Source organism: Vicia villosa, unplaced genomic scaffold (genome assembly GCF_029867415.1).
Source record: "Vicia villosa cultivar HV-30 ecotype Madison, WI unplaced genomic scaffold, Vvil1.0 ctg.000011F_1_1, whole genome shotgun sequence".
NCBI classification, from domain to species: Eukaryota; Viridiplantae; Streptophyta; class Magnoliopsida; order Fabales; family Fabaceae; genus Vicia; species Vicia villosa.
The window spans coordinates 2,683,457-2,751,097 of NW_026704941.1; the positions used below are offsets into that span (position 1 = coordinate 2,683,457).

The window sequence follows — 67,641 nt, forward strand, 5'->3', positions numbered from 1 at the left end:
TACATATGTCTAGAACAAATAGACTTTTAGGTAGGCTAACAGAATAACCAGACATTCGAAAAGGCCAAACTCAAACCTAAAAACAAGTTTACGACATATTACAAGTCAGGCTTAGGCTGTGATTTTTTTGACAGACCAGGATTAAGCTTGACAAAGTCTAACTCGTCCTGGCCTATTTTCACCCCTAAATGTAACATGTTGCTTAAGATAATTTCTTGTTATTAATATTTTCATAATAGAAAATGCTTATTGTTAAGAAAATGTGAAAACAAGAAAGACAAGAATAATCTCAACCATTCATTATCACCACCACCCCATGATCTCAATTAAATAAAAAATTAAATTTAAAATAAATTTAAAATTATACTCTAAAATAATGACATGTGTACATTTTTACATTTCTTCGTACTAAATAGTAGTACTCAATTACCATTAACATCATGTTACGTAAGTTATATTTAATCTAGCGTGTATTAAACATTTTTAAAACCCTACTCTTATGCAAAAGATGCGAAACTTTATTCATCCTTGTAAATTTTGAAAAGTCCTCTATGTAACAAATAATTTCAAGCAAAATCTTAGACCTTCTGATTGTACATTCAAGTGAAGATGCATTATTGCACTCACAATTCAACATAATGACCAAATCATCTATTTTCACTCACCAATCTCAATGCATCTTGTTTGATTTTTTGTCATTAAGAGTTATACGACAAATGACTAGCCGTACAAAATCAGTTTTGAACCCTGTGATTATTAAAACTAAAACATAATTAAATCAAAGTTAAAATTAAATATTTTTTCATTCTAATAAATAATATAAAAAATATGGCAGTTTTTCAAATTATTGAAAAGATCTCTCCAATAATATAATTTTTTTTGTCAAAACATACTATTAGAGAAATTCTTCCAGTAAACCCCTGCAATTAAACATGTTTCCATTATTAAAGAAATGCACAATTTCTTCTTGTAAGAAATTTTTATTATACCATTAGCAAAATAATGAAACTTTTACTCCACAAAGAAATAAATTTCATAAAAAATAACTAAATAACCAATATTTTTAGACCAAAATCTATAAAAATTTATATTCCATTGTTTCTAATCTCTATAAATTGCCAAATATTTGGCGTATATTCAAATCCTTCCCCATGCAAAATACAGCCAACCACTCATCCTTGCTCAACTTGTACACAGAATCTCCTCTCCAGAATCTCCTTCAACTAGATTCCAAAAAAAAGGAAAAAGAAAATCAAAAGTTGATAGTTTAATGAACAATCAAAAAATTTGAAATCTATATCAATATTGGAAAGAATAATAGTAGATGAAAATAGTATGAATACTAATAATGATATAGAAATCCATAGAATTATCAGTGGTTCTCATTCAAAGCTTACTTTAAACAAGAACTTTGAAATTTAACTTGAATAAAAACAATAAAAATAGAGTGACGGTTTGTAAAACGGCGAAAAATTACGGCGGTTCATTGTGATTCTGACAAACTCGCCATGATACCAAATATGCACTTGATTTTCATTTTTCATTTTGTTTCAATCAATCAGTAAAAATCATCAATCCTAACATCAGTATTGCGGATAGCGGAAAATAGAGGATTGTTAAAATTCCGCTATGCAATAGCGGTATGGCACCGCTATAGCGGTTATTTAACAACATTTAGTATTCTTACTATTTCATATACCAATTTCGGTTTCATAATGATGTGTGATTAGCTACTAAGTAAAGATAAACATAATATAAAAGGATGTTAAGATATATGAATACCTTCTAAATCGGCAAAATCTCAAAGTCGTCACGCTTAGAGCAACTTCGAAAATATGCAGTTATATGGTCAAAGTTGTTGATGAAGATTTTGTATGTTGATCCGACTCGTAAATTCACGGATTTCCATTCATTAAAAGGTGAACATTCTTCCTTTGGAATGATGACGGTAGTCCCACATGAAACCTGGAAACAAATGGGTTAGAAAGGAAACAATATCGCGTTAAGGCGAACAAATTATGTTTTGCGAGAAACAATTCAAAACAGAAACAAACACGAAATTTATTTTATACCATAGCGGTAGAGAAGGAGAGTTCGGCATCGTGATGTTCCCGAACCATATTGATCACACCATGTGGAGACTTTTCTCCCGGCCTCTGATGAGGTTCTTTCAATTGATAATTTGGTTCGCGGATATCAATGATCAAGGCATCGACAGAGGGCATACTAAACTCAAAGAAGGCGCAAGAAGAAGCATATAAGTAGCTGAAATTGATTAGCTTTGGTGCAGAAACAACGAGTTTACATTTGAATCGGGTGCACGACATAGTCATGTTATTGAGTTGGGGCGCAGATATCACGAAATCCTTAGGGACCAAGTCCGACTTAAAGCAAATTTCTCTCAAGTGCAGATTCTTCAAATTGACGCAATTTTCAAATGGATTCAGAGATTCGTTTTCTGTGCAACACAGAGTCAAGTTGCTTAGATTCAAAGTCGTTAATGTTGCGAAACCGAAAAGATTTGCTAAACTAGCAAACGAATTTGAAATATCCGTTGTATCCATCGTAAAATGTTCCAGATGCAACAGCTTTTTCGCCGGTATGCAAATTACGGGCCATTCCGGTTTTGTAGGATGACAATCTTTTAACTCAAGCCTTTTCAAGGTTTTGCACCTCAACAACGACAAAGGAATGTCAACGGGCGGGCTGCCAACGGCTTTTGCCCGAAGATTGACTATAATTTCTTCAACGCCATGTGACGTCGCGTGATCAATGACCTTATTAAAAAGGTTTTGATCCGTCGCATATTCCACTCCAGCACGGCAATACGTAAGAACTTTCACAACAGATGAATCTCGGCGGAAAAGCACCCACATAACGAACTTCTTGAAATCAGCCAACCGTGCAAACGATTTACTATTGAAATTCAAACACGGAATTGAAGTCCAAAGATTCGTCCACCTTTTCGACAAAACACACGTCCGGACAGCATCCTTCGTTTCCATAAACGACAAAATATGAAGAACAACACAATCAGGCATTTCATCAAACTTGTCTCCGCTCTCCACCGCCTCATTATTAACCTTCTCTCGAGGCGCTGAATCCAACAAACGCGGCTTCAACTTCTTCGCAATGCGACCAGATCCCCGAAAATAAGTCTCTGTCATACCACCTCCACAACAGCATTCAATTGAATCAATCAAGTAAGTCTTGATTCAGCAGCAATACAATACAACTCTTAATTCCAATCTGATAAAACAAAACAAAACAAAACCAAATACATTAATATCACAACTAAAAAATTTCCCTAGAACAATCAATAAGAGAAACTGAAAATCAACATAATAACCTCAGAAAATTGAAGCATGAAAATTGAGACAAAGACACTAATATTCATCATTCATTCATTCATTCACTATCTTTAACTTCCATTCATCTCTAACAAAGTTTAAGAATGAAAAATTCTCCCTAAAGTTAATACATAAAAACAAAATTTCATTCAAAAAAGCAAACAACTAAGTCCACAAATTCATAGAAAAAAACAAAATCTCATTCAAAAAAGTAAAAAACAGCTAGCAATAAAGTAGATGATAAGAATCAGAAACGAAAACTTTACCATTCGAATGAAAAACACGAAGCATACACGGAACAAAAAGATAAAGAAAAAATGAAATGAGCAATGAAGAATTGAATAGTACTACCATGGATGGAAGGTGGAGGAGAGAGAAAGAGAAAGAGGTTTGTTGGAGAAGCAGCAGGTGGTGTGGTGGTGGTGGTGAAGTTGGAAAGAAAACAATAACGAAAGCGGCGACCGTGTGTGTGTCTCTCTCGCTCTAAGTGTCTGTCTTTGTTTGTTTGTTTGTTTCTCTCTCTTGAAATGAATTTCGGGAAATGGAAATTTTGGAATTGGAAACGAAACAAATTCGGACAATCCTCCACAATTCACTCTTTCTGGACTTTTTTTCTTTCTTTGAAAAATATCTTTTTTTTTTTATTTTAATTATTGGTTTGGAAGATGATGTAATTTTTGATTCAATTCAAATGGAAAAAAGTTTTTTGTAAACTATTTTTTCATTTTAATTTATAAAAAAAGTTAAAATATAATATTTTTCTTTATATCCATTATTCTTTTAAAATATGTATAATATTTATCTTATTTCTTAAATATATATTTTTATTAATATTAGTAATTTTTTAAAATGAGAATATCACAAGAACTAAACAAAATTAATGATAATTTTGAATTTATTATTATAGGTGTTTTTAATTTAAGTCGTTTTAGTATTTCTACTCGTAATAAGAAATATGATTATTATAATATAAAAATGAAAATTATGGAAGATTTTATGAAATTATTTTCTTAATAATTTGAGGATGTAATAATAAAATTATCTTTAATAATTTATTAGTAATGTAAAACAACTCATAATTTTTTATTTTTTAAAGCAACTTATAATAAAAATATAATTTATATCTTTTCAGGATTATTTGTTGTTAATTGCAAAAAAAAAGATGTAAAATAAATATTTTGTAGAAATATATTTGTATAAAAATAATAATATATTTAAAAATTCAAATAAAATCTTATAAATATAAAATAATAAAACTTCAAAAAAAAGTTATAAGAAAAAAATGAGATAGTAATAATTATATATAAATTATGCATCATTTTTTCTTCAAAATAAATAAATTTTGAACACACCAAACACTCAATTTTTTTTAAAAAAAGGATATATATGTAAAAAATGTTAAAAGGTATCGGAAAGAGAATTTTTTTCATTTATCATAAAAATCATATTTCTTTTCATTTATATTTAGAATTGGAAATGGGATATAATTTTTTTTTGTTATTGACATTAAAATAAGTTTTTTTTACTGATGACAATCTTGATAAAAATTTATTTAAAATATTAAAGTTATTTCTAACATATTTGATATAAATTAAAAGAATGACTTTAACATTTGGTATTAATATTAAATATTTGAATATAAAAAAATTCATATTTTTCTTATGAAAAAATTTAACATAATTTTTATAAAAATTGTTCAAAATAACTTTTCATTTTAAGTAATTTAAAAAATATATATATATATATATATATATATATATATATATATATATATATATATATATATATATATATATATATATATATATATATATATATATATATATATATTCATTTAAAAAATAGCAAAAAATTTATAATTAAAATCATTAATTGATTACAATTTTGATTTCTCTATTTTACTTATTTGCGAAATTGGTCTATCTATTTTAAAATTAAACAATTTTGGTCTCCTCACATTTATAAATAATTAATTTTTTTTAAAACATGAAAAATCATTCTATATAAATCTATGGTGAACATTTATAAATAAAAATATAAGTTATGGATTAATTTTATAAATTTGATAAAATTGAGGACGAAAATTGTAATTTTGCTTACAATAAACTTTTTATTTGAAGCATTCAGCAAAATTTAAACAAAAATTTATTTGAAGCATTCACTCATTTTGAATCAATGTTTTACAAATCTCATCGGTCATCAAATTAATAAGAGTATTGAATTAGACATTGAACTGCTCAGCTTTGCAAGTAGAATTCAATTCATTCAAAGTGTGCTTTTCTCAACAAGCAACTACTGGATCCAGAGCCTACCTATGCATAAACAAGTCATAAGGAACATCGAAGCCATTTGTAGATTTTATCTTTGGGCAGGGACAAAAATAATAACAAGAAAATCTCATGTTTCATGGCAGAAAGTTTACACTCCTATAAAGAAAGGAGGACTCAACATCATTGATCTCCATGAGTGGAACAAGATATGCTTAACAAAAAATTTGTGGGACTTGAATGGTAAGGCTGATAGCCTTTGGATAAGGTGGATCAATGCTTACTACATAAAATGGCGGAGCATCATGGAGGTTCCAGTCAAACAATATGCATCTTGGGTGATGAAGAGTATTTTGAAAATCAGAACTGTTGTATCTCAAATGCAAGCTTGGCAACATAACCTTCAGCGGAAAAAGTACAGTTCAAGAAGCATGTACTTGAATTTGAAGGACCCAGTGTAGGATGTCTCTTGGAGGAAAGTTATGTTTAGTAATCTTGCTAGACCTAAAGTCGTACACACTTTATGGAGAGCATGCCACAATAACTTACCAACCAAGGAAAGATTGCAGAGATTTGGCATGATTGATAAAGGTGAATGTATTTTCTACAGTGCAAGTGAGACACTAGATCATCTATTTTTTGACTGTCCAGGTTTGAGACCTATATGGGAGGGAGTTTTGCATTGGCTACAATTGGCGCACAACCCTCAACAATGGAATGAGGAATTGCTTTGGTTCATCAATGCTTGTAAGAAAAAAGGTTGGAAGTAGAGAATTATGCAAAGTGCTTTTACTGAAACTCTGCACGAGTGTTGGAGGTAGAGTTGTCAATATGGGCTTCGGGCTTTTTAGGGCCGGGCCTAAAAAACCCATTTTTAAATGGGCTCTAATTTTACTACCCAGGCCCGGCCCTGTCTGGACTGCGGGCTACCCGGCCCTAAATGGGCTTCGGCCCTAAACGGACCCATTTCTATAAAAAAATAAAATTTTCTCCTTATTTTTGTAAGTAACCATATAATTGCATGCAAGAATACATTATATATATATATATATATATATATATATATATATATATATATATATATATATATATATATATATTAAATTTTATATTCAAAATTATAATTTCTAAATAATCCATATAAGTTAATAATTAAAATGTAAAACAACACATTAATTTAATTTAAACTATCCAAAATACATCACAAATCATATAATGTAGCACAAATAATTAAATAACTCGTTCCAACAAATTTAAAGTTATAAATATTCATGACAATTATAATTTTATGATAATTATAACAAGAAAATGTTATAAATTTTTATAATAATTATAATTAGGAAAGGATAAATTTTAATTATATTAAAAATATTTAATTTTTTCGGGCCGGTGGGCTACCCATGGCCCATATTTTTTAGGGCTTTTTAGGGCCGGGCTAAAAAAGGCCCGGATGTAAATGGGCTCGAAAAATGAGGCCCAGGCCCTAAAATTTTTCGGGCCAAATGGGCCGGCCCATGGGCTTCAGCCCATTTTGACAGCTCTAGTTGGAGGTATATGAGCATCATCTGCTTTGGGGAAAATATGAGCCAGCAACAAAGCATTTCCAACATCATAGATGTTGTAGTGTATAGATGTTGGGACAGTAGAAATACTAGGCCTTATGTGAGTAGACTTATGTTACCTTGATCTAGGTGTGTTGGTCTGTTGGTATCAGTTGATTTGTTGGATCATAATTGATCACTGGATCACTGATCGAGCCACGTGCATGACTAAACTAAATTAAACTAAATAATTTGGTTGAATAAATCAATTTCTATAACAAAACTATATAGTTATTAAACCGATTGAGCAAGACGAATCAATCTCTTAAAAAAAATTAGAACACCTTCAAAATTTTAAATTTCAAAATATCATAATTTCACAAATTTATTATTTAAATTCAAATTCTAATCATAATCATCACACTTAATAAATAATACAAAATATAAATTCAAATAAATTTTGAACAAATCTAATTTTAATAACCATTTAACTCGTCGGTTTTTCAAAACCTCCGCCTCACCAATTTTTATCGATTTTAGTCAATTATAACCGATTTCATTGGTTCAATAATTTATTCGACGCAACAATCAAATTAGACCGGTGATCCTTTTGGTTTCCGATTCGACCGGTTCGGTCTTTTTTAAAATAATAATTTGAAGAAAAATTAATTAATTGAGGTATAAGAGGAATTTTTATGATTGAATATAATAAATTTTTAACAATTAAGCTATGTTTGGGAAGACACATTTTTGAGCTTATAACTTATAAGTTCATATGACAATTTAAATTTGTTTGATAATGAATTTTTCATCAAGAGCTTATAGTTTATTTTACTAACTTAGAACTTATTTTTCATATGTTATTTCAAATAGCGTTTTAGGTTATGCATTCTTATTTTTTCTCTTTTTTATCCTTATTATTTTAACACAAAGTCCCTTTTATCTCTTATATTTTATTTAAAATTAAATTAAATAGTTATGTATTAAATATCTTTTATGTTATTTTACATTTATAAGTTAGTTGAACCGTTAATTTTACCAAACACTTCAATTAGCTTATTAACTATTCGTCTCAACCATCAGTTATAAGCTATAAATTATCAGTCATCAGTCATAAATTATAAGTTATAAGCTAATTTATCAATCAACATTATATTTACCGAACAGACTCCTAATATTTTTAAACATTTTTTTTAAGAAATGAAAAAATCAATAAAAAAATTATTTTAAATAAAATTATGGATAATGTCTCCAAATTTACAATATTCACACATTATACTATTAATCATTTGAAATATACATGACTTTGGAGGTAGTAATATTATATATAATTATTTTATTAGTAAAATATTCTTAATGATCATTTACAATTGTATTCAAATGAATTTGAATTTCATCTTTTAAATTTCAAATTCAAACTATCAACACTAAATTGATACATGAATTATATAGATATTTAATATAATAATACTTTGGTACTTTCTTTATTTCTAAGTGTATGTGCATGCATAGAAAACAAAATAATTAAATATTATATTATTAAATATTAATTTTTTTGTTAGATAATTTCACATACTTGGTACTCTGACATACCTCATAAAGAGTGTTGAATTTATAATAGGATAATATTTAGATAAAAAAATTTAGGTGTACGAATTGTACTAATTTACAATGAAAATATGATATGTGTATAATTTTCTTCTTTTTTATACATATGCATATTTTCACTCCTTAAATTATGTTAAACCACACTTATCATATTCTCTTTTATAATATTACTTTATCATGAAATAATTATTACTATTTTTAAAATATTAATGAAATATTAACCATTCTTATTATAAGAATATATCTATATTTATTTTTATTTTAATTTAACTAGATATTATAGTAATTATAATTAATAAAGATTTTTAAGTAATACAAATTATATTACCATTTACCTTATGTAAAAAAAATAAGAACTTTTTTTCATTATTTCATAAATATAAATAAATTATTGTCGTCACAAGTTGGGTATAATCTAGGGATAATAAAAAAAAAGTATTCGTGGATAAAACCTGTCACGAGTACAAGGCGAGTAGCTTAATAGATATTCACAGATAAAATAAATATTTAATTATAAATATCTGTTTTTTTAATTGATATAAATATGAGTTTAATGATACTCGTGCCTGGGAATATTGTATTCGTTAACAAATTATAAACATTATTTAAATATTATTATTTTATTATATTTTTCTGTTCATCTTGTAAAAAATTACTCTCTTTTATTAAGTTTCTTTGTAGAAATCTTTTTACTTTCCATATAAATTTTATTTGTTTGGTCATTTCATATTTAAATTTTTTCTATTCTCTAAACCTTACTTTAACAATTTCACTGTCCAACAAATCAGTATCATCATTCCTTTTAAGTAGGGGTGGCAAACGAGCATACTCATCCTGTTTAGGCATGTCCCGCAAATGTCCGCAAAAAATAGGGTGGGGCGGGTCGGACATACTTGAGGTTGCAGGCCTAAAATCTACGTCCATCCCGCCAAAAAGTGAGGACGGGGCCGGGAAAGCCCGTGGACGCTGCATCTTTTAAGCCTAAAAACACAAAAAATTATGTAAATTATTGTGCCCGCAAAAGCCCGTGAAGATAACAGGGCGGAACGGGCGGACACATTAGAAAGTGAGGGTCTAAATCTTTGGTCTGCCCCGCACTAAAGTGAGGGAAAAACGGGCATGCCCAACGACCCGGGCCCGTTTTGCCACCCCTACTTTTAACTAGTGCTTCTCTTCCCATTCCTCTATTGTATGAATATTATGTTTGGATTTATTGTGTTTTGGTGAAAAAGAAGGAAATTAATGTGATGAAATTTTGTTGTTAAAATATTATGGATGTTTTGTGATAATAATCCTTTATTTAAAAAAAGTTGAAAATATATATTTTTTAAATGTTATCCATGAATATATGTAAATATTCGCAAATACCTTAAAACTAGCCGATTTTTCATATAGTAGATACCAACACTAATATGAGATAAATATGGATGTCATATTTATCCAATAGAGAAGACATGGATATCATACTATCCATCCCAATGAATATTAATTTACATCCCTAGTATATCCTGTTGGATAAATAAATCCAGCGTCACCCTTAGGGATTCGAATGGGCTTAACATCCCAACCCATGGCGCCTAGAGAGAGCTTACAAACCTCGCTTTAGGTGCAGCCCCTGAGGGCTCATACTATAAGGAAATAAAGTTGCGCCCTCACTAACAGCAATTGCTTTTAGCGCAGTGGTAAGCGCTTGATCCTACAAGTGGTATCAGAGCATGGTCATGGGTTCGAATCCCCCCGGCTGACACTGGGGGGGAGATTGTTGGATAAATAAATCCAGCGTCACCCTTAGGGATTCGAATGGGCTTAACATCCCAACCCATGGCGCCTAGAGAGAGCTTACAAACCTCGCTTTAGGTGCAGCCCCTGAGGGCTCATACTATAAGGAAATAAAGTTGCGCCCTCACTAACAGCAATTGCTTTTAGCGCAGTGGTAAGCGCTTGATCCTACATATCCAACTAAAATACTTTTCATGAAATAAGGGAAAGGGAGTTACTTTTATATATAATTATTATTTTATTTGTTTTAAATATAATCATGCATTTGGTAATAAAAATATTCTATATAGACTCATTTTTAAATTTCTAAATACATTTATCGTTTGATTTTAAATAAATCTTTAATTAAATATTAATAAGTATTTTTTTAATATGAGAACCCAAAAATGTATCCACAAACAAAGAATATTTTAGGTATAGTCATACATAAATTGGACATGTCATCCCATTCCATGAGGGACTGATTGGTACCGCTGCAAACAATCTCAAACACGTGGATATCGAAGCTCTTAGAAGAGGTAGCCAACTACAGGAGAAAAACAAACAAGGACTTGCCAAATGGGTAACTGCATAGGAAGTGTGGCAAGCTCTCAACAACATTAGAGAAACGAAAGCCTCGGGCATTGATGGTTTCAACTCTAAATTTTTCAAGTCGGCTTGGAAAATCATCAAGAAGGATTTTGTGGTAGGCATCTTCGAATTCTTTGAGAACGACTACCTGTGAACTGCTCTTTAGTAACATTGATCCCTAAAAGCCATGAAGCAAACTCTAGGAAGGATATGAGACCGACTGCGTGCTGCACCACAATCTATAAGGTTATCTCAAAAACATTGACAAGAAGACTTAGCAAAGTTATTGGAGAAGTGATTGGCAGTAGCCAATCCGCATTCATACATGGCAGAGTCATCAAGATAATATTCTCATGGCACATGAGTTACTTAGAGGGTATGGGCGTAAACATATTTCTCCTCGATGTGTCATTCAAGTGGACATCTGAAAGCTTACGATACGGTCGAATGGCCTACGTTAGAAACTATTATGCATGAACTGAACTTTCCTGGCAAATTCATATATTGGATTATGCTTTGTGTGCGTTTTGTTTCGTACAAGTATTCTATCAACGACCAAGTTACAAATTTACTAAAGGGGGATTCTGTTTCCCGTATGCTATGTGTACTCATTATAGAGTATCTCCATAGATGTCTAGGGAAAGTGCAGCAGCAACCCAACTTTAACTTCCATCCTCGGTGTGAGCGTCTCCAAATTACAAAAAATCACGTTTACCGACGATCTGATCTTATTTTCAAGAGGAGATACAAAGTTTATTGAGATCATGATAGAGGTGTTCCAAGGATTCTCAAAGGCTATTGGGATTTATGTGCACCCAGGGAAATGCAAATTGTATTTTGGTGGTGTGTCACCATACATTAGGCATGAAATTGTTGGAATCAGTGGCTTTACAGAAGGATGCCTGCCATTTAAATATTTGGGCGTGCCGCTGTCGAGTAGGAAGCTCACTATTAATCAGTGCAGACCTCTTGTGGAAAAAATTATCGTGAAGATTAAACACTAAAAATCAAGTTTGTTGAGTTATGCGGGTAGGTGCCAACTAATTTGTAGTATCTTATTTTCTATTACAAATTATTGGATGCAGGTTCTTCCCATTCCTCAAAAAGTAACGAAAGAAATCGACGCTATTTACATAAGATACCTTTGGAGTGGGACTGATATTATTAGCAGGGAAGCTCTCATTGCTTGGGAAAAGGTGGGTGAGCCAAGGAATTCTTGTGGGCTGAACATAACATTGCTGCGGATGTCGAATAAGGCCACGATTGGGAAATTATTATGGAATATTCATATGAAGGTGGATAGGTTGTGGATTCAATGGTTGGATATGTACTTCTTGAAAGGAGTAGACATAATGCAATGGCAAGTGACTACTACTAGTTCTTGGAATTTGAAACATATGGAAGGACATACTTGGTTGGTTGCAAATTACAAGATATCAAGTGAATTTGAATAGAGAGGTAATTTGGCTAACCACAGAGATAAGGAAAAAAGGGTGGAAAACCAAATTCTAAAGTTGGCCTTGGCGGAGATGATCTATGAGATTTGGAAAGCTAGAAATGAGAAAATATTCTCTCAAAAAAATGTGGAACACGGATGCAAATAGTTAATTATACAAAATATTAAACTTAGATGTAAGTTGTATAATAAACTAGGCACACATGTTAGAAACCTTGATTAGTTTCGTTTTGCTTGATTTTGCTGGATCCTAGCGATCAGATGTACTTCACGATTTTGGTTAATAAACTTTCTTGATTCCTAAAATAAATTGGACATGTAGTTGCTTTATAACTATTCTAGACGAATTTATTCAAAGTTAAATATCATGAGCGCTCTCCTAAGATTTAGAGGTGGAAAAAGTGAAGGCAACAAAGAATATGAAGATTTGAATGAAATAATCACACAAAAGGTAAAATGGAGCGATCAACACTTGACCAAAGAGACATACCTCTCGCAAGAAAACCTTAATGAGGTCAATATGCATAAGTAAGATTGAAGGATTATATCATTCAAATATATAATTTTAGGTTAGGAAAGAACTGTTAGAGCACAAGGTGATGAAAGAAAGCAAAAGGAACAGTATACTGTTTGTAAATGACGGCTACAAAGTTGTGAAATTGATTAGGTTTAAATGACAACTACTAATAGTCTATTTATAAACAGAAAAACAAGGGTTTCCACGTAGGCCCTAACAAAAGTAAACTTAATAACTAAGTAAACAAAAATAAACTAGAACCTAATAGCTAAGCATAACAAACACAAACTCCAGGAGCTAAACACACTTTTCGAATAGTCACCTCATAAGCTTCTGTTTCTGAGTAACACTACTTCTGAGTAATAACCTCAGTAGTTTCTGACTCTAACAACAGCTTCTGAATATGAATTACTTCCAACAAGAATTAAGAGTGAATAAAAAAGTATGAGTCAATATAAGATGAAGATGATGATAAAGAGGGAAAACTGATGTTAGGATTTTTTTAGAAGTGGGTCTCACAAAATCACTTATTATTGTATTTTCAATCAAAGGGAAGTATTATAAGGTTAAAAATAAGGGGTTGAATCTCGTTTATCTCAAATGAGGCCAATTCGACTATTATAGATGAGGATGCATAAAAAAGTGGACATTGAAAGGGTCAATAAAGACAGAGAGGAAAGGAATGAAGGAATTGAGACTACTAATAACAGAATAATGATGATACTAGGGGACTTTTAATGATGGTTAAAAAGTAGAGTGGCAAATGAAGCTTCAACAAAACAAGAAACATTAACCGCGTGCCTTCAATGAGATCGAGGTATGCATCATTGAGTTATGATAATATTGATTTGGAAGGAGATAACATTACTGATAAAATTAGCGATGATAATAATGAGGTTGCAATATATTGAAATAAAAAATTTACTATTTTTTAAAAAACGAAGCTGACATTAATGAGAAATTCAACGCGTGATGGAATTAATTTGGTAGATCGTATCAACCTTTGTAATATGCTAGGCCTTGGTTAGGTTGGGTCTAGGTTTACACCTTGGAGTACAATTTTCCATAAAGGAGACAAAATTTATTAGAAACTAGATTGTGTTATGTGTAATGATATTTAGGGACTACAATTTCAAAAGGCTTATGTGAAGGTTTAAGAATACATGATTGGTGGAAGACACTTTTGATGCGTTGTTTCTAAGTGTTTGGAGTGCATAATCTGAAGCTTGTTGCAAGCGAGTTGCCAGAACTTTTCTTCTTCCTTAATTTCCCTTTTGCATAATTATTTCCAAATTTTATAACCTCTTTTTTCATTTTATTACAGGTATATTTATAGAGGTTTCTCAGCTGCATAATGTCTCTGTATTTGCATCTTTGGCTTGTACAATTATCCATTAAATTAAGCCCAAAGAATAAATTATATTCCTTTGTGTTGTACTATGATATTGCATTGCACATGAGGGACAACATGACACTATGGAAGCACTAGCAGCAGTGCCAGAGCAGCAACAGACCTTGACAGCTTTTCAAAATTTATCTTGTAGCACTTCATCCGTATCCATTCCCTTTCTCTAGCTCAACCATATTTTTTCTTAAATCTTTGTCACGGTAGCATTAACGCTTATGTTTATGACCCATACCAGCATCTTCTAGCTTGAGGTCAGCTAGATGGAGTACAAGGATTCTAGACATGATAAAGTTTGTCACAAGAGCCACTTCAAAACAAGCACGAAACACATGAAATTGACAAAAGATAACACCTATTATGCTCTATTGTAAATTAATAAAGAAACTAAAGTAACATAAAACATAAATAAATGACATTGCTCAAGGTCTAATCTACCCTAAAATTCAAGTATAAAAGGCCTAAATATCTCACACAAATTTAGTTATTTCACCCCCAAACTTGAATCATTACATGTTCTCAAGTGATGTGACAAATAACATTAGAAATAAATTATAACTATACAAATTCTTTAAATGAGAAATAGATTTCTTACGATCATAACTTTTCTCAAAGGACTGTATCTAATTACTGGCACAACTCAGTCTTTTATCATATTTCAACATATTTAGTGTGTGTGACTCATGATGCCATCTGTCATGTTAAAAGTCTTATTTGAAGAAAATTAGTCTAAATCCTAGCTTGGCTGCTCTATCATATGGTCCAAGGTTTCACTTTTTAATTTTAGCACAGAGGATTAATAAGCTTAATTGTTCAGATGCTTTTTAGTTCTTTTTGAACTCGGAGTTCTTTTTTCATTCTCTAGAACTTTCATGTTAGAACTTTTGGCAAATTAAAGCTCTAATATGCACTTTTGGCATATGCACCAAGGTGTTTGACGAAATGACTCCGGGTAAATGCCTTGTTTTTGTCCAAGTTGCCAAGTCTATATCTCTTGATTCATGGCACCAATGAAGTTGATTCTTTTTGCATCATGTTCATCATAATAAGAAGCTCATTTGGATCAAATTAATTCAAGAAACGCACGAGCCAATTTTGAGCAGCCCTAATTCAAAGTTGTGTACTCAAAGGGGTCAAAAACTTGGAAATTTTTCTAAGTATGGAAGCAGATGTTTTTACCAACTTTGAGGACTTGTAATTTTGTGCTCAAATGTCCAAATGCAATCTTTCCAATAACATTATAAATCTTGCAAACTCCTCTTTCCAAGGCTACCAAGATTATGCCATAAAGGTCCCTACATTGCTTGCCCCATTGATTTGAAGTTGGTACCTTGACTCTGAAGTAAACTCATGATCAACTTAGCCAATCTCCAAATTTTTGGATTTTAATCCATTGTGGCATGCATTTTTGCTTCTAAACATGATTAGAAACTTCCCATAAGTAATTTAGTGCATTAAAACACAAGCTTTGATGGAGTTTTGATCACATGAAATCACACTTTTGACATGGCACCAGGCTCACACAAATTCACTCATTCCCGATTCCTTTTGCACGTATGATCTCACCATTCACTTCCCCTATAAATATAGATCATTCCCCATTCATTTTCCTCAAGCTTTGATAGCCAAAACATCCCTGCTGAGATCCCATTTGAACTCTCAAGTTTGAAATTCGTTTTTGCTCTTCCACCCTCCAAATCACAAAAAGCTTTTTACAGTTATTTTCACCAACATCAAGTGAAGCTAACCACACTCTTAGCTAGAAGAATCGTGCCCTAAATCAAGCTTACCAAGTCCAGTTTCACAGCTCTGAAGTTTAACATCTACAGGTGAAATTCTCTATTAATTCTCTTCAAATTTCTTGCTACAATGTAGCATTTGGTTCACTGATGCTCATAGCATTGTTGGTTTTCAACTATAACTGAGTTTGATGCTTCTGCTTTTAAATTCCCTTTCAAGAGTTTCTCTGTTTTTTCTCAAATCGAGTAAGCTATGGTTAATATAAATTTTTCACGAGGGTACCATTGGAATCGTCTTGAATAGGCGAAGAGAATGGCACCAGTTTGAATCTCTAATTTTACAGTTCATTGGACCTGCAAATCGCATGTGAACGAAGGTTGAAGAGAGCCACGCCGACGTCTTCAACCAATGAGAACGTGACACATTTTTTTGAAATTGTTTTAAATGTTATGATTGAGTGGTTTATTCACTAATGTCCATGATATGCACAACGTGCCAGATCCCTTGGATCTGTTTACTAACACATTTTGACAATATCAGATGGTCCACATTTTTTTTATTGTCTTTTGTCTATTTGAGTTAACTTCAAAAATTAATATCTCTTTCATTTTAATTCCAAAAAATACAATTATTTTTGCTAAAATTTTATCTTCTTTTTCTCTTTCTGATTTATATTTTTCCAAATTTTTATTTTTAATTTTAATATTTGTCTTGATTTTTTCTTTATTAGCTTTGTTTTATTGGTTTAAAATTGTTTTCTGACTTTTAAAAAATATAAAAAATTTGTCAACACTTGTTGACTTATGTTTGACCTATGATAAATTTTTGATATTTTTGTTTGATGTTATGATACCTTTTAAGCATTTCATCACAAATTTCCAATTAATTATTCATTTTTAGTCATTTTAAATAGTTTTGAGTTTGTGAAAATTATGAAACCTTTTTCTAAATATCATATATAGTTTTCTTGATTTTATTATGGTCTTTGGTTTGAATTTATTTGATTTTATGATACTCCTTAAGTATTTTATCAGTAATTTCTTACTTTTTAACCATTTTAAATTTCTTTTTATTTGTTTTAATTAAAGTTTTTGTTTCCTTGTGATTAATTCTGACTTGGGAATATTTTGTGATATCTTTACTTAACTTCATTAATATCATTGGATCTAGGATGTTGATAGGTTTGAAAGAATCAAATCCATAATATTAGATGAATGATATTATGATAGTTTGAGTTTTCTTGCATCTCTCTCTCTCTCTCTCTCTCTCTCTCTCTCTCTCTCTCTCTCTCTCTCTCTCTCTCTCTCTCTCTGATTAGTGGGTATAAGTCTTGATTAACTTCATTGTGTAGAGGTTTTGATTCTATCAATCCTCTAATGAATCATCAAGATGAAATCCCATAAAAATCAAAAGGAACTCATTTAGACATTGTGGTTCTAATTCCAATCCACCTCTCCCCTTCTTCTTTTTCTTCTTTGTCCCGTATCGGAGAATGATCATTCGTGCCCTAAACTTATGTTTACTAGCCCAATGATGGTTAACTATTTGACAATTGGTTCAAAAACTTTGAAAACTTGTTGTGTAGAGGTTTTGATTATATCAATCCTCTGATAAGTTTTCGTCAACCTTGTCCTAAGTTCATTGGCTAATCATTGTTGATTCATGCTAACTACTAACTTCTAACAATTAACTTCTAACTTCTAACTTTTATTTTTATGCTTCTTTTATTATTTTGCTTTATTTTATGCTTTATGCTTTACTTTACTATTTCTCATTCATTATCATGTTTATGTTTATGCATTTTTCTTCCCTTGTTCATTTGGACCTTTTATTTTGTGTTTAAAAGATTAATAATCAAACTTGAACCATAAAAGACTTAAGGATCTCTTGGACTATGGTTACTATCCCTTGGCATTTTGGACTTATGGATCTCTTGGACTTAGTTTTAGGAGCCTTGTTCTTTAAGAATCTCTGGACCTTGTGATTATCTAATCTGTTATACTTGTATGGAAGTCCTTGGAGTTTACTCCAAGGCATTGGGTTATTTCTCTTTGTTTATGCAGGTGGCTCTGTAAAAGTCCTTGAGGTTTGATTCCAAGGAATTGTGATTGGAAATTCATCTGTACACAACTGTTACTCTGCCTAATTTTATTCTCAAGTTCTATGGTGCTCTTCCAAAGCTTGGTACAAGTTACACATGGAGATGTTATATTCATCTGGATCCTATGCTTGGTATTATGCTTGTTTGGTTTGCTTCTTGTTTAGTTAGATTGTTCTTGTTCTTAGCTTTTACTTTATGCTTTATGATAGTCCACTCATCTCCTCCCATCTTCTTTGATTTTCAAAACTTCTCCCTCTATTTTAAAATCTCCTTATGTTTGCTTACTCTTTTAATTAAAACTTTCTTTAAAAATCTTTTGCCTTCTATGGCATCTTTTCTTAAAATCCTATTTCAAAATGTTTAAGCATGAGTAATTATTATAATGGAGATGTAATTCCCCAAAGCCTTGATATTGATTAGTACAAAGGATTCTTTTCCACTTGAAAGAGATAGTGGCATACTTGTTAAGTTATCCAAGTTGGAGCCCTTCTTTCATTTGTGATGCACAAAATTCATTTGTTCTCTTGTTCAAGGCAATTGGCCGAGTATTTTCTCCCATAATGACAAAGTGTTTATCCAATTTTAAAATCTTTTGTTTCCCTTTTGAGTGGAACTACAGTTGCTCTGAATTCTCCATTGTACTCAAGAGGTATGTAGGCACAAGATGTTATGTCTTGCCGATCATAATTTTAAAATCAAACAAACTCTCTCTTTTTTTCACACAATTTCTTTAAACACATAGATTTTCAAAAAGGTTCCTGTGGAGTACCACAAATGTAGGGGGTGCTAACACCTTCCCCTTACATAATCAACACTCGTACCTAGAATCTCTGCTTTTTGTTGTTTTTGATTTAAAAACTTCTTTGGGTTTATTTCTCTCTTTTCCTATTTTCTTTGGAAAACAATAAAGCGCAGTGGCGACTTTCACTAAAATAATGAGTCAAGTCAATCCATGGCTTTGATCTCAATTTTTCTCCGCTACAAACATAATCAACATATAATGCATAAACAAAAAAAATATCAATTTATTCAATAACAACGATTACCAAAATCATGATCATGTTTTATTCAATAACCTTTTGATCGTACCTGATCAGAAGGATCGTCGTAGGCTGCTCGGACTGGATCTTCTAGGAAGGAGGAGGAGGGGGGTGTACCTGCAAGGTACTCCAATGCCAAAGTAAGATGACGAGCAAAGGAGCGCAAGTACTAGCTAAGAGTGAGTAAGAATTGAATACCTGACCCTCTAGTTGAAGAGGGTATATATAGCCCCCAGCGCTGGGCCATGATCTCGCTATTGGGTTGGATTCCCAAGCCCAACTAGGAGACTGCCAGGTTTCCTGAGCGGAAATATCGGAGGTGCGTGTATGCCCTCTGTCCTGGTTAACCGCTCCGAAGTCCAAGGGAAGACGCGGTCTTTTAGGAGCCACGTGGGATCCGAGTTATTCGGAGGATTGGATATGAAGGAGCCCTGCGCGGAGCAGGGTCCTCGGCAAGGATGATGTCCGGGGGAGAATGAACGCCGAGCGCGGTGTTGGTGCCGAGCAAGGCGTGTCGGAAGGCCATGAACTATACATGGGCCTCTGAGGCTTATTGGGCCGAAAGCGGTGTTGGGCCTAGTCTTGGCCCAGTCCAGAACAGGAGCCCCCCAAGTCGGAGTTTTCCGGTTAAGAAACTGTGACTTTGCTTCTACGCTCGGACCCTCATTTCTCGTGGTTGCTCGGTGGTTCGGTCCTCGTTACATATACGCGCTCGGAGGAAAGTCCAGTGGTGGGCGAAACGTCGCGCGTGGGAACCACGCGCTGACGTGGCATAGGCATTGATGGCCTAGGGTCTAGGAGGCGGCGCCTGTCAGGAGAGGTGACGCTTCGCCTTCCGAGCCTTTTTCCCTATAAAAGGGGGCGAATTCTCTCATAAGGGAATTTTCCTTTCTCTATTTATCTGCTCGGCTTCGATCAAGGGTTCCTCGGGGCATAATTTCCCAGCTCGTTCGTCATATCAAGATCGTTGCTTAGCGAAGGATTCTCCCCGGCCATCTACATCATGTCTGCAAGTAAGTTCGTTTAGCCTGTCGTTGCTTTACTATTTTTCATAGAACTTGTGTTTCGCTTTCGAGGTCTTCGCCATCGTCATCCTCCCCGGGTTATCCAAGCGATGCCCGGGGTCGGCGTGGGTTGGCAGGCCGTAGTACGTTGGCGTTAAGATAAGCTTTCCGATTGTCGTGTCATCTGTGAGTCCTCGGCTGACGAGCGTTGTTCCTCGATGGGGTTTGGCCGGGGGCTCCGCTGCTCCTGCTCTACCCTTTCGCTTGTCTTGCGGTGGAAGGGTGGATTTGATAGACTATCGAATTCACTTCTCCCTTCTGCGTGCAGGTGAATCAGATTCGAGCGCTTCCTCAAGAACTGGCTCGGACACCGACTCGACGACCAGTGATTCCGACAGCTCGACGGCAACTAGTTCCGACGTCGAAATTATTGAGGAAGAGGGCACTCCCTCGGCCGAAGGCGTTCACACGGGATCCCCTGGTTCGAATGCCGAGGGAGGGGTTTCCCCTATGCCGTTATTCAGTTATGAACATACCGTTGCGCCCGATTGGATAGCCGAGGAGGCTCTGTCTGTTGTTTCTCGGTATACCGCGTCTCTGGATGGGGCGTTTACAGAAATTGAGGTCCTGGGGGAAGGTGATCCGCCCAATTATCAAATAGGTTGCCCGTCTCCAGACGAACGCATATGTTCTCGGTTTGCCGGGGACGGATTTGCGATGTACGATTACGTGTTTAGGGAGCTCGGCTTCCGGTTACCCTTCTCTGATTTTCAGGTTTCAGTCATGGCGTTTCTATCTCTGGCACCGTCCCAAATTCATCCGAATGCCTTTGCCTTTATGCGGGCATTCGAGATTGTTTGTGATTATTTGGGTATAGGTGCGACGTCTGCGTTGTTCGGAAGGTGTTTTCGTGTTCAACGGCAGGCGTCAAACGGGCGGTACAGCTGGGTTTCGTTCAGGAACGCCGAGCGTAAACTCTTCGGAATGTATACTGACTCCGTGAAGGGTTTTAAGGATCGATACTTCGTTGTCCGCCCCCTAAGTCCAACGGCCTATTCTTCGGTGTCGGATATGGTGGCCGAGCGGGATGCCGAGGGGGAGATAGTAAGGGATGAACATGGGCAGGAAGTAAAGGAGTTCTGCACGACGTTTCCGTTTTTCTGGTGGAAGGGTCATTTTGCGTCTCCTCCGAAATACTACGCTTGGGAGGACGATGACTTGGATGATCAAGACCGGGAGTCGTACTCGGTCCTCTGCAAATATGTAGATAGCTTTACCCTGTCTCGTTGGGTGACGAGGAATGGAGATCCCATACTGAACGAGGACGGGGTGCCGATCACGGAGCAGCGGCCTATTAATACCAAGGCTTTGCTAGCTTGTCGGACTCCCGAGGAGACCTGGGCGTTGTTAGGTTGTGTCTATTCCCCTTGCTTTGTGATCTCTGTCCGGTATTTTGCTAACTCGTTTACTTTTTCTTTGCAGAGGCTATGCCGGAGAAGGAGGATAATATCCTGAAACAAGCATTGGATGCGAGGAAGAATCAGAAGAAGAGGAACCAGGGTACCGGAGCTGGAGAGAACTCAGGCTCGGCAGGCTCCCCTCACAAGATTCATGTCGACGAGAGGTTACCCAAGAGACCTCGTGCTTCCGAGGGGGGACGTCCGGATCAGTCGAACCTGGGTCCCGGGCGCGCCTTCGTGTTGCCTTCTTGCTACAAGGATGGAGGCTATTTTGAGAAGTTCCCCTTGGCTACCTCACCGGATGAAGCTCGTCGGATCAGTGATATGGATCCCCCGTCTCTTCAGAAACAGTTGGCGTGCGACAGTGCCGCCGTGGTGAGGGTCTTGGAGATGGCCCAAGTGTTGGCTAGTGGAGGTTCGGGCTCGACCGAGGCCCTGAAGGAGGCCGAGGCGGCTAAGAAGGTGGCCGAGGACAAGGTGAAGACCATGGAGGTCGAGCGCAAGGAGTTGAGGAAGAAGGTCGATGCGGCCCTGAAGCAGAAAGATGCGGAGGTCGCGGCTGAGAAGAAGAAGCTGGCTGACCTTCGACTCGAATGGGCTCCCTCGGCTGACGAGTCGCCGGATGTGGCAGCTCTGAAGTCCAGGGCTGAGTTTGCGGAGAAGATAGAAAGCCTGAAGATAAGCCTGGCCGACATGGCCGACGTCGGTTTCGAGCGTGCTCTTAACCAGCTGAGGCTTCTGAACCCTGGTTTGAAGGAGGATAATGTCGGGCTCTCTTCGAGGATCGTAGATGGCGTGTTGGTGCCTGAGTCCCCGGGGAGTGAAGAGTAGAAAGTGTAGTTCCGGGCCTGCGTGTCCGTTTTTCTCGGCCTGCGTGCCATTCTTTTTGTTGGGCTATGCCCGGATAATTTTTGGGGCCTGCGTGCCCGGTAATGATTGTAACCTTTGACATCGCCGGCCAAGTTGGTCGGCAATTTTAATGTCTTACAATTCTTCTTGCTTATATCTGTTTATTTTTACTTTCGGCGTTATCACTGTATGTTTGTTCTTTTCGATAACATTCCTGCCGTGCTTGTATGACGAGGTATTTCCTCTGAACTTAAAGTATTTTGCGGTTGTTCTAGGTGACCGATGACTTATGCTCGGACATGCCGGAGAGTCACCAGTATACTTGAGATATTATTGGTTTTGTGGGCTATGCTCGACCTGGATTGATTGCCCGGGCGTGTTGAGTACGGGCCGGGTGCGCAGAGCAGGTATGCGCTTTTAGCGAGCGCGAGACCGCGGTTGCGGCCAAGCGTTCGCGGCGTGAACGATCCCATCGCGAGCTGGGGTTCTGCCATGCAGGTACTTCCACGGGGGGTCTAGGTGTAGAATCCGCCGAGGGGTCGGTCCGTCTATCCGACGAGAGGAACCGATCGTTGCTGTCGTGGAACACTCACGTCCGTACCGACGACGTGGCTCCGTGCCCGTCCGTTACCTGAGTTTGGTTGGGGGCCGGGCGTTTTAGCTTATGTTTAACTGTAATAACGTCTGAGTTTTTCAGCATTCCAGGGTCGAGCAAGTTTTTCACCGAGAAGATTCTCGAGGTAGTAGGCGCCGTTCTCGGTTTTGTCATAAACTCGGTACGGGCCTTCCCAGTTTGGGGCTAGCTTGCCTTCGCGCGAGTCTTTCATGTTTCTGCGAAGTACTAGGGCGCCGATTTCAAATTCGCGCTTTATAACTTTGGCGTTATGGCGAAGAGCTATTTGCTGTTTTAGTTTAGCTTCTCGGAGGGCTGACCCTGCTCGAATCTCTTCTACCATATCGAGTTCTTCCCTCATGGCCTCGTCGTTAAGTTCTTCCTCGAGGGGGAATTCGGTGCGCCGAGAAGGCTCTCGGATTTCTACGGGAATTACGGCTTCGGTGCCGTAAGTTAGTCGGAAAGGAGTTTCGCCTGTGCTCGAATGAGGCGTCGTCCTGTACGCCCAGAGTACACTATGTAGTTCCTCGACCCAGGCTTTTTTGGCTTCGCCGAGTCTTCTCTTTAATCCTCGGAGGATGACTCGGTTGGCCGCCTCGGCCTGCCCGTTCGTCTGAGGGTGCTCGACTGAGGTGAAGTGTTGCTTCGTGCCAAGCTTGGCCACAAACTCTTGGAATTTTTTGTCAGTGAACTGGGTGCCATTGTCGGTGATTATGGCCTGAGGGACCCCGAACCGGGCAAGTATGTTTCGTTTGTAGAAACGGAGCACGTTTTGAGATGTGATCTTGGCAAGCGCCTCGGCTTCTATCCATTTCGTGAAGTAATCGACGGCGACCACGAGATATTTATTCTGGTACGAGCCGACCGGGAAAGGGCCGAGGAGGTCCATTCCCCAGGTGGAAAAAGGCCAAGGAGAGGAGAGGGATTTGAGCTCGGTGGGGGGAGCTAGGTGCATGTCGGCATGCCGCTGACATTTGTCGCATTTTTGAACATGCTCTTTGGCGTCCTGCTGCATGGTCGGCCAATAGTAGCCGGCTCTGAGGGCTTTCCTTGCCAGCGACCGGCCGCCGAGATGCTGGCCGTTAATCCCTTCGTGGATCTCCTGCAGTACTTCCATTGCCTGCGAGTCGTCGATGCATTTGAGAAGGGGAATGGAGAAGCCGCGCCGATAGAGTTTATTTTCGATGACTGTGTACGAGCAGGCTCTCCTTTTAATAGCTGAAGCTTCCTTCGGATCATCGGGGAGTTCGTCGTTCATGAGGTATTTGTATACCGGAGTCATCCAGCAATGGTCGTCTCCGATGGCAAACACTTGTATGGCCGGCGCGTTTTTGGCTACGCTTGGATCGGACAAGACTTCCTGTATCACCGACTTGTTCCCTCCCTTCTTTCTCGTGCTTGCGAGCTTGGATAAGAGGTCGGCCCTCGAGTTGTGTTCCCGAGGGATGTGTGCGACGTCTGCCTTCGCGAACCCTTTCATCTTTTCTTTGACGAGCGACAGATACTCGGCTAGTGTGTCGTTTTTGGCCTGGTAATCGCCGCTAACTTGCGACGCGACCAGTTGTGAATCGGTATAAATCATGACTTCCCGAGCGCCTACGTCCTCTGCAAGGCGTAGGCCCGCTAGGAGGGCTTCGTACTCGGCCTGGTTGTTCGATGTGGCGAAGGAGAGGACTAAGGATACTTCGATGACGAGTCCCTCGTCGTTCTCCAAGATGATCCCAGCTCCGCTGCCCGCGTGGCTTGAGGCACCGTCTACGTAGATGGTCCACTTATTCACGGTGGGTGTTAGGGAGTTGGAGATCGTCGTCATCTCGGCCACGAAATCGGCGAGTGCTTGGGCTTTTAGCGCTTTCCTGCCCTCGTATTGTATGTCGAACTCGGACAGTTCGAGGGACCATTTCAGCATCCTTCCGGCCATGTCTGGTCGGCTGAGAAGCTGTTTGATCGGTTGGTCTGTCCGGACGACGATAGTGTGGGCAAGGAAGTAGTACCTCAGTCTTCTGGCGGCCGTTATTAGGGCCAGCGCGATTTTTTCTATCTGTTGATAGCGGACCTCGGGTCCTTGTAAGGCTTTGCTAGTGAAGTACACTGGCTTCTGCCCGTCTTCCGTTTCTCGGATCAGGGCCGCGCTGGCTGCCTCGCCAGAGACGGCCAAGTAGAGATAGAGAACCTCGTTGCTGTCTGGTCGGGATAGCACCGGGGGTTTGGAGAGCACTTGTTTGAGGTGGGATAATGCTTGTTCGCATTCCTCGGACCACTCGAAAGCTGCTTCTTTCCGAAGAAGCTTAAAGAATGGAAGTGCATGCTGGGCGGATTTCGCGACGAAGCGGGACAATGCCGTGAGCATTCCGTTTAGTACTTGGATGGATTTTTTATTGGTGGGGGTAGGGAGGTCTGAGAATGCTCGGCACTTATCAGGGTTGGCTTCTATTCCTCGTTCTGTTAAGTAGAAACCGAGGAATTTGCCTGCCCGTACTCCGAAGGTACACTTCTCCGGATTGAAGCGCATCCTGCAGGACCTGGCCTGCTTGAAGACCCGCTCGAGATGTAGTGTGTGGTCGGAGTCTTCTCGAGATTTGACGATCATGTCGTCCATATACACCTCGAGTGTGTCGCCGATTTCCCCTCGGAAGACCTTGTTCATCATCCGCTGGTAGGTTGCCCCGGCGTTTTTGAGTCCGAAGGGCATTACGTTGTAGTAATAATTGCCCGATTCGGTCATGAAAGCCGTGCATTGCTTGTCGCATTTCGCCATGGGAATCTGGTTGTAACCAGAATAAGCGTCCATGAAGGACAACAGTTTATAGCCGGCCGAGTTGTCGACCAGTCTATCAATATTAGGTAAAGGGTAGGCGTCTTTTGGACATGCCCGGTTAACATCAGTATAATCAACACACATTCTCCATTTTCCATTAGATTTTTTAACAAGTACAACATTTGAGAGCCAAGTTGAGTACTTGGCCTCGGAAATAAAATTTGCCTCTAGGAGGTCTTTTACAGCTTTCTCGGCAGCCTCCGCTTTCTCGGGAGACTGCCGACGCCTACGTTGTACTACGGCCTTGGCGGTTGGATTGATGGAGAGGTGGTGACAGGCGACCTCAGGGTCGAGTCCGGGCATCTCTGCGGCGCTCCAGGCGAACAGGTCGGCATTGGCTCGAAGGCAGGCTATGAGTTGCTTCCTCGGCAGGTCAGGGATACCCTTGCCGATCTTCACTGCTCTGTTGGGGTTGTCTCCCAGGGGGATCAGCTCGAAGTCTCCGTCGGGAACAGGTCGGACGGGATTCGATTGTGTTTCCTCCCCGGTCTTCAGTTCTTCTTGTGTGAACCTTGCATCGAGGTCGACTGAGCTGACGTTGGCCGTTGGAACCTGATCTTCCCGAGGACGCTTATCTTCGGCTCTTGGTTTCTTGTTGGAGCTGGTCGGAGGAGCGATCAGCTCTAGTCCTTTGACGGATGCATCGAAGATCCTTCTCGCAGCTTCAATGTCGGCGTTGATGGTGGCCACTTTCCCTGTCCTCGTGTAGAACTTCATCTTCAGATGGACTGTGGAGGGCACGGCAGTTAGCTCGGCCAGTGTTGGGCGTCCGATGATGCAGTTGTACAATGTTTTGCAGTCGATTACCAGAAACCTGGTTTTGACTTGTCTGGACGCTTCCCCTTCCCCGAAGGTGACAATCAGCTCGACGTAGCCCCATGGTTTGGTGGTGGCTCCGTTAAAACCTTGGAGGTCGGAACCCACATATGGAGTGAGGTGCGAGTCGTCCAGCTGAAGTGTTTGGAAGAGGTGGGAGTACATAATGTCGACTGAACTGCCTTCATCTACCAGGACCCGTCGCACATCGAAGTTTGCCATTCTGGCTCGGACGAGAAGGGGAATGGTGGCATTTGGAGCTCCGCCGGGCAGTTCTTCGAGATAGAAAGTGATTGGCTCTGACTTTCCTCGGAATTTCCGAAGAGTAGGGCCGAGATCTGCATTGGCGCTGAGTAGCTCGTCAAACTTTCTCTTGACCGAACTGACGGTGAGAGAGCCGGGGTCGCCGCCGTTGGAGATGACCATTGCGGTGGGGAAATGTTCCCAGGTGCTGAGGGCGGTCGTCACGCCGACTGAAGGGATGAAGTCTTCCGGTCGGGTTACGGACAGCGCGACTTGGAGCGGTCTGCTGTCTGGTGAGTTCCCCTCGTCAGAGTTTCGAGGGATGTCTCTTCTGGAGGGTTCTCCCTTCTTGGTGTATTTTGCCAGGTGGCCCTCTTTGATCAGGGTCTCTATGGCATCTTTGAGATGTACGCATTCGTCGGTCATATGCCCGTGACTCTTGTGGTACTTGCAGTATTTGGACTTGTCCGTCCCCGGTCTTGTAGGATTTGACTTCGGGGGCCTGATGTTGGATTTCTTGAACTCGGCGTTCTGGCAGTCGGACAGGATTTTCTCCCGGGAGGTGTTCAAAGGAGTGTAGTCGTTGAAACGCCCTGCTGGTCCTCGCCGTTCTTTGACATCTCGGGCCCGGTCGTCCCTTCTTTTGTCTTGTCCTCGGCGCGACCCCGAGTCTTCGAGGTTTGAGCTGCGAGCGGCGCCACTGCCCCTCGGGGCTCTGATTGCGGCTGCCTCGCCTTCCTCAAAATCGATGAATACCTTTGCTTTGCTGAGGAGGTCATTCATCGAGTTTACCTTCTCGATCTTAATAGCTTTCTTGAAGTCACTGCCGGGGAGAAGTCCTCGTTCCAAGATGTACCTCTTCATGTAGTCTTTTGTCTGCACTTGGACGGCCTCCTTGTTGAATCTTTCAAGGTAATCTCGGAGAGGCTCGTTGGGTCCTTGGACTACGGCCTCGAGATTGGCTTCCGATTTCGGTTGCCGTCGGGAGGCTGTGAAGTGGCTCAAGAAGAGTTCTTTGAGCTCGGTCCAAGAATGGATGGAGTTCGAAGGGAGGTTCCTGTACCAATTCATCGCTCCCTTCCTGAGGGTGGTCGGGAAAATGCGGCACTTGATCGAGCCTCTGACGACGTGATAGTCCATGACCGCTTCGATACTCCGGATATGGTCGTCGGGGTCAGTGGTTCCGTCGTATTGGTCCAATGCTGGCGGTTTTTCCATCCCCCGAGGGAGGCGGGCTCTCCGTATACTAGCGGACAAGGGGCTGCGGAAGTCCTCCTCGTCGCTCGGCCCTGGTGAATCGTAGTGCCTGTTTCGTCGGGGATCTTCTTGGTTGTTACCCGTCGTTGCTTTGGAGGGACCCCGACGGCCCTGTTCGGGGGAGGGGCTTCTTTGTTCAGCGGTTTCAGGTTTCTGGTTCTTCCTGTTCTTTCTGTGTGGAGAACGGGAACGAGTCCTCCGGCGGCGATGTCTTCTCGGGGGAGACCTTGAAGAGGACGGGGAACGCCGACGGTATCTTCTCGGCGGTGAGCGCGAGGAGGAATAGGAGTGTGACCTGTAGCGCCTCCGTGGGGAAGGGCGACGTCGCCGCTGTCTTTCCAGCTCGTGAATTCGGTCATCCTGAATTCTGAGGAGGCTGTTGGTCAGTTGTATTTCCTTGAGCAAGCGGACGGTAATGGGGTCAGTGCCTTCGGGAATGTTGAGCGGCTCCTCTTCTTCTCCATGACGGGCTCTCTGCCTCTCGGAGGTGTGGGTGAATGAGGAAGCATGTTGCCCGTCGCGAGGGTCGGTTTCATTCACATTCTGGGCATGTTCCGGCACGTTGGTCGTTCGGATCGGTTCGCCGTTCTGAACGTGCCCTTCTGGAGGAACATGGTCAACATTCTGGACCTGTTGTAGGACCTGCAGCAGCTGGGTGTCCTGGGTTTCATGCCCGGACCTTTGTCGCCGACGACTCCCCCGACGATGATTAGCTAGCTCGCGGGAGGATTCCTCGATCAGCTCTTGAAGGAGGAAAGGGTCGGCGCTTGGGATGTTGTTGTTGTCAGCCATGACGATTGGTGATGGTTAGCTTTGATCTTTGTTCTTTAAAGATGGGGAAGCAAGTTTCCCACAGACGGCGCCACTGATCGTACCTGATCAGAAGGATCGTCGTAGGCTGCTCGGACTGGATCTTCTAGGAAGGAGGAGGAGGGGGGTGTACCTGCAAGGTACTCCAATGCCAAAGTAAGATGACGAGCAAAGGAGCGCAAGTACTAGCTAAGAGTGAGTAAGAATTGAATACCTGACCCTCTAGTTGAAGAGGGTATATATAGCCCCCAGCGCTGGGCCATGATCTCGCTATTGGGTTGGATTCCCAAGCCCAACTAGGAGACTGCCAGGTTTCCTGAGCGGAAATATCGGAGGTGCGTGTATGCCCTCTGTCCTGGTTAACCGCTCCGAAGTCCAAGGGAAGACGCGGTCTTTTAGGAGCCACGTGGGATCCGAGTTATTCGGAGGATTGGATATGAAGGAGCCCTGCGCGGAGCAGGGTCCTCGGCAAGGATGATGTCCGGGGGAGAATGAACGCCGAGCGCGGTGTTGGTGCCGAGCAAGGCGTGTCGGAAGGCCATGAACTATACATGGGCCTCTGAGGCTTATTGGGCCGAAAGCGGTGTTGGGCCTAGTCTTGGCCCAGTCCAGAACACCTTTATTGATAAACCAAGCTAAGGCTAGTAATGGTAAGACGATAATTATCATTAATGCTACACAATCTTTACCTAATTCCTCATGCTTGATAATACCAATAAGAAACAAAATAATGACCAGTAGAGTAATGAACAAAGAAGAAATTTAGCCATTTGAAAAATATGGATAAATATTTTGGGAATGATGTGAAAGTTATGAAAGAAGTTGAAAGTAAAATACAAACCTCAAACTGAATTGCGCGGTTTTGTTAAAAAATAACACGAAAACATCTGAATCAAATGCTGTTATTTGCGGTTTCGATTTAGTTTTGTTCGGTTTTGCAGTTTTATATTGGACCAGTTTGATTTTGAACACCCCTAATATATATATATATATATATATATATATATATATATATATATATATATATATATATATATATATATATATATATATATAACTTCATCCATCATTTGAATTCCTATACATCTCAACAACCCTATTCTTAGCGGAGACACACTACCGCTTCGTCCAGGACTCTCTTCTCTAAAATTTGAATTCAGCAATGCCAATTCCCACAACTTCTGCCTCTTTATGAAGTCCTCTGTCTTCTAAGTGTTTCAGAGAATTTCCTCTAGGTCCCAGAAGTCTTCCGATAAAATTGAACTGATGCAATAAATAGTTACATTATTTTTATTCTCTAATTGATCGAACCTTAAGTTTTAAGAAAGATAAAAGACTGTGGTCAGATCAACTGATCAAGTAAATACTGAACAGACTGTATTATGTAGCATGCGAATTTGTATACAATATATTGAACCAAAAATAGGCATGAAGGTAAAGTTTATGGTTGTTGCATATTTCATATCACAAATTATCATAATTGTTCTGTCACAAATATTACAACATAGTCATTGAAAGATTGATTCACACCACATTCATATTTCAATTAGCGGTAGAAATAGGAGTTCCTGTAGAAGGACAAGTTTGAATCGATGTTTCTCTGGCACGAAAGAGTTAAATACCAGAATTAAATAGTTGTGCCCTTTAAACAAGGTCTTCAATTTTGCTTTGACACGACTTATATAAATTCTTTTAGCACTGAAATCTCTCTAAGGACTTTTAAAAATTGATCATACTTTTCCATGTTATTTTGGAATGCAACTTTTACTGCATTAAGATACCATAATGTATCGTCGGTAACACCTGAGTTCTTCATCATTAAGAAAATTATTTCATTCCGTTCGAATTCAATTCAAAACAAAAATAATATATATATATATATATATATATATATATATATATATATATATATATATATATATATATATATATATATGATTCAGCTTCAGCACATAGATATCATGATTTTGAAGTCTGATTTGCATAATTGAATAGCTGCTGCAGCAGCATGGCTTCAGAATGAGGCATGAAAATCGTCTGTATAAAAGATCCGTTGGTATGGAAGAAGAAGAAGATAATAATATGTTAATGAAATCTCAACATTAGGAAGAAACCTATTTATTTATAATTATACCGCTAGGTTAGAGAAGAAGGGGTATCGCATGGTTGGATTTTTTTTATTGTGTTAAATAAATTTTTTTAGTCCCTCATACGTTTAGGCAACGGGTTTTAGCGTACGAGGACTAAAAATAAAACTGCAATATTTATAAGAAAAAAACTTATTTAACCATTTTTTATTTAATCAGGAGCATTATACCTTTAATCTCCACATATACCCAAGTATTTTACCATAATACCTCTAATATAAAAAATAAAAACAGAAAGGGAAGAAAGAACTATGTGTATTTTCTAAACAAAAGTTTATAATAGCCAAAATTTGAGTTATCATCTTAAAAGCAAAAAATATACAATAGAAAAAAAAAACAATTTTTCTGATGTTAAGAAAGAGAATAGAGAAAAAAAGACAAAAACACCAAACTAAATGTTTGAAAAAACATAAATTTAAGAAAGAAATAAATAAGACAAAACAAAAAATCTAAAAATAAATGAGGTCTTAAATATGATTTTTTTACCTCTATGTCATACTTTTGAAACTAAAATACCACAATGTCACAAGTTGAAAAAAATTTGCCAAAGTGCCACTTTTTTATGTAGTGATTCGTCCATGTATGGGACGAAAAGCTGGAATTCTTTTCCCGAGTTGGGTTCGGCCAGGGGTTGGCCGACCCTGTACTGATAATTTTTTTTTTAATTTTGAATATTTAAATGATTTTTTTGATTTTTAAATATCAATAATTATTTATTTAAACTATTAATTGAATAAAATATAATATTTAATTATTATTTTAATTTTATAATAAAAATATAAATGTATATTAATTGTAATAATTGTGTTATAATAAATTAATTAATAAAATATTTTATTAAATAATTTAATTTAATATAATATAATATGGTAGGTGCATCATTGGTCAATCCATTAAAACAAATATACGAAGAAGGCATAGGTTGGACGAGCGCATGAAGAAGATATGTGCATGTGTGGGCTCGGCCAATCGATGGCCGAGCGCATATATTTTATTTATTTTTTTGCCTATAAATAAGTTTGAATTGCTCATTTGTAATCACATTAGTTACAATCAAAGGCTTATTTTAACTCTTGAAGATGTCTTCAAACACCTTTCCAACATTCCCATTTATGAAGAGAGATGCAACACTATTTTTTGGCAACAAAGCCTCTGTTGATGATTAAACTCTGGAACACGCAAACATTTGAGCATCTTCAGAGGCACTTGATCTGCTGACTAGACGGAAACATTCTCGACGGTGAAAAGATAAGAAGAATTGACATGCAAGTCACGGTGTCAGGCCCAAATGGAGTAACTCGTTCTTGGAAACCCGTGAATAATGACGCTGGTGTCCTTATGATGATGCTAGGACCAAATGACATTGTGTTCGCGGTTGTAATCTCTTAGTTATGTTTTATTTGTTTCTTGTGTCGTTGTTTTATTTTTGGCTGTCTTTATTTCATTATCTTCGAATATTGTTTTATTATGTTTTATGTTGTTTTAGTTCTGTTTTATCTGGGTTGTTATTTATAATTGAAATGAAAACTCAATTAAAAATAAATTATATTACATTAATGAAGCTAGTTGAAGTAAACATTATGGCCTATTAGACGGGCCTGCTACATTAGAACATTTACTCTGGATATGGCATACTTCACGACAGATCCCACACATTCTCTTTTCCTTTTCAACGTCATCCATTTCGGTTCTAATCCGAGTACTATTTGGGCGACCTCTTTTATTCCTACGCATAATCTCGTCATGACAAAGAGTAGCTCCTCTATATTGCGGCCAATTTTCTTGATGTGCAAGTACAAGGAAGCTTTCTTGGTAGACTTTAAAAATATTGTGAATCTTGAACACGTCTAGTATGTGAATGGTGTAGTCTTGGCGTATACTTGCACATGTTGCGATAACATGTGAGCAAGGAAAATGAAACGCTTGAAATTTTCCACAATCACATGTTCGTTTTCTCATATCAACACTGTAAGTACCCGTTGTTCGACCATCGTTTTGGTTTATTCTTTCAGCCACCATTAAATAGAATCTCTCCCGGTCGAACTGCATTACATTATGACTGCTTGCTTTATTGACTTCTTGAGACACCCCCTTGATACAATTGTCTGTAAAAGTTTAAGTTGATGCCAAGCTCTTTGTCCAGTCATGCCCGTGCTTACCAAATAACGCTCCCATCCAAAAATATGTAGAATGTACCAAAGAATTTATTGGAAGGTTTCGTGTTGCCTTTAGCACAAAGTTCATTGCTTCGGCAAGGTTAGTATTCATGTATCCCCAACGCTGTTCTTTATCAAACGCCCTTGCCCACTTCTCCTGGGGAATATTTTCAATCCACTCCAAAGCATCTCTATTTTCCCGTCGAATTTCGCCTCTATAGTAGTTGTACGTCTACTCCGTCAATGCATATCCTATTATAGCATAATCAACATGTCAAACATGTGATTTTCAATTGACACATGTACTATGTATAAAAGTAGATTATTACCCATGTTGACGAGTTTTTACGTAGTTCCTTGTCTCTGATGGCACGCATGAAGTTTTGCGCGATGTGCCTGATGCAGTAGGCATGTGAAGACAGAGGATCTTGCCATCCATTTGTAGGATCATCATAGGCACTTTTAATCGATGGATGTCTTCTTGATATTAGGCATAGATTGGGCTGGGGTGTCACGTGGTTTCTCATATTGCGAAGAAAGAAACTCCAAGCATCCTTGGTTTCATCCTCAACAATTGTGAATGTGAGCGATTATAACCTTTACCTTCAGCGATGGGTCGGTGTTAATGAGATTCCTGATGCAGTGACTGACCATTTCGAATATAAGTTATCTACGGTCTTGTGACATTGAAGACGTCGTGCAGATATGTGGTCCACGAAGCTTACTGATCGTCCACTTTGAGTTCATCTTCCGAATTGAAGCTCTACATTTGAAGGGGAAATATGGATTCCTCCATTTGATCACGTACCTTTTGTTGTCAGATTTATACACTGAATAATCAAGATTGTTGGTGATATGCCAATGTTGTATAGCAGCAGCACACGCCTCCTTGTCTTCAAACTCCATTCCCACATATAAATCATCAGTACTATAGTTTGTTTTGTATGAACCAAATATTGAGTCAGGTTGTGCCTCCTCTAAACATATACTCCCTCTGTCCCAAATTATAAGAGAAATTCACTTTTTTGATTCATTGAATAATTAATGTATTTGGTCTATATAAAGACCAGATACATTAATTATTCAATGAATCTAAAAAATGAATATCTCTTATAATTTGGGACGGAGGGAGTATTTCGCATGTGCTTCGCTGGAGCATACATACTAATTAGTTGTGCATTTGTAGTATGCGACGACACAACAATATTGCATCATTGTCAGCAACATCACTACCACCAAAAAGATCTTCATATTGCACTTCATGTATTTCATCGTCACTGTATTCACCCACCTCTTTGTTTTGTATGAACGGTTCGTTGTTTTTTGTTGGCTCTTCATCAGTGGGTTGACTCAAACTGTATTGATGAGAATGTGACTCTTGCGTTTGATTAAGGTTAGCATTAACTATACGAACATATAACTCGAGCGAGTCTATAGGAGCAAACGAATTATGACATTCGAGCATCACTTTGACTGCATCGTCGTTCTAAATTTGTTTCATGACGTAAAAAAACGTAACCACTGTCTCCAATAAATAATGGAAGTCGATGTATAATTTCACCGATGGAACGTCGCAATTTTGTTTCAATACGTTCCTTCAAATGCATAAAATCATACCTGCAATGTATTTTGAAACATATGGTTTTGATATTGCTAAATGAGAAACCGTTAGTTAGATCGTTGATGATATAACCATTGTAGTGCATTGTTAAAATGAAATTTCTCTAAGCCATTTTGAACTAGAGATATTTTGTGTAAATGTGTGTTTGAATGTGTGGAGTTATGAATTTGACTGGGTATTTAAACAATTGCAATGACATGCATGCAAGGACGAATTGATGTTGGGGGTCATCCAAGGCAACGAAGAATTGATGTTGGGGGTCGTCCAAAGCTAGGAATAACCAGTACGTGGTCGTCCAAGGCTTGACCAAACCAGTACGTGGTCGTCCAAGGCCTAACCGATCCCCTACTAGTCATGTTTTTTCATGCAAGCATGCATGCACTTGTCACCTCATGCAGAGTGTTATCACTTCATAGTCTTGGTAGCATGCAAGAGTCACCTCATATTTGGACAATAGGGTGCAACCATTGTTGCATGCAATAGAATTGTTAAACCAATGGATAATAGCATGCATCTACTTTGACTATAAATTTCACTTCTCATTTTCACTCCAAATTCATACCATCTTCTAAATTCAATAGTTTTACAACCATATTCTACACTCAAGTGTTTTTTGTGGCCTTTTCAATCACATATATAATGGCGTTTTTGTTTTGGATGGGAGAGTATCACAAAGGAACAAGAGAAGAGATAACATAACATCATATGTAAGTTTCTTGCTAGAATTTATTTGTTTATACATCTTTGGTTTTTACAAGTTATTAATATATTTTGTCTACTTTTGTATAGGACGGAAAAAACGATTTAGACTTCATTCACATTTATTCGACGAGGAACCAAGTGAGTTTATTAAGCCTCTGTTGGAACGATCTGGTTTTGGACGAGTTTCCGAAATCAACTTTATAAGTGTTGATTCAAAACTCGTTGTTGCGATGCTTGAAAGATGGAGGATGGAAATACATACGTTTCATTTGCCAACGGGGGAATGTACAATAATCCTTGAGGACGTACATATGTTGTTCGGCCTCCTTATAGACGATAGGGATATTCGAGGTGCTTCTGAAGGAAGTGATACAGCGTGTATGGATGCTTTAGGCGTAGAACCTTTTGACGCGAATAGGGTGAATTCATCAGTAAGATTGACATGGCTCCATGAAATGTTACGTGATTTAAAAGCAAATCCCCAACCAACCGAGGCGAGAAATATTTTACACGCAAAAATATATATTTTAATCATGATCAGCGTTTTATTTCCTAACAAAACTAATTAATTTGTTGCATTCATCTTGGTTCCAATTCGTCAAAGATCTTGATAAATACGGACAATATAGTTGGGGATCTGCTTTTTTGTGCTCCCTCTACAGGGGAATGTGCAAAGTATCTCGTAAAGGAGTCATGAGTATTGGAGGGTGCGTACTCCTTCTCGCCGTGTGGACCTACTGGCGCATTCCACAACTTGATCCAAGGAGTGAAGTAGTTCCATCCTATCCATACGGTGTTAGGTAAATTTATTTTATAAATTCTTTGTTTTGTATAGTCATGTTTTTAATTTATCACTTATTTCTAATTACACTATTTAAAAATGCAAGATTTGCTCAACGAGGTATGGAATATTTTGCAAGTACTCGTTCTTATCTAAGTGGATATCGTTTCGTACTGGATCACATGGTTCCTGGAAATGTAAGTTCATATCCATACCATATATTAACTTTTTCATCTACGTGGATACGAGTTTGAACTCTAATTAATAATTTGTGTGTTGCAGTTTTTGTGGAAACCTTACCCAAATTACCCTTCTTGTGTTCTGCGAGATATTCGGATGTGGAGTGCGACTACTTATATTATATACTTTCATGTGGTGGAAATGCATCAATCTGACATTTTCGGACTGTAGTTTGGATTTACTCAATCCATCCCTGCTCCACCGAGATGCCTTCAAGAACACCACGAAACAGATAAGAACGATATAAGGGATGCTGTATGGATCGATTTGAACATCGATGAGAACAACGACTGGAAAAATAGAAAAAAATTGGTATTGCTTGGGGAAGTGAGTACTACTTTGCAACACAACGATGAATACATGCAATGGTTTAGAAATATTCCATTTGTGCATTTGTCTCAAGAACAGTTTCTGGCAGACCTCCGTCAATATGCCTCCTCTTCCGCAACACAACAAACAACCCTACCTCCCTTTCATCAAGAAATCCCACAAATAAACCCAACACAATTTCAAACCCAAACATCTTCGTTCCCACAACAAACAACTCCACCTCACTTTCATCAAAATGTCCCACAAACGAATCCAACACAATTTCAAACCCAAACATCTTCGTTCCCACAACAAACATTCCATCACACCCAAACCACACAACAACACACATTTTTTGCCACTGCATCTCAACATCCAAGTTCTTACACCCCAACCCCCAACATAAACTACTACTACCATCAACAACAATATCAACAACAATCAACACTTCGACCACCACTACAATACACCCTAATCCCTCAACCCAACTCCGACCATCAATTCTCCCAGTCTCAACCATAGTACCCTACCCCTTCACTATCCCAACTCCCATATACATTTGACGCTACAAATGCCTATTATCCAGACATTCAACCGCCTATGCCACCAAACTATGTACCTCTTTCCCAACAACTCCCCAACATTTCACTCACTGATGATGAGTTTCTTGATTTGCCGCCTCCATCTGCTGAATAATTAGAATTTGCAATGGACGGCGGTTCATCGCAGCATAACGAATATCTTTCTAGCAACAAATCTTCACAAAGGCAACCTCCAACAAACGATGAATCACAACTCGGCAAGGGGAAGCAGACCAAATTTCCTGCCCGCTGTTACACTAGAGGTCATAAGGTCCAGCAAAAGCCAAAGAAAAATAGTATTTTTTTGTAAATTGTTCATGGCATTAATACAAAAAAATTATTATTACATTTATATTTTTATTATAAAATTAAAATAATAATTAAATATTATATTTTATTTAATTAATAGTTTAAATAAATAATTATTGATATTTAAAAATATTAAAAAATCATTTAAATATTCAAAATTAAAAATTAATAAAACAACCAGTGCAGGGTCGGCCAAACCCTGACCGAACCCCAACTGGGGAATTTTTTTCCAGGTTTTCGTCCAATATATGGACGAGCCACTACATAAAAAAGTAGCATTTTGGCAAAAAAAAAAATTCAAACTTGTGACATTGTGGTATTTTAGTTTCAAAAGTGTGGCATAGAGATAAAAAAAATCCTAAATACCTTGGGAGTGGGAGTAATGACAAATTAAGAGGTGGGAGAGATAGGAAGTGAGCAGATGTGGGCTAAGTAGCCAAGTCTAGATCCATAATAAAATAACTAAAGTGTAATATGTTAAGCCTTTAATTCATGTAATGCAACCATGCAAAAATGTAATTTCAACCATTTCTTTAGTACTAGTAGTCAATAGCAACAATGATAACAAAATGAATGAAGCATGGAAAATAATTACTACTCCATAATGATGATGATAATAGAGATGAGTAAAAAATAATTAAAATCATAGGCTAATCAATGGATCAATCATGTTACTATAAATCATGATGTTAAATAAGTACTAATAATACATAAAGTAAACCTATGATTCTCTCTTTCAATATACCTATAGATCTACATATCTATCTGCATACACAAATGATACCTTCTTTTTACATGCTTCCCTTTTCTTCCCTTTTTTCTGTTTACTTTACAACAGAAAGGAAAGAAAGAACTATGTATATTCTAAACAAAAGTTTATAATAGCCAAAAATTTGAGTTATCATCATAAAAGCAAAAAATATACAATAGAAAAAGAAACATTTTTTCAGAAGTTGAAAAAGAGAATAGAGAAAAAAGACAAAAACACCAACGTCAGTGTTAAACCGTAGGGTTCCCCTTGCCTTTCTGGTTTCCACTATTGTTCTTTTGGACATACTCAAACACATCAAGAATCCTCTCTCTTCTCTCTCTCTCAACTCTCAACTCTCTCTTTCTCTCTCTTGTGTTTTTCATTTTTGTTTTATTTGCTGGAACAATTATTTCAAAGACTATTCATGAGTTTCATATCAGTTTTGCTTTCTTTAATTTATTCTGTTCATTCTGTCACTACCCAATAGTTCTATCTGTGTTAAAGTTTCACTTTTTTTTTCCTTTTCTGTTTTGGGTAAGTCTTGTTTGCAGATCCCAGAAAAAGCAAAGACAGATCCATGGAACATGAACATGTTATTAGTAGTTTAGTACAGTGTTATTAGAACTCAACAAACTTCAAACATAAGAGAAAAAAACATGATCTAAGGTTTTGTTTGTTGAGGAAAACATGTCTAATTTGACTTCTGCATCTGGTGAAGCTACTGCTACCGCTGCTGCAACCAATTATCCTCAACAATACTTTTCTCCATCACAATCTCAAACTCATGATGAGACTCCGGTGAAGAAAAGGAGAAACCTTCCTGGCAACCCAGGTTTAATTATTATCTTACTTCCTAGCAATATTTTGTTTTTGGTCGCGATTATGATTATGCTAGTACAAACCATAATATTGCGGCCGTAATTGTAATTATGTTTGTTAGATTTTTTATTTGATTTGATAATATTAATTTTAGACCCGGAAGCTGAAGTTATAGCGTTATCGCCGAAGACGCTTATGGCGACGAATAGATTCATTTGTGAGATCTGCAACAAAGGATTTCAAAGAGATCAGAATCTTCAACTTCATAAAAGAGGACATAATTTACCATGGAAATTGAAGCAGAGAACAGGCAATGAGATAATAAGGAAGAAAGTATATGTATGTCCAGAACCAACTTGTGTGCACCATGAGCCATCAAGAGCCTTGGGAGATTTAACTGGTATCAAGAAGCACTTTTGCAGAAAGCACGGTGAGAAAAAGTGGAAATGTGATAAGTGCTCTAAGAAGTATGCTGTTCAATCTGATTGGAAAGCTCACTCCAAAACCTGTGGTACAAGGGAATATAGATGTGACTGTGGAACCCTCTTCACAAGGTAGCTTAAATATTATATAATTTCTAAACCTAAACTCAATCATTAGAAAAATAATTACCACATTCTTTTTATCTCTACAAGTTGATAATAATGTAACGAACTATTAACCATAGACTAAGACACCAGACACAATACTAACTGACACGCCGATAAGTTTTAGTTTCATATCAGATGTTAATATACTGAACTATGAAGCATATATAGAGACGACCACAAAAAACACGAATATCAGACACACACGACATTGACATTGACACTTCAATAAGTTTTGGTTTTATATTGATAGTAAAGACACGAACACCAGACACGTAATTTTTTCGTGAACATCAGACACACACGACACCCACAGTGTCGTTAAGTTTTGTTTCTATATGATTTTTCAGGAGGGACAGTTTCATAACTCATAGAGCATTCTGTGATGCATTAGCAGAAGAGAGTTCAAGAACTGTAATTCATCAACCAAGCTCTCACAACATCATCAATCTCCAAACTCATGAGACACAAGGTTTCACATTAAAGAAAGAGCATCAAAATTTCAGTTTTCTAAAGCAAGAAATTCAAATACCATCATGGCTTGAATTAGAACAAGATCTAAACCTTCATGAAAACCCTAACCCTAGAAACGGTCCTACTACACTTCCATCATACCAACCAACATCTGCAGTTTCACCTCACATGTCAGCTACAGCATTGTTACAGAAAGCAGCTCAGATGGGTTCAACAACCAGCTCATCACAACAACAGCAACAACAATCCATGATCATGATAAGTGGGACCCACCAACATGGTCACGTGTCTCTTGATGACTCTTCCACCAACAACAACATGTTAAACTCAAATAGTAATTTTGGTTTGAATTTGTCCTCATGTGAAGACCAACACCAAATGATCAACAACTCTTTCTCTTCTTCTGGCTTTCATGGAACAACAACCACCATTGATGACGGCGGCGGCACGGTTACCGTCACCGGAGGAAATGATGCATTTACAAGAGATTTCTTAGGTTTAAGACCTTTATCTGATAGTGATATTCTGAGTATTGCTGGTATGGGAAACTGCATGGACTCTTCAAATTCCCATAATCAACAAAACCAAAGTCAAAAACCATGGCAAGGTAATTAGTTTGGTTGGTGTAAATATCTTCATTTAATTTTTTTCTTAAATTAAACAAATATTTTAAATGTGTCCTTTTTGTTTGTCTTATATTGTCAATCTTCCCAAAGGGAAGGACCATTTGGAATCCCAACATATTCTATTTTTTTATAGTATTTGTCTATTTTATTAATGCAGCAGTAAAAAATATATTATGCAAATTTACGGTTAATGTAACTCATAGATTAATTATGAGAAACCTAGCTAGTTGGTAATTAAACACACACTCTCTAAACACTTCATACACTATGGATTTTACTATTGTATTAAGCATACTCCCTCTTATCTTGATTATGAAACAAATTCTTAATATGGATAAGATAACTTGAAAATATAGTACTTTTTAATTATATATCAAAAAAGATAATCATAAATCATTTAAATAAAGGATAATCATGTATAATCAACAAATCTTTTACATTATTGTATAGTTTGAAGTTATGCAATTTTACATATAATTGATTTCAAGTGAATACTTATTTAGCAAGATCAATGAATTAACTTAATATTTACTGCTCATATTAATAAAAAAAATTATTTAGTAACAATTTTTTAACACGAGTTTTGAAACTTTTTTTATAGACATTTATTTAAGTATTTAGGGTTTTCGGTGAGAGTTAATTAATTCTATGAAGGAATTGATGTGGAATCCTCTGTTGAATGTTAGTGTCCATAAAGATTTTTTTTTTTTTTTTAAGGAATAGGTTTGTAAGTCTCGATGGGTTGTCTTTCGGTATTCACTAATGAACTTGATTCTTATTTTCTTTCTTTCTTAAAAGATGTTGATTATAGTCTCAAAGAAGTTAGTTGGATTGTAAAGAAGATTCTTTTGGGGTGATTCGAAAGGAGGGTCTAAGATTGCGTGGGTGAATTAAGTGGGAGGATATATGCAAGTCTAAAAGTGTTGGTGGTTTAAGGGTTAAGGGTCTTAGGATTGTGAATTTGGCACTATTGAGTAAGTGGGGGTGGAGGATTCTTTGGGTTAACTTGTTTTTATAGAAGAATATTGTTCCGTTTAGATATAGTGCTCAGGTGTGTGGTTCCCTTATAAGTGGTAGAATTTTCTTCTCGACTCGTCACTAGATCAACATTCTGATTGGTTCACCTCTTTCAAGCTTCAGAGTGGTCGGGGATGGTTTGAATATCAGTTTTTGGCATGATGTCTGAATGGGGTAGTCCTCATTGAGTGTTTATTTTGAAAGGTTGTTTCTCATCTCAAAGCAAAAGTCTCTAGTTATGGGGTTGATGAGGAGCTAGGTATTAGAGGTTTGAGTTTCGGATTTTAGGTGGAAGCATTCCCTTCTTGTCTGGGAGGAAGACCTTCTAACAGAGTTACTTAGTTATTTTATTTGGTTGGTCAAGAAAAATCAGACAATTATCTGGGAAAGGATTCCTGATCCTTCTAGAGGCTTTCTAATGATGTACATGTGCCTACGTTATGCTCTCCTTATTGGAGGTCGGTGAGGAAGTTAGGTTGGTATGTGTCAGGCTCTCCGTATAGGTTTCGGGGTTGGGAGGTAAATGCCGTCCAATATTGTTTCGAATAAATAACTAGTAACAAACCCGTGCATACGCACGGGTTCTGTTCGGTTACGTGAATTTGGATACATAATTTATTTTAAATAAAAATATTTAAAAAAATTAGATAAATAATTGATTATTTCATATATAAAAATATTTAGATCAATAATAGATTTTTTTTCCGTATACCATTTTTGGATTAAAAATATTTAATCATAAATATCATTTCTCATATATAAAAATATTTAAATCAATAATAGATTTTTTTCCCCTATACAGACTTCATTTTTTTTAGGTATCATTTACAATTTCATCCATTTGCCTGGTATGACAAGTAGTAGAACTACATAAGTTGAGAAGCTCCATGTTACAGATGACTCTATCCAGTCTTTTCTCAGTTCTGTGCCTTCCACTTCTACCATTACACCAGGTAAAAGGACTACCTAATGTAGGCAAATGGATGAAATTGTTGGAATTAGACCATACCTGGTCTAATTCCAACAATTTCATCCATTTGCCTACATTAGGTAGTCCTTTTACCTGGTGTAATGGTAGAAGTGGAAGGCACAGAACTGAGAAAAGACTGGATAGAGTCATCTGTAACATGGAGCTTCTCAACTTATGTAGTTTTACTACTTGTCATACCTTGCCCAAAATTAGGTCTGACCACTATCCTTTGTTGTATGGCATTAATCTTGAGACTGGCTCCTTCATCTCTCAATTCAAATTTCTGAAAATCTGGTCTAAGAATGATGACTGTAGTAAGATCATTGAAGATGTTTGGAAGTCTAAAATTTATGGTTGTCCCATGTATGTCCTTGATAGGAAACTTAAGTTATTAAAATTGAGACTTAAGGACTGGAACAAGAATTCATTTGGTAATGTCCAATCCAGGGTGACCAATGCTCAGGAGGAGCTTAATTCTGTGCAGACTGAGATAGCTCTTAATGGTTACAATGAGCTGCTTCAGATCAAAGAAACTAAGGCCCAGCATGACCTTGAATCTGCTCTTAACTTAGAGGAGGAATTCTGGAGGGAAAAATCCAGAATTAAATGGCAGGCTCATGGTGACCGTAATACTAGGTTTTTTCACACCTATGCCAAAATTAGAAGGAAAACTAGTTTGATTAACTCTCTTGTCATCAACAATGATGTTGTCACTGACAAGACTACTTTAGAGAATCACATTGTTAACCACTTCAAGCAGCTTTTCAATCAAAATTTTATTATGCAGGAGACAGATCTTATCACTAAGGTCATACCCTCTACTGTCAATCAACAGACCAATGACCTTCTTACTATGCTTCCTAGTGCTGATGAAATACACCATGCTGTTTTAAGCCTCAATGCTGAGTCTGCTCCTGGGCCAGATGGTTTTGGAGGTGTTTTCTTCCATAATTACTGGCACATTATTAAATTAGATGTTATTGCTGCTGTTAACCAATTTTTCACCTAGGGTTGGATTTTACCTAATTACAATGCCAACACTATTGTGCTTATTCCCAAGGTTAAGGAAGCTAGCAGTCTTGGCCAATTTAGGCCTATTGCTTTGGCTAACTTTAAATTTAAGATAATTTCCAAAATCCTTGCTGATAGGTTAGCCTCTATTCTGCCTAATCTGATTTCTAAAGAGCAAAAAGGTTTTGTGTCTGGTAGAAACATCAGGGATGGCATTTGCCTTACTTCTGAAGCAACCAATGTTCTTAACAATAAAAGCTTTAGTGGGAATGTGATGCTTAAGATTGACATTGCCAAAGCCTTTGACACTTTGAACTGGGATTTTCTTGTCCAAACTCTTCATTGCTATGGTTTCAATGATGTTTTCTGTAATTGGATAAAAGTTATCCTTCATTCTGCTACTATGTGTTAGAACAAGATTTGTTCTGATCAATTATCTTAGTTTTGATGATAACAATAATATGAATTTTGCTTAAGATAATATGGTACTCTAATCCAATGCAATATCCTTTTCAGGAAATATATAAAGAGTACGCATAATTCAGCGCTCAGAAGCTTTGTCTCAAATGGTTCAGCATGCAACATCAGAACATGGTCTGGCAAGACATCAGAAGATGGTCGAAGCAGAATCAGAACATGGGTCTATGGAAGCATCAGAAGAACAAAAGAACAGAAGCACTGAAGTTCTGATGGTATCACGCTCAGAAGCACTTCAAGGTCAGAAGATCAGAAGATGCTATGCACCAAGCTGTTTGACTCTGATGATATTCAAACGTTGTATTCACAAACATCAGATCAGAAGGAAGTACAAGTGGCAAGCTACGCTGACTGACAAAAGGAACGTTATAAGCTATTAAAGGCTACGTCAGTAGACACAGCGTGAACAAGGCTCGAGGTAGTTGACAAAAGCGTATAACATTAAATGCGATGCTGTACGGAACACGCAAAGCATTAAATGCACTCAACGGTCATCTTCTCCAACGCCTATAAATATGAAGTTCTGATGAGAAGCAAGGTTAACGAAATTCTACATCTATTCTGTGAATATCAACTTGCTGAAACGCTGTTCAAATCAAAACTCAGAATCTTCATCTTCATCAAAGCTCACTACATTGCTGTTGTAATATATTAGTGAGATTAAGCTTAAACGTTAAGAGAAATATCACAGTTTGTGATTATCGCTTTTAAGAAGCAATTGTAATACTCTTAGAATTGATTACATTAAGTTGTAAGGAACTAGAGTGATCGTGTGGATCAGAATACTCTAGGAAGTCTTAGAAGTTATCTAAGCAGGTTGTAACTAGAGTGATCGTGTGGATCAGTAGACTCTAGAAAAGTCTTAGAGGGTATCTAAGCAGTTGTTCCTGGAGTGATCAGTGTGTGATCAGAAGACTCTGGAAGACTTAGTTGCTGACTAAGTGGAAAACCATTGTAATCCGTGCGATTAGTGGATTAAATCCTCAGTTGAGGTAAATCATCTCTGCGGGGGTGGACTGGAGTAGTTTAGTTAACAACGAACCAGGATAAAAATAACTGTGCAATTTATTTTTATCTGTCAAGTTTTTAAAGCTACACTTATTCAAACCCCCCCTTTCTAAGTGTTTTTCTATCCTTCAATTGGCATCAGAGCGCCGGTTCTAAGGTGCAAGCACTTAACCGTGTTTAGAAAAGATTCAGGAAGAGAAAAACGCTTCAGTAAAAGATGGTTGATGAAAGTGAAAAGTCTACATCTGCATCTACATCTGGCTCTGCTGAGCAATACAACGGTAAAATTGGTTATACTAGACCGCCGGTATTTGATGGTGAAAACTTTGAATACTGGAAAGATAAACTGGAAATTTACTTTCTTGGTCTAGATGGTGATCTATGGGATCTTCTGATGGATGGTTACAAACATCCAGTAAATGCCAGAGGCGTAAAGCTGACAAGGCAAGAAATGAATGATGATCAGAAGAAGCTTTTCAGGAATCATCATAAATGCAGAACTGTTTTGCTGAATGCTATCTCTCATGCTGAGTATGAGAAGATATCTAACAGGGAAACGGCCTATGACATATATGAGTCCTTGAAAATGACTCATGAAGGAAATGCTCAAGTCAAGGAGACTAAAGCTCTAGCTTTAATCCAGAAGTATGAAGCCTTCAAGATGGAGGATGATGAAGACATTGAAAAGATGTTTTCAAGATTTCAAACTCTTACTGCAGGATTGAGAGTTCTTGACAAGGGATACACCAAGGCTTATCACGTAAAGAAGATCATCAGAAGCTTACCCAGAAGATGGGGTCTTATGGTGACTGCATTCAAGATTGCAAAGAATCTGAATGAAGTTTCTCTGGAAGAGCTTATCAGTGCCTTGAGAAGCCATGAAAAAGAGCTGGACGCAAATGAGCCTCAAAAGAAAGGTAAGTCTATTGCATTAAAATCAAATATCAAGAAATGCACTAACGCTTTTCAGGCTAGAGAAGAAGATCCTGAAGAATCAGAATCTGAAGAAGAAGATGAACTGTCTTTGATCTCCAGAAGGCTAAATCAACTCTGGAAGACCAAGCAAAGGAAGTTCAGAGGCTTCAGAAGTTCAAAGAAATTTGAACGTGGAGAATCTTCTGATGACAGAAGATTTGACAAGAAGAAGGTCATGTGCTATGAATGCAATGAGCCTGGACACTTCAAGAATGAATGTCCAAAACTTCAGAAGGAAAATCCCAAGAAGAAGTTTCATAAGAAGAAAAGTCTTATGGCAACCTGGGATGAGTCAGAAGATGATTCAGACTCTGAAGATGAGCAGGCTAACTGTGCGCTGATGGCGACAGAAGATGACGGATCAGAATCTACATCAGAATCAGATTCTGAAGAGGTATTTTCTGAACTTACTAGAGATGAGTTAGTTTCCGGTCTAACTGAACTTCTGGAACTCAAGTCTCAGATTAGTCTCAAATACAAAAAGCTGAAAAAGCTATTTGAATTTGAAACAAAGAAGCTTGAGTTGGAGAATTCTGAATTAAAAGAAAAACTTTTAAAATTATCCAATAATGTTGGATCTCCTTCTGATTCAGAAAAATCCACTCCTAGTCTAAATCATATTTTGAAAGAATATGATTTAAGTTTCAGGAAGTTCTTATCTAGAAGTATTGGCAGAAGTCAGCTAGCTTCTATGATATATGCTGTGTCTGGAAACAAAAGAGTTGGCATTGGTTTTGAGGGTGAAACCCCATACAAACTTGAACCTGTTGATGAAATGAAACTCACATACAAGCCATTGTATGATCAGTTCAAGTATGGCCACTCCCATGATATTAGGCACACTTCACATGCTCAAAGCTTTCACATAACACACACCAAAAAGCATGTGACACAACCTAGGAAATATCATGAAACTCACATTAAAAATTATCATGCTGTTCCTCCTATTGCTTACAATGTTAAACCCAAGTTCAATCAGAACTTGAGAAAATCTAACAAGAAAGGACCCAAGAAAATGTGGGTACCTAAGGATAAGATTATTCCTATTGCAGATATCCTTGACTGCAAAAAGGACAAAGCACAACATGTCATGGTACCTGGACTCTGGATGCTCACGACACATGACAGGAAGAAGGTCTATGTTCCAAGACCTGGTGCTTAAGTCTGGAGGAGAAGTCAAGTTTGGAGGAGATCAGAAGGGCAAGATAATTGGCTCTGGAACTATAAAGTCTGGTAACTCTCCTTCCATTTCTAATGTACTTCTTGTAGAAGGATTAACACATAACCTCTTATCCATCAGTCAATTGAGTGACAATGGTTATGATATAATCTTTAATCAAGAGTCTTGCAAGGCTGTAAATCAGAAGGATGGCTCAATCCTATTTACAGGCAAGAGTAAGAACAACATTTATAAGACAGATCTACAAGATCTTATGAGTCAGAAGGTGACTTGTCTTATGTCTGTTTCTGAAGAGCAGTGGGTCTGGCACAGAAGATTAGGTCATGCTAGTTTGAGAAAGATTTCTCAGATTAACAAACTAAATCTGGTCAGAGGACTCCCTAATCTGAAATTCAAATCAGATGCTCTTTGTGAAGCATGTCAGAAGGGCAAGTTCTCCAAACCTGCATTCAAGTCCAAGAATGTTGTTTCTACCTCAAGGCCATTAGAACTCTTGCACATTGATCTGTTTGGTCCAGTCAAAACAGCATCTGTCAGAGGGAAGAAATATGGATTAGTCATCGTAGATGATTATAGCCGCTGGACATGGGTAAAATTCTTGAAACACAAGGATGAGACTCATTCAGTATTCTTTGATTTCTGCATTCAGATTCAATCTGAAAAAGAGTGTAAAATCATAAAGGTCAGAAGTGATCATGGTGGTGAATTTGAGAACAAATCCTTTGAAGAATTCTTCAAAGAAAATGGTATTGCCCATGATTTCTCTTGTCCTAGAACTCCACAGCAAAATGGGGTTGTAGAACGAAAGAATAGGACTCTGCAAGAAATGGCCAGAACCATGATCAATGAAACCAATATGGCTAAGCATTTCTGGGCAGAAGCAATAAACACTGCATGCTATATTCAGAATAGAATCTCTATCAGACCTATTCTTAATAAGACTCCTTATGAATTGTGGAAGAATAGAAAGCCCAACATTTCATATTTCCATCCTTTTGGATGTGTATGCTTTATTCTGAACACTAAAGATCATCTTGGTAAGTTTGATTCCAAAGCACAAAAATGTTTCCTTCTTGGATATTCTGAACGTTCAAAAGGCTACAGAGTATACAATACTGAAACATTGATTGTAGAAGAATCAATCAATATCAGGTTTGATGATAAGCTTGGTTCTGAAAAACCAAAGCAGTTTGATAATTTTGCAGATTGTGATATTGATATATCAGAAGTTGTTGAGCCAAGAAGCAACGCATCAGAAGCAGAGCTTCTCAGAAGCAAAGAATCTGAAGATCAAGTATCAGCTTCTCTGGAGAATCTAAGCATTTCTGAAGAACCATCTGTCAGAAGATCATCCAGACTCATCTCTGGTCATTCAGAAGATGTCATTCTTGGAAAGAAGGATGATCCAATCAGAACAAGAGCATTCCTTAAGAACAATGCAGACTGTCAATTAGGTCTTGTATCTTTGATCGAGCCAACTTCTGTTGATCATGCTCTAGAAGATCCAGACTGGATAATTGCTATGCAAGAAGAACTGAATCAGTTTACAAGGAATGACGTTTGGGATCTTGTTCCTAGACCAGATGGATTCAATATAATCGGTACAAAATGGGTCTTCAGAAACAAGCTCAGTGAGAAAGGTGAAGTGGTAAGGAACAAAGCCAGACTGGTGGCTCAGGGTTATAGTCAGCAAGAAGGGATTGACTATACAGAAACCTTTGCACCAGTGGCCAGGTTAGAATCTATTCGTCTATTAATTTCATTTGCCACTCAACATAACATCACTCTCTATCAGATGGATGTTAAGAGTGCCTTCTTAAATGGTTATATAGATGAAGAAGTTTATGTCCATCAACCTCCTGGTTTTGAAGACTCTATGTCTCCTAATCATGTTTTTAAACTTAAGAAATCATTATATGGATTGAAACAGGCTCCCAGAGCTTGGTATGAACGCTTAAGTTCTTTCCTTCTGGATAATGGTTTCACTAGAGGAAAAGTGGACACTACTCTCTTTTGTAAAACCTTTAAAAGGGATATTTTAATTTGTCAAATATATGTAGATGATATTATTTTTGGAACATCTAATGCTACACTTGGAAAGGAGTTTGCTGAGTCTATGCAGGCTGAGTTTGAAATGAGCATGATGGGAGAACTCAAGTATTTCCTTGGAATACAAATAAATCAAACATCAGAAGGAACGTATGTTCACCAAACCAAGTATGTGAAGGAACTTTTGAAGAAGTTTAATCTTCTAGACTGCAAAGAAGCCAAAACTCCTATGCATCCAACATGCATCCTAGGTAAGGATGAGGTAAGTAAGAAGGTAGATCAGAAGTTATACAGAGGTATGATTGGATCTCTTCTATATTTGACTGCTTCTAGACCTGACATTCTGTTCAGTGTTTGTTTGTGTGCTAGATTCCAATCAGATCCTAGAGAATCTCATTTAACTGCTGTTAAGAGAATTCTAAGGTATCTGAAAGGTACTACTAATGTTGGCTTAGTTTACAGAAAATCTAAAGAATACAACTTAGTAGGATTCTGCGATGCTGATTATGCTGGAGACAGAATTGAAAGAAAAAGTACTTCAGGAAGTTGCCAATTTCTTGGAAGTCATTTGATCTCCTGGTACAGCAAGAAGCAAGCAACTATTGCTCTATCAACAACAGAAGCAGAATATGTCACTGCTGCTGGTTGTAGTACACAGATGCTCTGGATGAAGAGTCAGCTAGAAGATTATCAGATATTTGAGAGTAACATTCCTATATTCTGTGATAATACTTCTGCTATATGTTTATCTAAGAATCCTATTCTTCATTCAAAAGCTAAACATATTGAGATTAAACATCATTTCATAAGGGACTATGTTCAGAAGGGTGTTATATCTTTAAACTTTGTGGATACAGACCATCAATGGGCTGATATCTTTACAAAACCCCTGGCTGAAGATAGGTTTAAATTCATTCTGAAGAACATCAGTATGGATTTATGCCCAGAATGAGAAGATGAGAAGTTCTCATGTATGAGTATCTTCTGAAATGAAAATGGACAATTTTTTTTAATCAGAAGTTCTGATTGAAATCTTTTAGAAATTATGATTCGGTTATTACTAACGTTTCATTGTCTAAGTTGATTCAGAACCTCTTTTAAAGCAAAACAGCTGTAACGTTTTATCTCGGGATGGTAAACCTGTCGTTACTGTTCATGGATAAGTGTGCGTGCAGTTGAAGGGACGCCGATCATAGGTAACTGTGCTAGTCACCTCATTTGTCTTTATTATCTCTCCTCACGTCACGTAACATTAAATGCTTTTCATCATTTACTCTCTTTCAGTTTTTCTTTATATTCTTCAAACACTTTTCCTTCCCTCTCATATTTTCTCTATTCACTCTATCTTTGTGCATTCATATCAAACCCTAGCTGTTCATTATCTGCAAATCCATCATGAACTCTTCATCAAGCCCAGGAAACCATGGAAAAGATCAAAACAAAAAGAGGAAAGCTGTTGAAACATCTCCCTCCAAACCCAAAAAGATAAAGATCACCTATGACCCTCTCAAGGTGAATCCTTTCGAAGCAAAGTTGTCTGGAAACTATTCTAGACGTGTGTTTCAACCCCCTGGTGAAAGCCCTCCATCATCTCCATCTTCTTCCTCATCTTGTTTCCTTCTAGACTCAACTTCCTCTTCATCTAACCTTTCCTCTCCCTCAATCCATTCCGAAGAAATCTCTTCATCTTCACCTGCTGAGAATGTTGTCTCTGAGAAAGATTGTGGAAGATCTGCGTCAGAACCAAGTCTCCCTGACCCCTCGCCTGGAAGTCCAAGAAGCAGTCAATGATGCGCTTCACTCCTTCATGGCATGCTGGCACAGATTCTGTCTTAGCTAGGGTCTTAGGCTTTGGTCTTAGTAGTCTTCTTTCTGTGTTACATCTGCCTGTTAAACATCCTCTCTTGTAATCTTTTTTATAATCAATGGAAAGTTTCTTTGTTTTTACATTCCAGTGATTCTATTTGTCGTTTTATTCATCTGAATCTTTTGAAATATTCTTTTTGATGTTATGACAAAAAGGGGGAGAAGATAAATGATAAATGATTTGATTAATCTATCAGTTGCTGGGTAAAGCTCCCACACATTTACTAACAAGAACTGCAAGTTCTATATGGTTTAAGTGTTTTGCAGGTATAAAGAAGTGAAGAGAATCTTCAAAGCAAACACAAGAAGCTAAACCATGGAAACTGAAGCAAGCTGAGTGCTGTCAAGCTTCAGAAATCAGAAGCAAGAAAGAAGATAGAATTTGATCCATATTTGTCTATTTGATCTGACAAAATTCTATTTGCTCTGATACATTATTTTAGCCTATATGGCTCTGATACATATAATGTGTTCTAATATACATTTTATGTTCTGACTCGTTCATGCTGACTTTTGTCGTTTAGTTTTTGTTCTGTAACATTTCAGGATGTAGAGATGCTCTGATGATGCTCTGGTACATTCAACAATGTTCTGATACAAATCTAGCATGAAGTGATGTTGGTAGAAATTCAAGCTCTGAAGCTATCCGAGGGAAGCAGAAATCAGAAGCTGCGAATGTTCTAAAGATCCAGAAAACTCAAGTTCTGAAGCTGTCCTAAATGGAAGCAGAAATCAGAAGCTGTGAATGTTCAGAAGATCAAAGAAATTCAAGTTCTGAAGCTGTCCTAGATGGAAGCAGGAATCAGAAGCTGTGAGTGTTCTAGGGATCTAAAGAAATTCTAGTTCTGAAGCTGTCCAATGGAAGCAGAAGTCAGAAGCTATGAACTCTCTGAAGACAGAAGCTTATATGATCGTCTCTACCGAAATAATCAGGGAAGTCTTTTATTAAAGTTCTTCGAGTATTTATTTCAGGGGGAGATTATTTATCTCAGGGGGAGATTGTTAATCTCATGGGGAGACATATTCATATGCTTATGCTATAGCTGTGTAATTTGTCTTTTGCCGTCTGTTCTTTCTGATCGCAAATTCATATCATTTATATATGTTTTTGTCATCATCAAAAAGGGGGAGATTGTTAGAACAAGATTTGTTCTGATCAATTATCTTAGTTTTGATGATAACAATAATATGAATTTTGCTTAAGATAATATGGTACTCTAATCCAATGCAATATCCTTTTCAGGAAATATATAAAGAGTACGCATAATTCAGCGCTCAGAAGCTTTGTCTCAAATGGTTCAGCATGCAACATCAGAACATGGTCTGGCAAGACATCAGAAGATGGTCGAAGCAGAATCAGAACATGGGTCTATGGAAGCATCAGAAGAACAAGAGAACAGAAGCACTGAAGTTCTGATGGTATCACGCTCAGAAGCACTTCAAGGTCAGAAGATCAGAAGATGCTATGCACCAAGCTGTTTGACTCTGATGATATTCAAACGTTGTATTCACAAACATCAGATCAGAAGGAAGTACAAGTGGCAAGCTACGCTGACTGACAAAAGGAACGTTATAAGCTATTAAAGGCTACGTCAGTAGACACAGCGTGAACAAGGCTCGAGGTAGTTGACAAAAGCGTATAACATTAAATGCGATGCTGTACGGAACACGCAAAGCATTAAATGCACTCAACGGTCATCTTCTCCAACGCCTATAAATATGAAGTTCTGATGAGAAGCAAGGTTAACGAAATTCTACATCTATTCTGTGAATATCAACTTGCTGAAACGCTGTTCAAATCAAAACTCAGAATCTTCATCTTCATCAAAGCTCACTACATTGCTGTTGTAATATATTAGTGAGATTAAGCTTAAACATTAAGAGAAATATCACAGTTTGTGATTATCGCTTTTAAGAAGCAATTGTAATACTCTTAGAATTGATTACATTAAGTTGTAAGGAACTAGAGTGATCGTGTGGATCAGAATACTCTAGGAAGTCTTAGAAGTTATCTAAGCAGGTTGTAACTAGAGTGATCGTGTGGATCAGTAGACTCTAGAAAAGTCTTAGAGGGTATCTAAGCAGTTGTTCCTGGAGTGATCAGTGTGTGATCAGAAGACTCTGGAAGACTTAGTTGCTGACTAAGTGGAAAACCATTGTAATCCGTGCGATTAGTGGATTAAATCCTCAGTTGAGGTAAATCATCTCTGCGGGGGTGGACTGGAGTAGTTTAGTTAACAACGAACCAGGATAAAAATAACTGTGCAATTTATTTTTATCTGTCAAGTTTTTAAAGCTACACTTATTCAAACCCCCCATTTCTAAGTGTTTTTCTATCCTTCACTATGTCCATAGGCTTCAATGGTAAACAGATTGGATATTTCAATTGTACCAATGGTGTGAGACAAGGAGATCCCTTGTCTCCACTTCTTTTCTGTCTAGCAGAAGATGTGCTAAGCAGAGGTTTCACTCATTTAGTCCAAACTGATCAAATTAATCTCATTAAAGCTTCTAAATCTAGTTTCTTACCCTCTCACTCTCTCTTTGCTGATGATATAATGGTTTATTGCAGGGGTGACTCCAAGTCTTTGACTGCAATTTCTAAACTCCTCTTGGAGTATGGAAATTACTCTGGCCAATTTTGTAGCCTCTCTAAGTCCCTTATCTATGCTGGTGGAATGTCTTCTTCCAGGCATCATAGATTAGCTGAAAGCATTGGGTTCACTAGGGCTGAACCTCCTTTCACTTATCTTGGGGTTCCTATTTTTGTTGGAAGGCCTAAACCTTGTCATTTTATGTTTATTGCAGATAATATCAAGATTAGGCTTGCTGCTTGGAAGGCAAAAATTCTATCCATGGCTGGCAGGGTGCAATTGGTGAAATCAGTGATTCTCAGCATGTTAATACACTGCCTTTCCATCTATAATTGGCCTGGAAGTTTACTTAAGAGGTTGGAGAGTTGGTTGAGAAACTTCATTTGGAGTGGTAGTATTGACAAGAAGAAACTTGTTACCATTGCTTGGAAATCTTGTTGCAAGAAAACTAATGAAGGAGGCCTGGGCATTCCCTCTCTTAAAGTGTACAACTCTGCCACCAATCTGCATTTGTGTTGGAAGTTTATGAACAACAATCAATGCTGGTCCAATGTTCTTAAAGCAAGAGTTGACAGGAATGGAAAACTCATAAAATATCATATCAAGTCTTCCATTTGGCATGGCATAAAAGAGGCCTATGGTACTGAAAGGGATGATCGTATAGAAAAATATTTACATCAATAGTAGATTTTTTCCCGTATACCATTTTTGAATAAGAAATATTTGGATCATAAATAACATTTTTCGTAAATAATAATACAAATATTAATTTTATTTGGGTATCATTTACAAAAATATTTGGATCAATATTAAATTTTCGCATAAAAAAATATTTAGATCAATAATAGATTTTTTCCCGTATACCACTTTTGGATCAAAAATATTTGATCATAAATATCATTTCTCGTATATAAAAATATTTAGATCAATGATAAATTTTTTTCCGTATACAGACCTCATTTTTGTTTAGGTATCATTTACAAAAATATTTGGATCAATAGAAAATTTCGTATATAAAAATATTTAGATCAATAGTAGATTATTTTCCCGTATATCATTTTGGAATAAAAATATTTGGATCATAAATACCATATTTTTGTAAATAATAGGTTTTTTTCCATATACAAATATAATTTTTGTTTAGGTGTCATTTACAAAAATATTTGGATCGATCTCAAAATTTTGTATATGAAAATATTTAGATCAATAATAGATTTTTTGGCCTATTCCATTTTTGAATAAAAAATATCCGGATAATAAATAATATTTTTCGCATATAAAAATATTTAGATCAATAATAGATTTTTTTTCTCGTATACAAACTTCATTTTTGTTTAGATATCATTTACAAAAATATTTGGATCAATAGTAAATTTCGTATATAAAAATATTTAGATCAATAGTAGATTTTTTCCCTATATCATTTTTTAATAAAAAATATTTAGATCATAAATACAATTTTTCGTAAATAATAGATTTTTTTCCGTATACAAATATTATTTTTATTTAGGTATCATTTACAAAAATATTTGGATCAATATTAAATTTTCGTATATAAAAATATTTAAATCAATAATTAATTTTTTGAATAAATTTTTCCCGTATATCATTTTTTACTAAAAAATATTTCGATCATAAATAATATTTTTCGTATATAAATAAATATATATCAATAATAGATTTTTTTTTTTAAGAAAGAAGTGAGAAAGTGATAAAAGAGAAAAAAAATAGAGAATAAAGAGAGATTTGATAAGTTTGATAAAATATAAAAGTTGTATTATTTTAATAATAAAATTAAGAACTTTATGGTACAAAGACAAAAAAACCACAATTTTAATGTGGTGGCAAAAAATCAAATAAGGATATTTTGGACTTTTCCACAACCATTAATTTTCTTATATTATAGATTTCACTCACTCAATTATTTTAAGGTTTTAGTGATTTGGAGAATAAAATAATATTAAATACATGTTAAATGCCATGTGAATATTTACTTATATGAATAAAAGAAAGAAAAAAAACTCGTCTCTACGTGTCATATCATCTACTTGTTGACCAAATTCACAAAAAGACTAAAAAAAATAGAAGAGACGAGGATAAAATCTATATTTTTTATATGGTTGTTTTTTGAATTCGCCCAAAATGGCATGTGCGAAAATTTATATTAACCTAGTATTATTTGAATTACTTTCATTGTGGGTGATTTGATTTGAGAGATTTCCTTATAAATTGCTCAATTTTTATTGAGTAGAGATAAATTAATAAAATGTGTTTATTTATTTAACTATTATTATATAAAATAATAAAAAATATATTAATCATCTTTAGTGAGTGTGGAAATATATATTTTAAGATGAGAAGGGTGTATAAGATAAAATAATTAATCAAATTAAAATATTTTATTTTGTTTTTACAAAGGTCAAAGAGAATTTCATTAAGACCAATTAATTCATGAATCTATCTCACTATTTATTAAGGGAGTTTAATTAAAGAGAAAAAGAATATGTGACACTATAAAATATTTTTACAATGTCAACCAATCACAACCGTATATCTAATTAAAAATAATTTTAATTTAAAAAACTAATATTACATGATAAGTGTAAAAATTTTGATTAGTTATATATGTAAAGTTAATTTACACATTCAGTGCCCTCTCTTTAAATTTTTAATTAATAACTAGTAAGAGACCCGTGCTTCCGCACGGGTAATCTAGTTATGATATTGTATAAATAATTAAAAAATATATAATAATTTAGAATCATCCAATAATAATTATGGAATAAAAAAACAACAAAATATTTATTAATATGATAACACATAAATGAGTCTTAATGACATAACACGATAGTATCAAATATAAATTTTAAATTTTAGATATAAATAAAATTTGAAATGATTTACTTTTTAAAATAATCATATAAATTATATTATATTAAATAATCATCACAAAAAAGAAGAAATATAATTGTATGGAGAAAAATTAATATTTAAAAATAAATATTTTGTCTTTTAAATTAAAATAATAATTAATTAAGCTAAAATAAATATTGCTTTGTTAGTGACCCGTGAGATAAATATATTTTAATGTTATTAAAATTAAAAAATACATTATACTATCATACAATTGATATGGTATAAAATTATTTAAATACAAATAAATTTGAAATGATATACTTAATTATTAAATAATTATACAAAGAAAAAAATTGACCCATGAATTACTTAAATTTAAGATAAATAATTTAATTATAAATATATAATAACCATAAAAATTCAACTGTATTAAATAATTCTAATTCAACTATATTAAATAATGAGATGTTTGTGTTTATGAACATTGTATACATGTTTATGTTAGAATAGTTCATCCACCTTTATTCATGAAACAGGTAGATTGAACATTAGTTTGAACATTAGTTTATGTGCACACCTTTATTCGTGAAGCAAGTGTTTCATCTATACAACATCACTTTAATGGAAAAAAAACTCAGCTAGAAAGAACAATTGGAATGCAAACTCCTGCAGTTAGGGAGAAGTGGATTACTCTTTCCTTCAAATGGTGAAACATGATAATGAAAAGCTTTTGATGTTGAAGGAAACAAATTATTTTTTTGAAAAATCCAAATGCATTATAGAAAAAGAAGCACAAGAAGTGCTGGAATACAAAGGAAATCACCCAGGCCAAATACAAATCCAAATATCATTCCTATACTAAGCAGAAGACTGTTGTTAATACATAAAAAACCAACTTCTTACATGCTTAAAACAACATTAAATCACCCTAAAACTGAACAAATGGTGCTGCCACCAAGAAGGGACTGGGATAGCAACACAGCAGTGAATTTAAGGACCAAGCGAACACCTCAGGATCCAAGAGACAGATTTGAACCGATAATCTGAATTTGCAAAGAATAGGGACTCCGCACCATCCAATAAACCAGATAACAGAACCTCTTGACAACACATTCAAGGATTCAATTCCCGCGACCAAAATCGAGGAGATGAAAACTCGACGAAAACTACAACGCATCTGCACTCAACTTCAATACAGATGGCGGACAGACACAAATAAGTGATCTCACATAACTGCAGAAACCAAAGAAGCCAGCGAACAATTGGAAAAACTTATAAAGCCAATAAGCCATAATATTGTTACTCAAGTGTTAACAAAAATACAATTCAAATAATTACTAAGAAGCACACTACTATAAATGCAGGAAATGGGAAGTTTCAAGTGAGCATGCTAAATAAATATGTTTAAACAGGTAAATACATAGAACTATCGTTAGCCGAGAAACTAACAGTAGAAGGAAAGTTGTAAGCCGGAAAAATTCCAATACAGCGGCAAGCAATAGCATTGATTTGTTGCAAAGGTTAATAATACATATTCATACTTATATGTCACTCCAATGTCGGCATCGTAGAATCTATAACGCAAGCTACCATTTGAAAAAACAGTGGAATGTATCTCTTTTAGATTTCCAATGCACTGCAAGCTACCATTTGCAAATTAAATATTCCTAATCGATCACATAATGCCTCCGCCTCTTCCATAGAATGTGCTGAAAGCAAAAAATCAAAACTTACCAATCTACATACTTCTTTTTTAATAAATAAAATAAAATAAAATAAAATAAAAAGGTTTAAACTCCAATGCTAAATCAGTATACAAATTAAACATAAATATCAGCAGTACATCAATTTTACAAAATAGCAAAATACACAATAAAAGGGTAACCATAATAAACATTTTCCATTCATCGCTAACAAAATCACCTTGATACAACCTCTAGAAAGTGGCTGCTCCAAGATATCTGACCATCTTTTGTCCAAATCACCGCCATCATTCTTGAGGACAGATTTAAACTCTTCAATTGCACCCTCGGGTTACTCCCCAAAGCTCACGTATACCTTTTTTCGCATAATTTATTCTTCATCCAAAACAACAGAAAAGTCAAATTTTTATAAATAGTGGAAAAGCAGACAGCCAGAAAAATAAGATAAGGAAACAATGAAGCCATATACCTTGGGAAAGCTAGTGTGGGCTATCAACATCAAACTACTAACCCAAACCAACAATAAAACCAGATCAGTTGCAGCCAAACCATGAATATTTTTTTATAGAAAAAGTTCCAATTTTAATTTAGATATCATTGTTACCTGAAAAAAATATGTCAATTTAAACCACATATCCAAGATCTGATTTTAATTTCCAGATCTCATCATATAACATGTTTGCTGATAACTGGACCAAGATCTGCATCAGGTTTAGTTCCAACATTTACTCTAAGAGCTTTCACACGGTCTAGGTTTTTTGCTCCAACTGCACATAAAAAAAATTCACATTTTCAGCTTCAAATCAAGAAACCCTAATTGAAGATTGTGTTTTGCTGCATAAAAACCTAAACAAACTCATTTACAGAACTCCAAAAGTCATTAAAAATCAATTCAATTGAATGATTATTATGAACATATTTAACAAAATATTCTTGAAAAAACAAAAACAATTGACGGTGGCACGTACCAGAACCAAGGATGTTCTTGACGGTTTTGGCGGAGGGGTGTTGTTGCCTCCAAGAACGACGAGCAAGTATGCGGTTATCACCTTCATGTTTATGTGACAGCGTCTTCTCATCAAATGTAAAAGTAATGAAGTAACACAGAGAAAGAGATATAGAAATTTCAAGGGTTTTGTTCAGATATTTTTAGGGTTTGAGAGAAGAGGGAAGGAGAGAAAGAGAGAGAAGAGGGAAGGAGAGAAAGAGAGAGATGAGAGAAAACTGATTCAAAATGAGAGAGAGAGAGAGAGAGAGAAGAGTCTAAAAACAAAATCGTGTAGGTTCATTTGGAATGGAGAAAGGTGCCAAGTGTCAAATAGTTATTGGAAAGTATAAAAGTGGTAGTGTTAATTTGTTAGTTACTAAAATATCCTTTTTGTAGTGCAATTTTTTTTTGAGAAAAGGGTATTTTTGGTAGTTTGGTCAATTGATTAGTAATGGGTAGATAGTAGATAGTAGATAGAACAAAATTGTGGATCAACCGAAAAAAAAAAATGATAATAAAAAAAAGTTAATTTTCTTTTGCTTTTGATCATAGCTTAAATTTACTTCTTCGGTTTCCGTCAAAAGAAAAATGTAATTCTACTTTAATTAGACCTGCAAAATAACATGATGGTAACTATTCTTAAAATATGTTATTGTTTTTTGTGTGTACCTGTCAAATTCTATAATGTGTGTATAAATGAAATAAGAATCTATGACAATACTGGCATATACCTGATTCAACTTTCATGTTTGTAGTATTTATTTATTAATATTTTTTTTATAAAAATATACAATATTTCTCACCATATTTGGAATGGAGTGTTACTTTGTTTTTAATTTATAAATAAATTGGGATTTGGCTTAATATTCTTGTCTGACAATATTTTGTCTTGTTGTAATTTTTTGCCATTGGAATCAAGATGTAGGTCATGTGATGATAGAAGAATAACATGATCAGTCCTTATCATACTTTCTTTGTCTCTCTTTTCTTTTTGGTAGTTCATGGCTTCATGAAGCTTTGCAGAGTTAAAGAGTGTATAGACCCTAGTTGTATTTCGTAATTTCCCTTTTACATAATAAGTCAAATAAATATTAATAAACTTTGACATGAAAAACGCCACACAAAAAAATTGAATTCAAGTTTACTAATTTATAATATCAGTGTTGAATCACTAAAAAATATCAATGATGACAATTCTTTAAGAACAAATTATGTGTTCCTTGTTAAATGTTTTGTCAACTATGGCTTAGTCTTATATAGGATCCCCAAAAGATTAGGATGACTTTATACTTGCTAAAAAAACAAAGAAAAATTGTGTCTAGTTTTTAAAGTAGAATTTAAAAAGGTATGTGACTATGTTAGATGGAGTTTTTTTTTTTTTTGAATGATTTGATGCAAAAGTTTGAGTCTGGATTAGATTGTGATATTGGAGTTGTGTCTCTGTGTATTTTTAAAGTCTTTTTATCCTAATTATATTTATTGAGCTTAACTCATGAGATCAATATTCATATCAGACTTAAGTATGAGACTCTTTGACACTTTTTATGTTTCTCTTGGTGGTTGAGGAGTAGAGTGTCGATCTTACGAGTGGAAGTATTTAGTTTGTATGAGGGGTTTAAAATTAGGTAACTTTGGCACTGTCGTCTCCCACCTCTAATATGTGGATGGCATGTTTTTCTTAGGAGAAGCATCAATGGAAAATCTTTAGGCTCCCAAGATAAATATTCAGTTCTTTGTACTTGCGTCGAACCTGTAGGTTAATTGTGTCAAGATTTTTGTTCTTAGTGTAAATATGCTTAATGCTTTCTTGAGATTGGTAGAACGGTTATTGAACTATAGTGTGTGGTCGTTTATGTTCAAGTATTTTGATTTGTTTATCGAGGTTGGCCCTTGAAAAGAGATATTTATTAATTTTTTCTCTAACATGCTAGCCTTTTAGAGCAATTTATTTTTTAGCCTTAGCAAGACAATCTTACAAATCAAATTTGTCCTACACTTCATCCTTATTTTCTTCTTCTTTTTTACGAAGATACATCTCAAAATGTGGAATGAGAATATATGTTTGCAGAGGCATTTCCTTTGCATGGTTCTAAGAGGGATATGAAGATCTCAAAAATTTGTTTGTTAGAGGAATGTAAAACAAAGATAAGCATTATGGTGAGATATTCTTAGAGCTAGCTATGGTTCACTTTTGCCTTTGACCCATCTCAATGGACATTCGAATGGGTTACAATTGATTTCTTATTGATGGAATGGCATCTATTTGCTCGAGTCACACAAGGATTCTACTATGGATTGTTCTCAAACAAAAGGTCTAGAGGCTCTTCTAGGTCTCAATTGATAGATAACTAGTGGTGGGGTTTATAGTTTAGTGGGTTGGGATTAGGGCTGGCAATGAACCAAACTAACTCGAAAATAGTTCGAAACTCGATTCGAAAAATAAATCGTCGAACTAGGTTCATGAACCAAATGAGCTGAGTATGAGCTAAAAACTAAGTTCGTTAACTAAATGAGCTGAACTTGAACTATACATGGTTCGACTCGTTAGGTTCATGAGTCAACTCGATTGTATATTTGTTCTAAATCTTAGTATCATATTTTATCTTAATCAAACGGTTTTAATTGATAATTTATATGAAGGATAGAAAAACACTTAGAAAGGGGGGGATTGAATAAGTGTGACTTTAAATCTTGGACGATAAAAATAAATGCACAAATATTTTTATCCTGGTTCGCTGTTAACGAAGCTACTCCAGTCCACCCCCGCAGAGATGATTTACCTCAACTGAGGATTTAATCCACTAATCGCACGGATTACAATGGTTTTCCACTTAGCCGCAACTAAGTCTTCCAGAGTCTTCTGATCACAACCTGATCACTCCAGGAACAACTGCTTAGTTCACTCCTAAGACTTTTTCTAGAGTCTACTGATCAACACGATCACTCTAGGCTTAGTTCACTCCTAAGACTTTCTGCTCAGCCAACTGCCAAGACTTCCTGCTCAGCCAACTGCCAAGACTTCCTGCTCAGCCAACTGCTAAGACTTCCTAGAGTATACTGATCAACTGATCACTCTAGTTTCTTACAACTTAATGTAATCTATTCAAGAGTTTACAAATGCTTCTTAAAAGCGATAATCACAACTGTGATATTTCTCTTACAATTTAAGCTTAATCTCACTAAGGTATTACAACAGCAATGTAGTGAGCTTTGATGAAGATGAAGATTCTGAGTTTAGATTTGAACAGCGTTTCAGCAAGTTTGATATGAGTTGTTTTGGTGCAGAATCGTTAACCTTGCTTCTCATCAGAACTTCATATTTATAGGCGTTGAGAAGATGACCGTTGAATGCATTTAATGCTTTGCGTGTTCCGTACAGCTTTGCATTTAATGTTATACGCTTTTGTCAACTACCTCGAGCCTTGTTCACGCTGTGTCTACTGACGTAGCCTTTAGTAGCTTTAACGTTCCTTTTGTCAGTCAGCGTAGTCTGCCACGTGTACTTCCTTCTGATCTGATGTTTGTGAATACGACGTTTGAATATCATCAGAGTCAAACAGCTTGGTGCAAAGCATCTTCTGATCTTCTGACCTTGAAGTGCTTCTGAGCGTGATACCATCTTCTGATCTTCAGTGCTTCTGATCTCATGTTCTTCTGATGCTTCCATAGACCCATGTTCTGATTCTGCTTCGACCATCTTCTGATGTCTTGCCAGACCATGTTCTGATGTTGCATGCTGAACCATTTGAGACACATCTTCTGAGCGCTGAATTATGCGTACTCTTTATATATTTCCTGAAAGGGAAATTGCATTGGATTAGAGTACCATATTATCTTAAGCAAAATTCATATTATTGTTATCATCAAAACTAAGATAATTGATAAGAACAAATCTTGTTCTAACAATCTCCCCCTTTTTGATGATGACAAAAACATATATAAATGATATGAATTTGCGATCAGAAAGAGTAGACGGCAAAAGACAAATTACACAGCTATAGCATAAGCATATGAATATGTCTCCCCCTGAGATTAACAATCTCCCCCTGAGATAAATAATCTCCCCCTGAAATAAATACTCGAAGAACTTTAATAAAAGACTTCCCTGATTATTTCGGTAGAGACGATCATATAAGCTTCTGCCTTCAGAGAATTCATAGCTTCTGACTTCTGCTTCCATTGGACAGCTTCAGAACTTGAATTTCTTTGATCTTCAGAACATTCACAGCTTCTGACTTCTGCTTCCATTCAGGACAGCTTCAGAACTTGAATTTCTTTGATCTTCAGAACATTCACAGCTTCTGATTTCTGCTTCCATTCAGGACAGCTTCAGAACTTGAATTACTGGATCTTTTAGAACATTCACATCTTCTGATTTCTGCTTCCCTCGGATAGCTTCAGAACTTTGAATGTCTACCAACATCACTTCATGCTAGATTTGTATCAGAACATTGTTGAATGTACCAGAGCATCATCTGAGCATCTCTACATCCTGAAATGTTACAGAACAAAAACTAAACGACAAAAGTCAGCATGAACGAGTTAGAACATAAAATGTATATTCAAATACATGATATGTATCAGAGCCAAATGTATCAGAGCATTTAGGCTAAAAACATGTATCAGAGCAAATAATGTATCAGAGCCATAACATTATATGTATCAGGGCAAATAGAATTTTGTCATAACAGGATAGACAATGATATTCAAATTCTATTATCAGTGCTTCTGATTCATTCTTCTTTCTTGCTTCTGATCTCTGAAGCTTGACAGCACTCAGCTTGCTTCAGTTTCCATGGTTTTGCTTCTAGTGTTTGCTTTGAAGATTTACTTCACTTCTCTGTACCTGCAAAACACTTAAACCATATAGAACTTGCAGTTCTTGTTAGTGAATGTGTGGGAGCCTTTACCCAGCAACTGATAGATTTAATCAAATCATTTATCATTTATCTTTCTCCCCCTTTTTGTCATAACATCAAAAAGAATATATAAAAAGATTCAGATGCATAAAACGACAAAAGAAAACATTTACTGGAATGTAAAACACAAAGAAACTTTTTCATTGATAATCAAAAGATATTACAAGAAGTTCCTATGTTTAACAAGATGAAAAACATTCCTAGCAAATACAAAAAAGGATTTCCAAAAAGGAAATCACTACAAAAATTAAAAACAGAACCCTAGCTAGACACGCTCTGTGTCAGCATGCCATGAAGGAATGAAACGCCTCATTGACTGCTTCTAGGGCTTCTCAGGCGAGGGATCAGGGAGACTAGGTCCTGCAGCAGATCTTCCACCACCTTTACCAGAGACAACATCCTCAGCGGGTGAAGATGAAGAGATGTCTTCAGAAGAGATTAAAGGAGAGGAAAAATCAGAGGAAGCTGAGTCTTGAAGGTCGAAAGATGAGGAAGAAGATGGAGATGATGGAGGGCTTTCACCAGGAGGATGAAACACACGTCTAGAATAGTTTCCAGACAACATTGCTTCGAAAGGATTCACCTTGAGAGGATCATAGGTGATTTTGATCTTTTTGGGTTTGGAAGGAGATGTTTCAACAGCTTTTCGTTTGTTGTTTTTATTATTTTCATGATTTCCTGGGCTTGATGAAGAGTTCATGATGGGTTTGCAGGTAGGGTTTGATATGGAAGAGAGGGAGAGACAAACTTTATGAGGAATGCAAGAAGATAGGAAACCAAAAAAAAATTTTGAAGAGTATTTAAAAGAAAATAAAGTGAAACGAATGATGACTAGCATTTAATGTTACGTGACGTGAGGAGAGATAATAAAGACAAATGAAGTGACTGGCACAGTTACCTATGGTCGGCGTCCCTTCAACTGCACGCGCGCTTATCCATGAATAGTAACGACAGGTTTACCCATCCCGAGATAAAACGTAACAGCTGTTTTGCTTTAAAAGAGGTTCTGAATCAACTTAGACAATGAAACGTTAGTAATAACCGAATCATAATTTCTAAAAGATTTCAATCAGAACTTCTGATTAAAAAAATGTTCCACATTCATTTCAGAAGATACTCATACATGAGAACTTCTCATCTTCTCATTCTGGGCATAAATCCATACTGATGTTCTTCAGAATGAACTTAAAACCTATCTTCAGCCAGGGGTTTTGTAAGATATCAGCCCATTGATGGTCTGTATCAACAAAGTTTAAAGAAATAACACCCTTCTGAACATAGTCCCCTTATGAAATGATGTTTTATCTCAATATGTTTAGCTTTTGAATGAAGAATAGGATTCTTAGATAAACATATAGCAGAAGTATTATCACAGAATATAGGAATGTTACTCTCAAATATCTGATAATCTTCTAACTGACTCTTCATCCAGAGCATCTGTGTGCTACAACCAGCAGCTGCGACATATTCTGCTTCTGTGGTTGATAGAGCAATGGTTGCTTGCTTCTTGCTGTACCAGGAGATTAAGTGACTTCAAGAAATTGGCAACTTCCTGAAGTACTTTTTCTTTCAATTCTGTCTCCAGCATAATCAGCATCGCAGAATCCTACTAAGTTGTATTCTTTAGATATTTCTGTAAACTAAACCAACATTAGTAGTACCTTTCAGATACTTTAGAATCCTCTTAACAGCAGTTAAATGAGATTCTCTAGGATCTGATTGGAATCTGGCACACAAACAAACACTGAACAGAATGTCAGGTCTAGAAGCAGTCAGATATAGAAGAGATCTCCAATCATACCTCTGTATAGCTTCTGATCTACCTTCTTACTTACCTCATCGCTTACCTAGGATGCATGTTGGATGCATAGGAGTTTTGGCTTCTTTGCAGTCTAGAAGATTAAAACTTTTTTTCAGAAGTTCCTTCACATACTTGGTTTGGTGAACATAACGTTCCTTCTGATGTTTGATTTATTTGTATTCCAAGGAAATACTTGAGTTCTCCCATCATGCTCAATTTCAAACTCAGCCTGGCATAGACTTAGCAAACTCCTTTCCAAGTGTAGCATTAGATGTTCCAAAAATAATATCATCTACATATATTTGACAAATTAAAATATCCTTTCTCAAAGGTTTTACAAAAGAGAGTAGTGTCCACTTTTCCTCTAGTGAAACCATTATCCAGAAGGAAAGAACTTAAGCGTTTCGTACCAAGCTCTGGGAGCCTGTTTCAATCCATACAATGATTTCTTAAGTTTAAAAAACATGATTAGGAGACATAGAGTCTTCAAAACCAGGAGGTTGATGGACATAAACTTCTTCATCTATATAACCATTTAAGAAGGCACTCTTAACATCCATCTGATAGAGAGTGATGTTATGTTGAGTGGCAAAAGAAATTAATAGACGAATAGATTCTAACCTGGCCACTGGTGCAAAGGTTTCTGTGTAGTCAATCCCTTCTTGCTGACTATAACCCTGAGCCACCAGTCTGGCTTTGTTCCTTACCACTTCGCCTTTCTCACTGAGCTTGTTTCTGAAGACCCATTTTGTACCGAATTATATTGAATCCATCTGGTCTAGGAACAAGATCCCCAAACATCATTCCTTGTAAAACTGATTTCAGTTCTTCTTGCATAGCAATTATCCAGTCTGGATCTTTTTAGAGCATGATCAACAGA

At 36.6% G+C, this 67,641-nt stretch overlaps 4 protein-coding genes and 1 long non-coding RNA gene across 6 annotated transcripts; 3 read left to right on the plus strand and 2 right to left on the minus strand.

The window, feature by feature from the left end:
• Positions 1–1,009: 1,009 nt before the first annotated feature.
• On the minus strand, positions 1,010–3,929 carry LOC131621776 (putative F-box/FBD/LRR-repeat protein At1g78840). Of its 2 annotated transcripts, none has more exons than XM_058892821.1 (4): positions 3,617–3,929; positions 2,073–3,249; positions 1,783–1,965; positions 1,010–1,223 (listed from the first exon to the last, which is right to left on the minus strand). In XM_058892821.1, exons 2-3 carry the CDS (start codon positions 3,165–3,167, stop codon positions 1,786–1,788), a joined length of 1,275 nt encoding a protein of 424 aa, XP_058748804.1. In that variant the 5' UTR covers positions 3,168–3,249; positions 3,617–3,929; the 3' UTR covers positions 1,010–1,223; positions 1,783–1,785. The 2 variants fall into 2 exon arrangements, with proteins under 2 accessions (XP_058748804.1, XP_058748803.1); XM_058892820.1 differs by having other exon boundaries at positions 3,702–3,928.
• Positions 3,930–11,879: 7,950 nt separating this feature from the next.
• Positions 11,880–12,569, plus strand: LOC131621819 (uncharacterized). Its single transcript, XM_058892855.1, has 2 exons — positions 11,880–12,101; positions 12,201–12,569. Exons 1-2 carry the CDS (start codon positions 11,880–11,882, stop codon positions 12,567–12,569), a joined length of 591 nt encoding a protein of 196 aa, XP_058748838.1.
• A 7,711-nt stretch (positions 12,570–20,280) lies between these two features.
• Positions 20,281–22,954, plus strand: LOC131621905 (uncharacterized). Its single transcript, XM_058892970.1, has 2 exons — positions 20,281–20,387; positions 21,861–22,954. The coding sequence occupies exons 1-2, from the start codon at positions 20,378–20,380 to the stop codon at positions 22,667–22,669; spliced, it is 819 nt and encodes a 272-aa protein (XP_058748953.1). The 5' UTR covers positions 20,281–20,377; the 3' UTR covers positions 22,670–22,954.
• A 16,037-nt stretch (positions 22,955–38,991) lies between these two features.
• On the plus strand, positions 38,992–41,748 carry LOC131621907 (protein indeterminate-domain 11-like). The gene is made up of 3 exons (XM_058892971.1): positions 38,992–39,673; positions 39,815–40,214; positions 40,598–41,748. Exons 1-3 carry the CDS (start codon positions 39,529–39,531, stop codon positions 41,334–41,336), a joined length of 1,284 nt encoding a protein of 427 aa, XP_058748954.1. The 5' UTR covers positions 38,992–39,528; the 3' UTR covers positions 41,337–41,748.
• A 16,430-nt stretch (positions 41,749–58,178) lies between these two features.
• Positions 58,179–60,265, minus strand: LOC131621777 (uncharacterized). Its single transcript, XR_009289683.1, has 5 exons — positions 60,022–60,265; positions 59,658–59,820; positions 59,523–59,559; positions 59,274–59,428; positions 58,179–59,059 (listed from the first exon to the last, which is right to left on the minus strand). It is a non-coding gene; the product is annotated as an uncharacterized LOC131621777 (long non-coding RNA).
• Between the last annotated feature and the right edge of the window lie 7,376 nt (positions 60,266–67,641).

Excerpts from the sequence above, each read along its gene's own strand:
- LOC131621819 (XM_058892855.1), top strand. The coding sequence starts at position 11,880 with ATGATAGAGGTGTTCCAAGGATTCTCAAAGGCTATTGGGATTTATGTG. Across the intron at positions 12,102-12,200 it reads CTCTTGTGGAAAAAATTATC|GTTCTTCCCATTCCTCAAAA; the intron begins GTGAAGATTAAA and ends TATTGGATGCAG.
- LOC131621776 (XM_058892821.1), bottom strand. The coding sequence starts at position 3,167 with ATGACAGAGACTTATTTTCGGGGATCTGGTCGCATTGCGAAGAAGTTG. Across the intron at positions 1,966-2,072 it reads TCTCCTTCTCTACCGCTATG|GTTTCATGTGGGACTACCGT; the intron begins GTATAAAATAAA and ends ATTTGTTTCCAG.
- LOC131621907 (XM_058892971.1), top strand. The coding sequence starts at position 39,529 with ATGTCTAATTTGACTTCTGCATCTGGTGAAGCTACTGCTACCGCTGCT. Across the intron at positions 39,674-39,814 it reads AAACCTTCCTGGCAACCCAG|ACCCGGAAGCTGAAGTTATA; the intron begins GTTTAATTATTA and ends TATTAATTTTAG. Across the intron at positions 40,215-40,597 it reads TGTGGAACCCTCTTCACAAG|GAGGGACAGTTTCATAACTC; the intron begins GTAGCTTAAATA and ends ATGATTTTTCAG.